The sequence below is a fragment of the Callorhinus ursinus genome, unplaced genomic scaffold (genome assembly GCF_003265705.2).
Source record: "Callorhinus ursinus isolate GAN/ISIS: 27379988/994484 unplaced genomic scaffold, GSC_fseal_2.0 scaffold72, whole genome shotgun sequence".
NCBI lineage: Eukaryota > Metazoa > Chordata > Mammalia > Carnivora > Otariidae > Callorhinus > Callorhinus ursinus.
The window spans coordinates 2,375,381-2,436,328 of record NW_027397134.1 but is presented as its reverse complement, the minus strand read 5'-3'; the positions used below and the strand labels follow the sequence as shown (position 1 = coordinate 2,436,328).

General features: G+C 54.7%; 1 protein-coding gene across 1 annotated transcript; it reads left to right on the top strand.

The window, feature by feature from the left end:
* The first annotated feature begins 1,972 nt into the window (after nucleotides 1-1,972).
* MN1 (MN1 proto-oncogene, transcriptional regulator) lies at nucleotides 1,973-49,129 on the top strand. The gene is made up of 2 exons (XM_025858066.2): nucleotides 1,973-6,879; nucleotides 46,105-49,129. The coding sequence occupies exons 1-2, from the start codon at nucleotides 3,099-3,101 to the stop codon at nucleotides 46,284-46,286; spliced, it is 3,963 nt and encodes a 1,320-aa protein (XP_025713851.1). The 5' UTR covers nucleotides 1,973-3,098; the 3' UTR covers nucleotides 46,287-49,129.
* Nucleotides 49,130-60,948: the final 11,819 nt, after the last annotated feature.

Genomic DNA, 60,948 nt, shown 5'->3' with positions numbered 1-60,948 from the left:
CCTGATCCTGCAGAAAAATCCTTTTAAAACTCCACCGCCCTGTACAAATACTTCTTCCCGATGCTTATTTATGGACCCCATTTTTGGTGGGGGTAATTTTCATTTTTAATTTCAAAAGGAAAAAATATCTGTAGACATCCACCACAGGAAGGTCCCGGGAAGGACCTTGAATCTGAGCTGGCTTGGCTCTCTTGAGTTTCAGAGTTGCAAGTTTTTATTGCTTGTTTTCATTTGTATTCTTTTTGGGAGGGGTGTTATTTTCTCCCGGAGTCCCTCAAGAGACCCTGCTTCCCGCCTCCCCTCCCCCGAAGAGGAGCCCATTTTCCTGGCATTTTGGCTCAGGAACACCCATAGTCTGCTTTCACAGCAGCGACTCCGGGGAGCAATGAATTGGTGTGCGCACAACGTGGTAACTTTTTAACTCCTGCCCGCGACGGTGGAGTGCTTAATCTGAGGTTTTTAAATAAAAAGGGCTCAGGGGTTGGTTTTATTATAACGTTTATTTCATTTCAGATTTCATGCGCAATTTAGCAAACGCTAGACAGACTTGGGTGATAAACACTTTCTTTTGTGGGGGGAAAAGGCATTTTTATACACCATGCTTAATTTTATTTAGATTTAATAGCGATATCAGGGGCACTTCAAAGAAAGTTCTTTTTTTTCCCCCCTCCCCTTCTCCGAAGAATGCTGGTCTGCTAGCAAAATCGCCTCATGCTATTTTATGGCAAGGGAAATTACAGGCCTTCTCCCCCTTCCTCCCTTGCATGCACTTTAGGGAGGAAAATACACACACGCAGGCACACAGAATAAACACCTTCCCTACCCTCCATCCCCTCTAACTCCCAACTTCTAATTGTAAGATAGATTTCAGCCTCAGTGGGGATCAGGAAGATCTAAACATTTTAACTAAGATTATTGGGATAAATATTTCATAAAGAGCAGGGCAGATATTAAATTACTCCTATTGATTTTAGTATCACTACCCAATTCCGTTCCTTGGCCTCTTCAGTTTAATTGATCTCTTAAGGAGGCCAAACTCGCGCCCGCAGAGGGCCTGGGCCTTGGCCCCGGTGTCCGGAGTAGGGTGCTCCAGCGGGCGGGTGCACCCTCTGCGCGCGGGTCTTCTCAAAGCTCCCAGCCGCCTCGCGGCTCTGGCTCTGTGTTCATCTGATGTGCACCCCCTTACTCCCCCACAAGTAGCCGAATGGTCATGGCTCCTCTGGGCGGAAGCCGGAGACTGAGAACGGGGAACCCCAAAGTGTGCGGATAGGGAACAACTGTGCGCGCCCCAGTGAGGAGTGAGCAAGCGCCGGGGTCTTTCGAGCGGAACCCTAACTTCGGGGTTCCCGGTCTGCTTCCACCTCCAGAAAAATCCGAGGGCCGGTTAACTTGGGTGCCACTGGTAGGCAGACAGCGGTGGAGAACCGAGGTTTCGCCCCGGGGCTGAAGCGCAGCTGACTCTTTGCGACTTTCCTTGGCGAGTCCAAGAGCTGTGCTTGGCGACCCCATTGTCTAAGCGCCCCGCACCGCTTACCGCCCACCTCCCCGCCCCCTGCCCAACCCGCAGGTCTCGCTTCAGTTAGGGGTGGGGAGTTGGGAACTGTGCGAGTGGGAAGGGGGGTGAACAAAGCCAAGCTCCCGCCATTCTCCGTCTGCGCCCCTTTCAGCCCCACGCGCCGGGAGGCCAGGGCGCGCCCCCCAGCGCACTGGCGCCGACCCCGAGGCAAAACCTGCGCGGGGCACCCCGGAGCTGGCGGAGTGCGGGTTCATGGCGGGGGCCTCAGCAGCCAGCAACCGGGACCACCTTAAGAGCGAGCCCCGCCCCGGGCCCGGAGCTCGAGCTGCGCTGATTGGTGCAAATGTAATGGCTGAAATTGATTGCTGAAATGCAAAACTTGTTGCTGCTTCTCCCGGCGCTGGGCGAGAGGCAGACACCGAGAGGGGAGCCGAGACCCTCGGAACGCCCCACGCAGAGCCCCCCCGCCAGCCAGCAGAGGGGTGCGCGGACCCCCCCCCAGGACTGCCCCCGCCCCCCCTCCCATTCCGGCTCCTAGAGCGTAGCCGGAACGCCTCAGCCCGCTCGTCTAGCGAGGCCCCCCAATCCGCGTACGCCCCCCTCCTCGGGTCCGAGGGGGACTCGCGAAGCACCTCGGCGCGGAGGCAGGGAACCCAAGCCTCGGAGCGACCCAACCTCTCGTCTCGCTGCCCGCCCGCGCCTGGAACCGGGCGCGGAGACCCCGGCGAACTCAGAGACCGAACAGAGGACAGAAGCGGCAGGCGGCGGACGTGGCCGCGAAGCGGCGCGCGGGGTGCAGCGCACCCGCCCCGGAGCAGGGGAACCGCGCCTTCCCTCAAACCTCGGCTCCAACCCCCGGAGCCTGCCGCCTCCCCAGCCCCGCTGCACCCTCGACTCAGGGCCCTCACCCGTGATGCCGAGCGGAGCCTCCAGCCTTCCGACCCGCTGAAGAAGCAGTAGCCGCTTGCTCGGGGCCGACGGAGACTGGGCGAGCGGATCGTGCTCGGCGGAGGCTCGGGCTGCGGAGCGCGGGGACTCCGGGGGGGAGGGGGGAGGGACCGCTCTGTCCATGCCCGGGCGCCAGCCACGGCTTTGAAGGGTCTCCTTGCTCGGCCCCTTAGCAGCTCCGCCACGGACTCCGGGAGGCATCGGGAGACGTCCTGGGGCTTCCCACCCGACCCGATCGGACTTAAGAAGGTGATCGCTCTGCTCTCCCTTCCTCCTTCCCGCCTCTACCCCCACTTAACTTTTTGTCTCCACTCGCCCGCAGCTCCGTCCCCTCCGCGCAAACCCACCCGCGGCTGTGCCAACCGCCGGAGCATGGGCCCCCCAACACGGCTCCCGGAGGCCCCGCGGCACCGCAAGATGTGAGAGGCCCGGGTCCGGCAGAGCCAGAGCTTCGGGAGAGGAGCTGATAGCCCCCAGCCTCCACACACCAGGCGAGGTGGCGGTGCGCACTGCGCCCCCGCGGTGCTGAGCGTCCCGGAGCGCCCAACCCGGGGCCGGAACGTTTAGCTGGCCGGAGGCGCGCCGCGGAGAGCAGGCTGTCATGCCCTATTGATCCCCCCGCCCCCTGCCAAGTATGTTTGGGCTGGACCAATTCGAGCCCCAGATCAACAGCAGGAACGCTGGCCAGGGCGAGAGGAACTTTAACGAGGCCGGACTAAGCATGAATGCCCACTTTAAGGCCCCGGCTTTCCACGCGGGGGGACCCCCTGGCCCGGTGGACCCTGCCATGAGCGCGCTGGGCGAGCCCCCGATCTTGAGCATGAACATGGAGCCTTACGGCTTCCACGCGCGTGGCCACTCGGAGTTGCACGCGGGGGGGCTGCAGGCGCAGCCGGTGCACGGATTCTTTGGAGGCCAGCAGCCGCACCACGGCCACCCGGGAGGCCACCACCCCCACCAACATCACCCTCACTTTGGGGGCAACTTCGGCGGCCCGGACCCGGGGGCCTCATGCCTGCACGGGGGTCGCCTACTTGGCTACGGCGGCGCCGCCGGCGGCCTGGGCAGCCAGCCGCCCTTCGCGGAGGGTTATGACCACATGGCGGAGAGCCAGGGGCCGGAGAGCTTCGGCCCGCAGCGACCCGGGAACCTCTCGGACTTCCACAGTTCGGGCGCCTCGGGTCATGCGGTGCCTGCCCCGTGCTTGCCGCTGGACCAGAGCCCTAACCGAGCCGCCTCCTTTCACGGCCTGCCCGCCTCCAGCGGCTCCGATTCCCACAGTCTGGAGCCCCGAAGGGTTGCGAACCAAGGAGCCGTCGACTCGCTGGAATACAATTACCCTGGCGAGGCGCCCTCGGGACATTTCGACATGTTTTCGCCCTCCGATTCCGAGGGGCAGCTGCCTCATTATGCGGCGGGGCGCCAGGTTCCCGGGAGCTCGTTTCCCGGTGCGTCGGCCATGCCCAGAGCTGCAGGCATGGTGGGCTTGTCCAAAATGCACGCCCAGCAGCCGCCGCCGCCGCAGCAACCGCAGCCGCCGCCGCAGCCGCAGCAGCACGGCGTGTTCTTCGAGAGGTTCGGCGGGGCCCGCAAGATGCCCGTGGGGCTGGAGCCGGCAGTAGGCTCCAGGCACCCGCTAATTCAGCCTCCCCAGCAGGCCCCGCCGCCCCCTCCGCAGCAGCCCCCGCAGCCGCCGCAGCAGCCCCAGCCGCAGCCGCAGCCGCAGCCGCCGCCGCCGCCGCCGCCGCCGCCCGGGCTTCTGGTCCGACAAAATTCGTGCCCGCCTGCGCTCCCGCGGCCGCAGCAGGGCGAGGCGGGCACGCCCAGCGGCGGCCTGCAGGACGGGGGCCCCCTGCTGCCCAGCCAGCACGCCCAGTTCGAGTACCCCATCCACCGGCTGGAGAACCGGAGCATGCACCCGTATTCGGAGCCCGTGTTCAACATGCAGCACCCCCCTCCGCAGCAGGCGCCCAACCAGCGGCTGCAGCATTTCGACGCGCCCCCCTACATGAACGTGGCCAAGAGGCCGCGCTTTGACTTCCCGGGCAGCGCGGGAGTGGACCGCTGCGCTTCGTGGAACGGCAGCATGCACAACGGCGCGCTGGACAACCACCTCTCGCCCTCCGCCTATTCGGGCCTGCCCGGCGAGTTCACCCCGCCCGTGCCCGACAGCTTCCCCTCAGGGCCAGCCCTGCAGCATCCGGCCCCGGACCACCAGTCCCTGCAGCCGCAGCAGCAACACCAGCAGCCCCAGCAGCAGCAGCGCCAAAACGCGGCCCTCATGATTAAGCAGATGGCGTCGCGGAATCAGCAGCAGCGGCTGCGCCAGCCCAACCTGGCCCAGCTAGGCCACCCCGGGGACGTGGGCCAGGGCGGCCTGGTACACAGCGGCCCGGTGGGCGGCTTGGCCCAGCCGAACTTTGAGCGCGAAAGCACGGGCGCGGGGCGCCTGGGCACCTTCGAGCAGCCGGCGCCTCACTTGGCGCAGGAGAGCGCGTGGTTCCCAGGTCCGCACCCGCCGCCGGGGGACCTGCTGCCTCGCAGGATGGGCGGCTCAGGCCTGCCGGCTGACTGCGGCCCGCACGACCCGGGCCTGGCGCCGCCCCCTCCCCCCGGGGGCTCGGGCGTGCTGTTCCGTGGCCCTCTGCAGGAGCCGCTGAGGATGCCCGGAGAGGGCCACGTGCCCGCGCTGCCCTCCCCCGGCTTGCAGTTCGGGGGCAGCCTGGCGGGTCTGGGCCAACTGCAGTCGCCCGGGACTGCGGTGGGGCTGCCCAGCGCTCCCTCCGAGCGCCGGCCCCCGCCCCCGGATTTCACAGCACCGGCGCTCGGGGGCCAGCCCGGCTTCCCGTTCAGCTCGGCGAACCGGCAGGCCACGCCGCATAGCGGCCCAGGGGTGAACTCGCCCCCGAGCGCGGGCGGGGGCGGCGGCAGCACGGGCGGCGGCGGCGGCGGCGGCGGTGGCGGTGGCGGCGGCGGCGGCGGGGGCGCCTATCCGCCGCAGCCTGATTTCCAGCCCAGCCAGCGCGCCTCGGCCAGTAAGCTGGGCGCGCTGTCGCTGGGCTCCTTCAACAAGCCCAGCTCCAAGGACAACCTGTTCGGCCAGAGCTGCCTGGCTGCACTCTCCACCGCCTGCCAGAACATGATCGCCAGCCTCGGGGCCCCCAACCTCAACGTGACCTTCAACAAGAAGAACCCGCCCGAGGGCAAGAGGAAACTGAGCCAGAACGAGACCGACGGCGCGGCTGTGGCCGGCAACCCTGGCTCGGATTACTTCCCCGGAGGGACTGCCCCTGGGGCCCCAGGGCCTGGAGGCCCGTCGGGGACTAGTAACAGCGGCTCCAAAGCCTCAGGGCCGCCCAACCCACCCGCCCAGGGGGACGGCACCAGCCTCTCCCCAAACTACACCCTGGAGTCAACGTCTGGGAACGACGGCAAGCCGGTCCCCGGGGGCGGAGGTCGGGGACGGGGTCGAAGAAAAAGGGACAGTGGTCACGTGAGCCCCGGGACCTTCTTCGACAAATACTCTGCAGCGCCAGACAGCGGGGGCGCGCCTGGGGTGAGCCCGGGGCAGCAGCAGGCGCCGGGCGCAGCCGTCGGAGGAAGCTCCACGAGCGAGGCTCGCGGGGCTCCTACGCCCCACGACAAGGCGCTCACGTCGCCGTCGTGGGGGAAGGGGGCCGAGTTGCTCTTGGGGGACCAGCCGGACCTCATGGCTTCCCTGGACGGCGGGGCCAAGTCGGACGGTAGTTCCCCGCACGTGGGCGAGTTTGCCTCGGACGAGGTGAGCACCAGCTACGCCAACGAGGACGAGGTGTCATCCAGCTCCGACAACCCCCCAGCCCTGGCCAAAGCGAGTAGGAGCCCCCTGGTGACAGGCTCGCCCAAACTCCCTCCGCGTGGGGTGGGTGCTGGGGAACACGGACCTAAGGCTCCCCCGCCCCCGCTTGGCCTGGGCATCATGTCTACCTCTACCTCCACCCCTGACAGCTACGGCGGCGGGGGCACGGGCCACCCTGGCACCCCGGGCCTGGAGCAGGTCCGGACCCCAACGAGCAGCAGCGGGGCACCACCCCCCGACGAGATCCACCCCCTGGAGATCCTCCAGGCGCAGATCCAGCTGCAGAGGCAGCAGTTCAGCATCTCTGAGGACCAGCCCCTGGGGCTCAAGGGTGGCAAGAAGGGTGAGTGCGCCGTTGGGTCCTCGGGGGCGCAGAATGGCGACAGCGAGCTGGGCAGCTGCTGCTCCGAGGCCGTCAAGAGCGCCATGAGCACCATCGACCTGGACTCGCTGATGGCGGAGCACAGCGCCACCTGGTACATGCCCGCAGACAAGGCCTTGGTGGACGGCGCCGACGACGACAAGACGCTGGCACCTTGGGAGAAGGCCAAACCCCAGAACCCCAACAGCAAAGAAGGTATATGCGCTTTTTCCCTTCTCATCTCCCCCAGACCCGTCCCCACCCCCACTGCAGGCCTTAGCCTAGCCTTGAGTGCTCCCTCGGAGGGGACGATCCCTTGGGGTTAGGAGGGCGCGGGCCCTCTTAATGCCCAGCTCAGAGCTGGATGCCCTCCCTTTGGTTACAGCAAGGGCTCTGTGGGCCCATCTCCCACTTCCACCCCCCACCCCCAGGTGCTGCCAGGTGGATTCTAGTTCCTCACCGAGGTAGGAACTTAGATGGTAGCCCTGTGGGGATTATTTCAGAGTCCTTCACCAAGTTTTAGCTGGGTTGCCGGGTGCTCAGAGGACAAGACAGGCCCCTTTCCTTTCATACCAAGATCCCTCCTCACCCTTGACACTCAGGCTGGTTCCACTTTGTAGGAGTTGTGTGCCTGCACCCCCTCCCCCCTTTCCTGGCAGGACACCTGGGAAGTTGTGTTAATAACCTTCCCACCTTTTCCTAGTCAGCCAACTTCCAGCCTGAGTTCCCTTCCATGTGCCAGCATCTTTAGAGAGAAAAAAAAAAAGTTACCAGGCGCTGGTGTCAGCAGCATCACTCAGAGGCAACGCCTAATTTGACAGTTGTTTCTAATGAATAGCTGTTTTGTCTCTTCTCAACTATTAGGGTTTCACTGGAAACCTGGAGACCTGTCTGGTTATAGGAGGCAGGCAGGCTTTTCCCGGTGGCATCTCCTTGACATTTGGGTGGGGGGTGCTGGGGCTGGGGTGGGGTCTGCTTGGCAGAGACCGGACCACTCAGCCGGGGCATCATTTGTGTTTGGGGATAGCGATGTAGGGATATATGTTCTTAAGACACAAAGGACCCGCGTTTGTCAATATCTCGCCTGGCTTTGGTGACAGATGTCTGGTCCCAGCTCTTGTTTGCATTCTAAGCACTCCCTCCCCACCAGGCCTGGAGGCCTTTAAGGTGGGTGGGGTGGGGGGTTAGCAAAGGGACCTCCATTGCAGTTAAAGTAGTAACAGTTTTGTTTTGAACTGAAAGAGGACCGGACTGCAGTAGGTAACCGTTTCATTTTAACAGGGGCCTTTCTTTTTTTCACAGAAAATTGCTTCTTAAAATTAGGTAACATCATGCCCCTCCGCCCCCCCACCCCCCATTTCTACCTTTTTCTTTTAAACCCTAGATGCCTTCCCTAGGTTTCACGGGGACTGACTATTACCAGGGGACCAGCGGCTGCTGATTGAACCCTGTCTAAAAAAAATAGACGTCCCCTGATTCTTGCTCTCTCTTAGAGTTCTTCTCCTCTGTCTTCATGGGCCTGGGCCTCCTGCCTCTGGCTTTAAGGTGCGGGTAGGTTTTGGGAGAATGGGCTGGAGGAGGGGGGAGGGGAAGGGACGCCCTGGAGTTGGGTGGCTCAGAACTCGGGGCTTTCACCGCTGCTGTCCTGGGTAGCGTTCCCGCTTAGGTTTTTCTAATTCATGAATGCGGCCTCCCTGCTTTTCTCTTTGTTCGCCTACTGCCCAGCCCGGGACGCTGCTCTCTCATTTGAAGCCTGCTGTTTAGCATGCACGGCAGACGCTGAGGGCCAGCATCAGCATTCTCCAGGCTTCTCCCAGGCAAGGCCATAAATTGGTTAGTTTGGGACCCTCCGCTTCTTCTCCCTGGTTTTTACCACCCCCCTCTTCCTTTTTAAAATGGACTTGGACACAGCATCCTGCTTGCCCGGCTCCCGGCCCCCCCCTCCCATCCCTAGTCTCTTTTATTTTCTGGTACACAGCGTCTCGATCTACCCCGATCGATAGCTGGTTAGCACAAATCCCAGCCCCTGTCACTTCTACCTGGCTTGGCCTGGCTGCCTCTCCCCCTCCTTAATTACTGGGATGGGGGAAACTTCCCCCATCCCAGTAATTAAGAACATATTGGCCAAAATAGGGTGAGAGAAGTTTTTTAAAAACCCCTGATTTCGAGAATTAATAAAAAAAAACCAGTAGCCCTCAGCCTGCGAGTCTTCTGAAGGGCCTTCGTAGATTAGGTAGAGAGGAATTGAGTGGTTTTAAGATTTTTTTAAAGGTGTCACAAGTCCCCCAATCTTCCTTTCCAGAAAAAGAATAAAGATGCAGGCTATGAGTGAAGAGATGTCATTAAAGATACGTTTTGTTTTGTTTGTTTCAGTATCACAGTCAGAAGAGCGAAAATATTTTTTTGGAAGCAGATGCTAGTCACTTGAGGGTTGATTCCTCCTGTAAGCTAAAGGCAGCCCTCCCTTGCACAGAGGGGAGGAGGGGGGACAGGGGCTTCCTTCGGGGACGGGGACAGGCTGCGGGGCTGGGCTCCTTAGCAGCATCACAGGGACACCCACTTGACCTCCTTTGTTTTCCACTCTGTGATGTGGGAAGGACAGTTTCCTAGATAAAGCCCCGAATTGAGGTCACTCACAGCTTCTGCAGCCTTGGGGCTGCTAGTTAAGGCTTTATAAGGTATCTGCATCCGATTCCTGCTCCCTTACTGGTAGTAAATAAGGATGATTAAACTTTTCATTATGATAACACCCTGCAGTTCCATCTGCACATGTTGTATAAATAGGTACACAGAGCCTTCAACAGCCCCCCGGTCCCCTGGCTGAAAATCAGTGAAGTGTGCCACTTCAAAATAGAGGCAAAAAAAATTTTAAAGTACAACGGTCTGCTTGTCCTTAAACACATGCCCATGGGCCCATTGGCCACGAATTGGGGTGTCCAGCAGCTTCGAACATTCCTTCTGGAGGTCCCAGCCCCTAGCCAGCACCTTCTCTCCCACCCCCTTTCAGGCAAAGCCCATTTTTGTAATGATATTTTATTTTGTCACACCGTAAAACATGCCAGTACTAATGTGATTAAATATTAACACCGTTTCTGAAATTCTTCGCTCCGATGACAAAGTACGAGTCGGTATTTAACAAAATGATCTGTGCTCGGATTGGTGAGAACGGATCAGTCTTCAGACCCGCACAAGCCATGTAGTCAGTGGGACGTGCCCAGATTGTCTTATGGGGTTTAGATGTCCTTTCGAGGGGAGGGAACTCAAATGGCAAGTTGTAGTTCTGGCAAAGGCCAGGCCAGAATCACGTGTGATGATGTTTTTTTTTTTGTTTTTTTTTTAAACCAGGTAACTGGGTCTTCTCCAAATTAGGCTTCTCCTGACTTCTTAACCCACCCAACAACTTTTATATAATGAAACTCCTCATCTCATCTTGAGGTTCTGTTTGCACAAAGTTGAGGGCGGGGGTGGGGAAGGGTGAGGTTGTCGGGGGTGGGGGGAGAAAAACCAGCTTGAGTTTGGCCCTATTCAGACATCTATTAGATCAGTGGATGACATGAATTTGAGAGGAGTTGGCAAAACCGTCCACCTCTCCTGGTAATAGGTGTGTGGCGGTGGAGAAATTCCAAAACTGATAGAGAAGGAGAAAAAACGGGGAATTGTAGATAAGAGGGTATTAAGTCTGAAAAAGTACGTTCATCCACCTCCTGCCCCTGACGATTTTCAAAACTTGAATTAACTGTGTTCTGTAATAAGTTGACCCTTGCCAAACTTCCATTCCGTGGCTTGCTCCCTGTCCTGAAATCTGGAGCGGTCTAGAAACGTTCCTTCACACACATTGAAATAGGAGAGGGCTCTGTGTACGGCGTGCATGCAATCCTGCCCTTTTTGGAAGTATGATATTTTTACAGTGATGCGGGAGAAATTTTTGGAATTTCATGCCTCTCCGAGTGTGCTGGTCAGAACTCAGTAAGCAGTGCTGAGAAATAGTGGGCAGGCAGGATTTGGACACTGAGTTTCCTTTGACGTGGGGGCAGGCTTGGGGCAGGAGGGAGGCCCCAGGGCTGCTTTCCTGAGTAGTTTCCCTCACTCCCCACGGCTTTTTTCGGCTCACTCAGACTTGTTTTGGGAGGGCAAGGAGTCTTGCCTTTCCATTTCCCTGCAGAATCACCCAGCAAGAGTTGCATGCCTTCGTGTGACTTTTGCGCCTCCGGAAGATTGTAACCCAAAACTTCGCAGGTGTTAATCAGGGGTAATGTAAACAGATAGGAGCCCCCTTTGTGCAGCTGACGTCCCAGCCTGCTTGCTCCCTGACTAGTCCGGGACATACTACTACTGTTCTTTGGTGCTTGTTTGATATTTCAGGGCTGTAATAAACCTGTCTCCTTTGCCCACCTCCTGGCATAAAAGCCCAACCTAGCGCACATCTGCAATTATACATTTCTGCTAAATATTAATAAAGGACATGGATTTTTAAGGGTTTGAAGCTTATCGGTGTTGAACTTGTTAATGGCTTCCACCGCTGGATTTTTCTGGCTGTTTTGATTTTAAATAAGCCACTGCCTTCTGATATATCATGTAGACTTATATTCTTTCATATGTGTATGTATATATGTAAATATATAAATATATACAATTTTCGTAGATTGAAGGGCTTTCCTCAAGGATGGCTTTCTTTAATATAAATTCATTTACATTTCTTGTGAGGCCCTTCAGACCGGAAGTCAGGGGCTGTTGAAATGTACTTCTGTTTTATTGAGGTTTCTAGGAAGGGAGTGAGGGCTGGTTAATCTAATATCTCTTTCTAGCAATGAAATTCTATGGTTCCTGATATGATTTTGTTTGCCTGACAGAGGTATTTAAATTTCCACAAAGAATCTTAATAGGTCCTGAAAAATAGATCCTGCCCTTGCCAAGAAGTTACCTGATACTCTCTACTGATATAAAATATACATCTTTAACAAACAGTCCGGGAGGACCAGGTGAAATTGGAGGAGGGAAATTCTTCCCACTCTGGCGGGACAAACTTGAGTGGATCCTTGGGATTTCACAGGATCTCTTGAACTCACTCCGCGCTGGAGGATAGAGCAAAATCACCTTTCTCTCCACTTGAGGGACAATCACGTAGGGTCACGTTCTTTGCACAGGGAGCAATCTGCTTTGCCAAAGGCACTTGGGAGATAAATACTTCTGGTAAGGAATACTGTTATTTACCTCTGGTTAATTTTAGAGAATAAAAAGCTATAGCTTTTATGTCATGGGATTGAATGTCCAGGAGGTGTGCAGGGGCAATCAGGCCTCTCAGCAAATTGCAGTATAAAACCCCAAACCTTCTGATGTCAGAGGGGACCTGGGTCTGTCCGCCCCCCTCCCCATAACCCAGTGGGTGTACCTTATGTCCTTCCCTCTCTGTCCCCCCTTTTTATTCCACCCAAATATTCAGCCTGGAGGGTCTGGAATAACCAGCTTCATCATTTTGACTCAAGTCGGGATTTTGACTTGCTGAGCGATGTGTTTGTTTTAGGACCATGTCTATTTTTAGGCCCAACTTGGGTGGACAGATTTGAGTGTGGGTTTTGATTGCTGGTGGCGGAGATGTTGGTATATACACGAGTGCGTGATTGAGAAGAGAGACATTTGGTGGAAATTTTTCAAGCTTCCTCACCTTCTCGAACCCACGGAAGCCAAAGGAAGTGGTCTGGGGGCCCGGCTTGAAAGAGTGGCCGAGGTGGGTGTCAGCTCTGGGTCTGCCTGTAGCCCACCAGAGGAAAGCAGGGCCCCTTGCAATGTAGTGTGTGTGAAGGAGCCCCCCCCCACCTTCCCCATGCCCCGCCCCAGCACAAGCACATATACATATGCATGGCCAAGTGTATTTCCATCAAAGCATCCAGCCACTCCTCCACTTTACCCTTAATCTGCTTTCCCAAGGCAAGTGGGGAAAGGAGCTAAACCTTCAGTCTTAATGGTGTTAGCTGACAGGTTCTGATTCTGTAAAGGACTGAATGAGCGCAAGTCCTAAAAATAGACAGAGGATTTTGAAGATCCTAATTACGAAATCTCGGCCTCCCAGGCCTCCTGGGCTGTGGGTGACTTTGATCTGGAGTATTTTGGTAGCAGACGCACATCGCCCCTTGCTGGGTTTTGTGCGTGAGCGTGCGTGGAGGTGTCTCGCTGGCTGAGTTCAGCTGACACCACTCTCCAGCCAGGAGAAGAATCTTTGAATCAGTGCCCACCGTCCCCCTCCCCCTCCTCCCCTGCCTCCCCTCCCCCTCCCAGTTGTGGGAAGCGGACGCTGCTTCTCATTTATGGAAATTCCTCTCCTTCATTGTAATCTTTTGGTACCAACATGGAGGAGCCGACGCCGGGCTTTCAAATTAGTCACAGCCTTGCCTTCGGGGACCCTCTGTGTCCTGATGCACAACAGCTCAGCTGACCATCCCCAACTCAGCGCCACGCGGGGTCCTGAGAAACTGTGACGGGGACCCGAAGGAAGAGATGATGGTTCTGGGACCCTGGCACCTTTTGCCCTATGGGTAGCCCAGCGAGGAGGGGGCCCTGAGCATTTTCTGATGCCTTGCAATGACTTGACAAGAGACACGAGTATGAGGAAGGAGGTGTCACAGCATATGTATCAGGGGACAGCAATTCCAAACTTACTCTGTGACCAGGTTGGAAAGGCAGAGGGCAGTGACATTGACTTGAGTGGGGAGGGCTGTTTGAGGGACAGCATTCTCACGGGGTGTAATTCTGATAGGACGCCGAGGCCCGCTTTGTTTGCTGGCCTGCATTTTAATCGGCGGCCTCCAAGGTTTGGGATGCAAAGGAAGGGTCTGCTCCAACATGATGTTTGCCCAGGAAGGACCCCGGAGATGAGGCAGGGGAGAAACTTGCCACAGGTTTCCTTGCGCCTTGAAATCCATGGGGCTGTTTCGGGGTTCTTGATAGCTTTGAGCTCTGGCCTGATGAGACCACGTTGGACTGCCCCTCCCGCCCCCCGGTACCTACTGCGTGTGTGTGTGGGGGGTCCGTCATAGCTACGGCATCATCCCAAATTCTCGTTCTCCCTCCTGGCTGAAAAAACTCTTTCCTTGTAAAGCTGGATCAGAGAGAGAACTTTATAGTGATCATGTGCGTATCCTTCCCCGATTTGCACATCATCGTATGGACCCAAATGCCCTTTTAAACATAAAGGCAATTGAATTGAACAGTTTGGAGGTCTGAGTGCATTCGCAATAACCAGTTGGCTCTCTCTGCATGTCCCAGAAGGAACATCTGACACGGAATAGATTTGTCCAAGAAAGGGGAAAACCCTCAGCAAACATCCTAACACAAACTCACCTTGTAGGAAAGCAGGTTTTTAGTGTTCCCATCTTTATTATTATTTTTTTTTAAAGATTTTATTTATTTGACAGAGAGAGACAGCGAGAGAGGGAACACAAGCAGGGGGAGTGGGAGAGGGAGAAGCAGGCTCTCCGCGGAGCAGGGAGCCCGACGCGGGCCTCGAGCCCAGGACCCTGGGACCATGACCTGAGCCGAAGGCAGACACTTAATGACTGAGCCACCCAGGTGCCCTGAGTGTTCCGATCTTTAAAGCTCAGGGGTCCAGCAAACTCAGCATGTCCCACCTCCCTAATTGCTGCTAGGACCCACCGTATGACCGAAAGGCTCTGTCTTGCTTCCCACCTTCCACCTCTCTGTACAAGATCTTGGGCTTCTCGCGAACTCTTTGTCCCTGGGATTCCGGTCCCTCCGGTGGCCCCTGGTTTTCTGGACTGCAGCCTGACTTACCTGTGCCAGTGTTTGGTTTTGGCAAAGGAAATGTGCTGGACAGTGGTTTAGGTAAATGGGGAGACCCTTGGGCAAAGCCGTATTTGGGGCCCATGGCTGTGGACGTCTTTGGAAAGTCGAGGGCTTTGAAGAACCCCCCCAAGCCCCCTCCCAGAGGGAACCAGGTCTTGCTTTTATTCGGCATGTCTCAAAAACTAATCTCCACGGTTACTCAGCAGTAGACAGTGATTGTCATGCCTTTGGAAGAAGCGCGGACTAACTTTGGTGCTGAGGCACTTGGCCGCCCCCACGTTCCCCATTTCCCCCTTCCAGCAGCCTGTCTTGGGAGAACAAAGTGGCTCGTAGATGTGTTCGATTCTGAGGATATCAAATTAGGCTTTCCTTCTCGTTGCTGATAATGATTTAAAAAGTGTTTGGGCACCAAGATTTAATTTGATCTGAAAGCTCAGGTCCGATGTCACTGGAGCAAACCCCGGTCTCGGGCCCTTCTGATCAACCAGCTTTGCGTGGCGTGCCTGGGGGAACCTGTCTGCCCCAGAGCTGAGGGCCCCAGTGCGGCGTTCTTGGTTGTATTTGGGAGCTCCTGGAACGGGAGGTGACAGTTAATGCGTGAACCCCTCCATACACACTTGCACGCACATACACACATGGACGTGTGTGCATGCGTGCGCGCGCACACACACACACACACACACACACAAATACCCTGCTCCCTGCTCATCCAGTCATCCAGGGCAGGGTGGGATGTCAAAAGGTTATGACCCTTTTTCAGTTACCGTGAAGCAGTGTTTTCAAATTGTTATTTACCGATACTTGGGGTTTCAGGAGTGGCAGAGAATTTCTAAATGTGGAAGTCATTTATATCACACTTCCTGGGCGAGGCTGGGGGTGAGGGAATTGCTTGGGGGCTGTCATCGGCCATTGCAAAAGCACGCAAAGTTACGGTTTGAGCTTCCCCACGACCGCAGATTTTTGGGGGAGAATGTAGACATGGAAGACCCAGCATGGGACTGATGACCGAATGGTGGGTCTGTTAGCAATCAGAGCCCAATTTTGTTTAGATAGTGGCCGAGGCAGACGCACGGGGCTAGGGGGTGGGGGTGGGGCCCATAGAGGATGAAGACCCAGATGGGTCAAGGCCTTGTAATGTGCCTGTGGTCACCTTCTCCTGACGAGGAGTTGGCCCCATGTGGCCTGTTGCAGATGTATCAAGTTTTGCAGATGAGCCCAGACCTTTCCATTAAAGATGGGTGATGGGGGTGGGAGAAAAGAGTGACCTTTCCCCTGGTGACCCCATAAGGTGACCACTGAGGCTTCCCTCCCAACACCCCGCCACTTTGGGGATAATCTTGCCTTTCACAGACCGTGCAGGCAGGTCCCACTGCTTTGAAACGCAAGCAGTGCCCTCCTACACAATGTATATTTTTTTCCTTTTTCTGAATGGTAGGCAAAAACGGAACGAAAGTAAGTGATGAATTCAGCAATAGGAAGATTTCCCTGACTCGAGATAAGCCAAGTGTGGAAAGGAGCTGCAGACATTCAGGTCTCCTTTCTCTTCCTCTTCGGGAGACCCCCGCTCTAGCCATGAGCAGCCTGGAGTGCTTTTGTAGGGAGGCCTAATGGGCTCAAAACAAATTGACCATTTTCATCCCCTGCAATGTAACTTTTGGTGGTTGTTTAGTATTTGAGGGAAGGGAGGCTGTGGCTCAAAATTTGGCTTTTTTAAACAAGAGCAATTTCACGATCCTTATGCCGTGACTATTTCTAAATTGTCTGGGCATAAAGCTTTGGATGCCTTTTGCCGGTTTCTGCTCGTGCATGCATGCGCGCGTGTGTGCGCGCGTGCGCGCGCACACACAAACACACACACACACACAGGCCTGAGATGTCTTCATAAGAAATGAAAAAATAAATGGGTTTCTCCCCCCCCCCGCCAAAAGAAGCTCATACAAAGTTTTGGCTCTTTCAGTTTTAAGTAGAAGCTTATTGATCTCAGTGTGGTCAATTTTTGCCGAATTTGTAATCCTGTTAGGCCTCCGGGAGAGGCATGATTAATTTACTTGTACATTTCACTATTTGGGGTCAGTTTAGTTAATAAGCATTTATTTTGTGCTCAGTGTGAGAAGCATTTTACTGGGATTACAATTGTTGGGGGTGTGTGCGTGTGCATGGGCGCTTGCGTGCGGGCCCGTGAGGCTGAATGTGTATACTAAGGGGCCCAGCTCCCCCGAGGCGGAATAAAGACCCCCACTTGCAGTTCCCACCACCTCCCCAGGACAGGAAGAGAGAGGCGAGTGGCCCCTTCAGCCATCACTTGTCGGGAAGGAGGGAGAAAAAGCCCAATTGTCCAGCAAACCCAGCCTCCCAGAGCCTTGGAGACAGCCAAAGAACGTGGGTTTCCTCCTGGTACCTTGGTCCCTGGAAAGTTTTCGAGCATACTTCTTAATTGACTGGGAGCTGAGCACTGACATGGAGAAAACTTAAGAACTGTAAACCTTTTTGGAGCACCCTCCATGCCACTGCCCGACAAATGGTAGTGCTGGGATGTGCGCGCGCGGAACTTTTAGAGAAACGCATGGCTTGACTTCCAAAGAAGGAAGAAAAAGTATGCGTATGTCTTGAAAGCTGGGACAAGGGAAAACAGAGCCAAACAGCCCGCAGCTATGGCCTCTCCAAAAACTGAGTCTCAAAAGGGGAGCTTGTGTCATTTCGATGGTGCGGGCTCTTCGGCCCCGGCATCTCCGGGTACCCCCGCTTCCTCCCCAGGCTCCCTACAGCCTTCCTGTCTCTCTGCTTCCAGATGATGGGTTAAAATTCCACTTCCATTATGATCGGCCTTTTTTTTTTTTTTTTTTTTTAAAGACAGGTCTTGGCCATCACGGTTTTCGAGCGAATGATTTCCCTAACACCCCCAGCCCCCCATTTGCTTAATTCCACGCACATTAGTTTCCATGGAGGCCTTGCCTTTGCGGAGCGAGGGCAGGACAGAGTATTTTCGGCGCCGAGCCAGCCTGAAATGAACCTGAGTCACTGAGAAAAGGGGCATTTGGAGAGATGAGGATACAATTTCTTTTTTTATGTGGATCCGTTAAAGTCTAATGGACATTGGTGTCTGGCCTTAAATTTGGAGAGGGTCTTTATCTAACCCTTAAAACTAGAGTTGTTTCCTGTAATTACGACACCCCAGGCTAGACCACTAAATCTTCCAGAAGCTCATCTGGAAGGTGGTGGCGGGGGAGGTGGGAGGACAGAGGGGGTGCACACCTGTTACCTCTATCAGCTATAATTATGACATTTCTGGACTCCTGGTTTGAAAGGAAGAATTCATGGACCCAGCAATGCCGGAAGAGAGCGGCCTGAGGCGTTCTGGCTCCTGGCAGCAAAATCCCAGCCACCTCCCTGCCTGCGCCCCCCTTCCCCCCCACAGCTCTGTGCCCATCATAGTCCCTGGATCTCTTTAATGAATTAATTTAGCTCCCCGACATTTGGTATTAAGTAAGTAGCTATTTTGGGAATCCAAGAGAGAAAGAACTAGAAGACTTTTTTTTTTTTTTAACTGTTTGGAAAAAAGAAAAAGTATTGCATTTTGAAGTTGGAGACGCCTGAGCATCCAGGCATGGCGTTGTGCAGGAGGACACGTTTGGTGGGACGTGGCAGAATGTGGCGAAGCAGGCTGGCTCCGTCCCCGCTGTGTTTTTGCTTCTCTACGGAAGGTTCCCCCCCCGCCCCCGTTGTTAAGAAAGGAGGGGGCCACAACCCCCAGACTCCATGCAGTTTGTTTGGAAGTATTGTTTAGATTACTCTCGCTTTTCAAATTGAGAGAAACTTAGTTTAATGGGAAAATAGCAGTATTGCTATCTTGGTGTGTTTGCTTTAGGGTTTAAAAATAGTTTGTTTTCATATCCTGAATTTCATCCTTTCCTTGTTTGCTTGTCTGATGGAAACCCGTGAGAGTGTGTGAGTGTGCGTGTGTGTGTGATACCAGCACACACATCTATCTGTACACATGCAGGCAGGCAAATGGTTGCAGTCGTGCAACCAAAAATCAGTTGCAATTTCACAGCTGGCTAAAGAGACCCAAAGCATTTGCTTTTAACTTAAACCATCTTGTCCGCATTCTCCCCCACCAGTACCCCACTCCCAACCTCCCCCCCCCATCTCCCTCAGCAATATTTATTTCTTCCTTAAAAAAGGAAAGCCGGGCCTGTTTGCTGAGGTCCCTGTTGGAATAGATTTTCAGGGGTTATATATTAAATGTGTTTGAGGGTGATTTCAGCCCTCAGCCTGGTCGTCCCGGTACTAACGGTAGCAGGGCCTATTATAGAGAGGCAAAGAATATTGTAAATGGCTTATGCAGAAAAACCATTTAGATAAAAATGCAATTTTCCCTTCTGCATAGAGTGCTAAGAATTAATAGCACATTCTTTCTAAATGGGTATTTTTATATTATATTTTCCTCCTAATGAAATTCTTTTCCCAAACAGGGGTATGTTTCATTTTAAACTTTAGAGTAAAATTGATCTGTTTTTAAGCCTGCAAAAAAAAACGGGTGTCCCGGTTTTCAGCAGGCCCCTTTCCTCCCCACCCTGCGCCCAGGATTTTTTGAAGTTAGATCGTGCAGAGGTTGGATGGAAATGGTGAGTCTGTCCTAGGGAGAGGGGCTGGGTTTGCTCACATTTTTTTTTTTTTCTTTCTTCTTCCTGGGGTGGGCTTGGGGGTTGTTTGGTGGTTTCCACAAGTGCAGAAACTGGTCTTGAAATTAGAGCTGTTTGTGCTCGGCACCCCTCGCCCCTTCATCTGCCCTCCCCTCCCCAGGCAGTTTCCCACCATCCTCTCTCTCTGATATCCAGGTGCCCGCTCCCTGATACCCAGGTGCCCACTCCCTGCTCCCCCTTATGGGGCAGCCATGAAGGAGGATGCTTTTAGCCCCTGTGCACCCACCGAGGAGTGGTTCTATGGGCCAGCTCTCTGCCGGGGCCTCTGTGGCCATTTTGGGAGGAGTGGAAATTCGGAACTTCTTGGAAGGCCTGCTTCGTGCCTTCCAGCAGAAGCTCGCGGCAGCATCGCTGTGGAAAGTCTTTGAGAGTTTATTGCTCTGGCTGCCATGGGCTGGTGTCTGCTGACCCAGTTTTTCCGGCCCTGCCCGGGTGTGCATCTGTGGAGATACTGTGTAGACTTGTGTTGGCAACTTCAATGTGCAGACGGGACAGAAGTCAGAGCTGCTGTGTTGCTCTAGGTCTGTGTCCTGAAGTATGTGCTTGTAGCCTTCGCTCTTGAACTAGTGCTGAGGTGATAGTTTAGGTAACGTTCTAGCCTGGGAAAGAACTCCCGGTTTTGTGCCCCTTTGCCACAGCCGTGCCCTGCTGAGATATCCAAGGCCCAGAGAGGGCAAGCAACCAGGCCACGGTCACACAGCATGGCTGCAGAGCAAGGATTGGACGGTAGCGGACCCTTGGTCTCGACCTTCCCTTACTACCTCTTGACCTCCTCACCTGCGAGCCAGGATCTGATTTTGCCTGGCTAAGCCTTGTGTGGACCAGGGCCGGGGACTTCTTAAACCGGAAGTCTCCAGGCCTCCTGTAGAAAGCACCCTGATACCCATTCCTGATGTTTAGGAGACTGTTCCTGACCTACCTTGGGGAAGCCGCAGTGGCACCGGATCCTGCCCGACAGGTGGTCTCAGGTTCAGGCCTGGCCCTCTGACTCTTCTGAGCTCTGTGACCTTATAGCCACTTCAGTGCTCTTAGTTTGGTTTCCTCATAACATTGAAAAAAAAAGTGCTTCCCCTCCCAGAAGTATTGTGAGGACTGAATGGGACGATTGTAGCTGAACAGGACTAAACGGGGTGATTATAACGATGTGGTTAAGAGCCTGTGATTGTAACGACGTGGTTAAGAGAACAGGCTCTGGAGCCAAACACGCTGGGTTCAAACTCCAGCAGCTCCCATTTCCTGGCTGTGTGACCTTGGGTAGGCTGCTTAACCGCTCTGTGCCTCCTTTTCCTCATCAGTGAAAGGGGACGATCATTGTTCCTACCTCATGGGGCTGGGAGGATTCAGGGAGTACATCCAGGGGCAAGTACTCAGAAGACTGCCTCTCACCAAGGAAGCACTGTGCCAGCCCTGCTTTTATTGACCACCTGCGGTATGCCAGGTGTTTCACATGCATGACCCTTGGATGTGCAGGATGGTGTTGCTGCTGTTGTTTGTCCCAGCAAAGGAGGCCGTGTGACTTGTCCTCTGCCATCCAGTGGTGCAGGCTGGAGGGGAGGCTGTGCATCAGGCACTTAGCCCGGGGCTGGGCGCCAGGCTCTTGCTCAGTAGATGTTACAGTATCCTAGGGCAGGGCTCCTGCTGCAGCCACCTCCGGCCTCACTGTTGGACCCTCTCCTTGTGTGGGGTGCCCAGACCCCCCCGCCAGTGGACCGTGGTGGGCCGGCCCCAGCCCGGCACGGTCAGCCACGGTCAGCCACGGCCAGCCACGGCTTGCTGGTGGCTGGGTGGCAGCGCTGTGATATTTTTCTTCCTCCTGACAACTCTCCCTGTGCACTGAAGGCACAGTTCCCTGATATGCGTGAGTAATGGTCAGCCTTCTCATTGAAGGAATTCATGAGATGAGCCGGTCCCTGGCCTCTGAGCACTTTGCCAGGAGCCTGCGCCAGCTATAAACAATTTGAGAGCTGGCAATAAAATATTAAACCCCTGTGTCTGGCACCTCAGGTGGGGACTCAGGAACCTGGCAGGCTGAGGCTGAACAGCGAGAGTGCGAGTGAGCACGTTTGAGAGGGAGGAAACATCCCTGCCACAGTGAGAGTGGGAGGGGCTAGCTGCCCGGGGCCTGAGTTCGAATCCCAGCTCTGATACTGGTGTGCTGTGTGACCTTGGGCAGGTGGTTCACCTCTCTGAGCCTCCGTTTCCTCACCTGTAACACGGGGGAGATCCCTTGGTCCCCTCTAGGATGGTTGCCGTGGGGGTCGATGAGCCCTGTGCCCTGGGGGCAGTGAGCAGCAGGGTAGGGCTTTGGAATCAACTGGAAGGGAGTCTTTCTCTCTTCCCACATTGGCCAAATCACAGCGCCTTCCCCAGCCTCAGTGTCCTCTGCTACACCCTGGGGGAGATAACACACCTCCCTCAGAAGCCTGGCAACAGTCCTCACCTGGGGATGATGTGAACCCCCCCCTCCGCCCGCCCTCACCGGCTGGGCGCTTGGTGATGTCTGGAGATGTTTCGGGTTGTCACAGCTGCAGAGAGGGAAGTCTCTCTTGGTGTTGAGAGGGCAGAGGCCAAGGCTGCTGGGAATACCCAGGCCCACCCCTGCCACAGTCCTCCCCAACAAGGAATTCCCAAGCCTAGAAGGTCAGACACGCCAGTGGTGAGGAACCAGAGGGACAGAAACCCCTGCCCGCCCAGAGCTTATATTCTAGGAGGGTGGACAGACCCACAGACAAGCAGCAAAACAAGAAGAATGACACAGAGCAGGCAGGGCGGGCAACAGAGCCTTAGGAGGAGGGGACCTGCACGGGAGTTTCTCGACTGGGCCACCGGGGATGCCTCTGCGGGGTGGTGACAGGTGAGCAAGAGACTTGAGTGATGAGAAGGGACCAGCCCGTGGTGTGCTGCTAGCCCCGGCAGCCGGCTCTCTGGGGGAGGAGGGAAGACGCTTTCTGTTTTGTAGCATCCGCCGGGTCCCCTGGCGTAAAGTCTCCCCACCCTAGCCCGGTTTTCCTGAACGGTGAACAGTGTACACCCCCGCCTGGAGCCAGCCGAGTCAAGGTCTGCAGGAATGGGCTTTCAGGTGGGGGCACAGCAAGTGCAGGGTCCCCGAGGCGGGATTGAGCTGGCATCTGCCAGGAGCAGGGAGGGGCTGGTGAGGAGGGAGAGATGGTCCAGGCGGGCAGGGGCTGGACCACTGAGGGCTTGTCATCATGGTCAAGTCAGGAGCGGGGATTTTATTTCAAGTGTGACGGGGACCAGGGAGGGTGTTGAGCACAGGAGGGATGGCATCTGAGGGCCCATAGTAGATGTGCAGTTAACAGCGGTTGCATCTGAGCCCAGAGTCTCTGAGAAGATATTGGTTTTCCCTTTTCTTTCTTCATGCCAGGCCCCTTCTGAGGAGACAGAAACTCTCTTCCCTTAGTTTGGCAGCATCGGGGCCACAAGTGAAGGCAGGGGGTGTACCCCCCTTCCCAGGAACAAGGCACTCAGAGCCCAAGGGGATCAGCCTGCCGCAGGTGGGGGGCGTGGGGGATGTCCGTCCGCTCCCTGCTCTGGGCAGGCCACGATTTATGTCCCGGCCCAGGGAGACCCTGTTTCCTTCTTTTCCCAGGCATTGTTCTCCACGCCTGACAGAGGTCACCGGGACAGGAAGGCAACGAGCCCTGCCAGGGCCAGCCTGAGGAGGTGCAGAGGGCTGAGCCTCTGGGTGACCCGGGCCTGGCGTCCACCTTCTGGGAGCTTTTCTTTTGCTTTCCTCCCTGACTGCCTGAGCTGCAGAGCAATTGTAACAGGCCACAGGCATCGAGTACCAGTCATACCAAGCCCCATGTTACAGATGAGAAAGCTGAGGCTCGGGGCGCCTGGGTGGCTCAGTCGGTTGGGCGACTGCCTTCGGCTCAGGTCATGATCCTGGAGTCCCGGGATCGAGTCCCTCGTCGGGCTCCCTGCTCAGCGGGGAGTCGGCTTCTCCCTCTGACCCTCTTCCCTCTCGTGCTCTCTGGCTCTCATTCTCTCTCTCTCAAATAAATAAGTAAAATCTTTAAAAAAGAATATTAAAAAAAAAAAGAGAGAAAGCTGAGGCTCCGAGAGGCAAATCGACCTGCCCAAGGTCAGCTGGCTGGGAGTGGGGGCAGAGCACACATTCATGCCTCGGCCTGTCTGACTTGGGAGCCCCTGCTCAGGACTGCTAAGGAGCTAAGGACGAGACTGGAAGCGGATTTCTCACCAACAGATGCTCGAAATAAAAACCAATTCCTGGTCTCACCCCCTTCTAGAAATGTCAGCCACACCATTGGCTATTGAGATCTTCACCATCCGTGTTCCCCACTGGTGAAGGCGCGGTGGTCAGGGCCCCGGGCCTGGGGCAGGGAGGGAGACCTGGTGTGATTAGGCCATGCCACCTTGCTGAGCCTCAGTCTGCCTGTCCATCAAATGGGTCCATTCTGGTCTCTTCTAAGACCCCGATAGGGAGGGAGCATCTCCCCGTGTAACTGTCGCCTACTTTTTCTGTGCCCTGCACCAGGCTGGAACCGTAGCTGTGAACCAAACAGACGCAATGCCTGTTGGGGGGCGGGAATTATGCAGGGGGCCTAGGTATAATGGACAATTGCATGAATGTTCCACAGGAAATTGGCTAGTGGAAGGAGAGAGGGTTTGGGGTGGGCCTGCTGGCCAGGAGGGCTGGGCGGCTCTGCCATAGGAGTCGAGACCACAGTGAAGACAAAGTGGCAGCCATTCGCAGCACCTGGCACGGGCATGGCAGCCAGAAGGTGCCCCGGGATTGAATGACTGCAGGAAGGGGCTTTGCCAGAGGCAAGGGTCCATCCCTGCCTGGTCCCAGGGCTGGGGGCTGAGCGCCACCCCAACAGTCCTGAGACCTAGGAGGGCTGATGGGACTTTTCCTCCAGAGGGGCTGGGGTGAGGTGGGAAGGGAGAGGGCCCCCGGACATTAGCATTAGAACTCCTCATCCCCAGCCCACTGGCCCACCTCCTGTCTCCATCCCCAACACCGGTCCTCAGCAGCCCCTCCTTCCCATGGGTCCTGCTTGCCTGAGCCCTAGTGGCCCAGGACATAGCCTCTGTCCCAGCCGAGGCTTGTTCCAGATGCCAGAGCCCCGGTCGTCAGAGCGTGCCCGGAGGGGCCATTGGAGCCGGTGTTTACGCCCCAGACCTCGGGGAGGGGGATGGCACGGGAAGTCTCGGCCTGTACTCTTAACAGCGCCGCCTCCTCGTGGGCTGAGCCCTTTGCCGCCCTGTGCCTCCGTTTCCTCATCTGTTTTTTGGGTTAAACAGGGTCTTAGTGAGGATTACAGGAAATAATGAACTTACCCAGCGTCTGGCTCATCACAGAGGTCACTAAACCCTGACATAAATACAGGTGACTTCTCCCCCCGCGTCCTGCAGGAAGGAGGGGGCAGTGGGAGCCACCTTACGGGGTCGCTCAGTCCCCAGCTCGCAGTGAGAAATTTGCCTGCAGAGTTTGGGAGGGTGGTCTTAAGTGCGTGGAGGGTAGAGACGATGCCCACAGCGGTTGGCAGAAACTGCCCAGACAGTGTTTTAGGACATAAATCCGTGAGAACATGGATCTGAGGTAAAAATCGGGCATTTTTCGGGACCCCCTTAAGAGCTTTCAATACCCTGGTCCCGCATACCCATTTCTCAGACTCCCTATCAGCGGAGGGTTTAGAAAATCAGTCCCTTGCTAATGTTAGGAAACTTCTCTAAAAATCATGGCAAGGGTGGTAAGAAAGAACATAGAGAGTATTTAGAACAGTGATGGGCTCTCCGTGGGCAGTTAAACACAGGGCCTGGCTGGCAGGAGGCCCCAGTTTCTATTACCTGTTCCTTTGTCATCGGCCTGGGGCCACCGACTGGGGACAGCACAGATGCGTACCCCGTGGGACTTTTCTTCTTGCTCGTGTTTCTCCCCGAATCCGTGGGGCGGTGAGCAAACGCGTTTGCTGGAGATGTCTGCCTCGAACATTCATTTATGGTTTCAGCCAACAGAAGTGGGGCAGAGAAGAGGGTAGGCAGGAAGGTCAATCCTCTGTGCCCAGAGTGGGGTCCGTTCATGTCCCCCTTGCGTTTTAAAGACTGGTACAAAGACTCTTTGCATGCCAGTCCCTGGGGGGACAGAAAAATAACCCCAGCTGTGGTTCCCCAGGTGTTCGCTGTGTCTCCCCCGCCCCCCCTCTGCCCCCCTTCCCCCTTTCATTCCTGGAACAATGTTCTGGCCAGTTCCTTTGGGCTCCTCCACATTCCCTGCCAAAAACAAAAACCATTCTTAACCCCAGATGACCAGGCCTGCAGTCGTTTTGTCTGGTATGTGGCGTCCGCCTGGGGTGGGGGGGGGGCACGCATGCTTCCAATTTATATTCCAGAATGCCAGCTTCAAGGGGAGCAGAAGCCAGAGGAGAGAAAAGGCCTCAAGGAGCAAGGAGTCCAGAATCACCCAGATTTCGAGAGAGGAGAGAGAGGGTGAGGGAAGGGCCGGCCGGCTCAGGGGGTCTGAGGCCAGCCCCCGGGGCGGGAGTGGGGGTGGGGTGGGGACGCGGGTGAAGGGATTGTGGGTCAGGCCAGGCCCTGGGCCTTCACACCGCTCCCCCCCACCGCACCGCTCCCCCCACTTGTTAGCCACGTTGTGGACCTCGGATTCTGCTCTGTATTCTATTTGGTTATGATTATTTTTTAATGAGGTCAGACTGAAAATCCATCTGTCTGGGCCTGCCTGCCTAGGTTTGAAGGCAATTAAACTGGAGACTAACCTCTTAATTAGGGTTTCCCTGTGTAAATCTCGTTTGATAAATTCCTTATCATCTTTGGCTTTAACTACAGCGAGGCCTCGAGAGGGGATTGCACAACCCCCCCCCCCCCCGCCCGGGACCTCTGAGTGAATCCCCCCCCAAAGAGGCTTGCCTGCTCGATCCGGGGCTCCGCCAGCCAGAACCTCCCCCAGGAAGGGCTGGGAGAGAGGCCCCTTTCAGGGTTAATTAATCAGAAAATTTAGTGGTGCCCGGTGATTCCGGAGAATTTGTCTGCCACCTTTTTATTTTCCTGTTCCCCTCTTTCTGCCTCTCTTCTAGGTCTTTCTTCAAAAAAAAATTTTTTTTTGCGAGGGGGTGAAGTGGACTCTACAAAAGGAAATCTGCAGCCCTCACCTTTCCTTGCCACTCCCCTCCCCCCCACTTCTCCCCAACCTGTTTGTCTGTGTGGATGGTTAAATTTTCTTCCTTCCCTTTTTTAAATGCAAGTGCGGCTGGGAGTGGAAATGTCAGGGGTCAGGCTTCAGGCAGCAGGGAGCAGGGCCGGGCAGTCTCAGCTTCTGTCTTTGCCATTTGGGAGAAATCAGAGCTGAGCTTAACCCTTTGGAGCCCAGCCCTGGCCTGGGGGGCTTGGGTGCTTCCAGACTTTCTTCACTAGCATCAGGGGACTGTGTCACTGGGACTTCGTGTTTTAGGGTTTTAGGCGTGGGGGCGGGGTTGGTGGGGGGGGGGCGAGGAGTGGGCCAGGGACCATCCCAGCAGCAGCCCTTAGAAGAATGTCAGGTTGGATTTATGGTACTGAGCACCTGTGCTGTGTGCTGGGGACCGGGCTTCATTTGCCATCCATTTGGATGGGACTGGTGGGCAGGCTTGGCCACATTCACTGCTTTAACCCTATCAGCATCCCAGGAGACACGCCTGTTTACAGATGGGGAAACCGAGGCCCGGGGTGTGGGGCGTGGTGATGTGCTGAGTCTCCCAGTTGGTAACAGGCAGGGATGGGGCTGGGGTCTGTGTCGTGAACCCTTGATTCCAGAGCTCCCCGGGGTCCAGTGGGGGAGGACAGGCCTGTCTCAAGGATGGCGTTTGGACTCCTTGAGAGCCAAGCACGAGTCAGCACCTTCCCTGAGCCATCCTTGGCATCCTCACAGCCCTGTGAAGCAGCTACTTCTGTGGACCCATTTTACAGATGACGTGAGTGAGGTGCAGAGGTGGGTGTGGCTAGCAGGAGCTGAAGCCCAATCCGCACCCCCATCCTTCTGCCCACTGGGCCAAGCTGCCTCTCGGCATGGGGACGCCACCAGTCCATGGAAACGGGAGAGACAGTACAGAGCTCATGCCTTGTGACCAAAGGTCTCCATCACCTGTGGGGTTTTCCAGGGGCGGTGTGGGGGGAGATGCATGGTCTACAAACTGGGGCTCAATGCGTGGGTGGCTGGGGTGTTGTCAAGGTGATACGGGGTCTAGTTTGTCAGTGGCTTAGGTCAGCACCTGGCAGAGCTGCCCCCAGCACGTGGGGCCCATATGGTAATGGTCACAAATTTTATGCCTCAGTTTCCTCATTTGTGAAGAGGGGATGACAGCAGTGTCCACGTCAGGGAGTTCTGTGGGAACTGCCTTTGTTCGAGCAGGTAAAGCCTTGTGATCAGTGGCTCACACCGGGCAAGCTTCAGTATAATTACCATGTTGTTATTTATTCCTAATCCTGGTGGGGGGAATGTAGGTGGCCACAGGGTCCCAAAGAAGAGCACCCCATGTTGTGATGGCACCTGTGTGGACAGCCAGGAGTGTGAGGGCTCCCAGTGGGAGCCAGTGAGAGCTGGGAGCCGGGGGACTGTGCCCGGGGCTGACCTCAGAACCTGGGCTGCGTGGTCCTGGGCAAGTCACCTCACCTCTGTGTGCTCTGGAGCTGGGAGGGAATGCCAGCGTCCCCCGTCAGCAGTGGCATGAATCTAGACCTTGAATCTGCAGTGGGAGTAGAGGAGGATTTGCTTCACGGCTTTGCCCTTAACTGGTCGGTGGCTCTGGGATCCACTCTGCTGGCCAGGCCTCAGTTTCCCTGTCTGGAATGTGTCAGTTGTGGTGAAGCTTAGAGGAAGCGATATGCCCAGATGCGTTCTGTAGCCTCCAAGGAAGCTGTTCAGACCTCAGAGATTATTATTAGAATGATAGAAAGTGGGATCGTTTCTCTGCCGAGTGGAGAGAAATCTGAGCACAGAGGGAGATCAAGCACAGCACTTGGAAGCTCCAGGTCTGCCCCAGGACCTTTGCTCAGCATCTGCCTCCCAGAGGGTGCCTTGCGGGGAGGGAGAGAGAAAAGGAGTCCTTTTGCTGTGTGGCCTTGAGTGAGTCCTGTTGCTACTGTGTGCCTCAGCTTTCTCATCTATAAAATGGGCACGGCAGAGTTCCCGCCTCATAGGGTGGACGTGAGGACTAAGTGAAGCGAGGTAGAAGTATTCAGGGTGCCAGCCTGGGCTCCCACAGATGCCATGCATTTGGTCACTGGTCACCGGTCACCGTGACAACAGCTCAGGCTGAGCTGAGCCTAGGAAGGTCTTCGGAGCTGCCTGAAGCGGAACTTGAATTCTCCCCTTGCCGGCCTGTGGCCTCCCTTCCTCCCTCCCTCTGAAACCGAAGCCCAGCATCTGCTTCCCCAGGAGCTGTTTAATATTCTGCTGGGGTAAAATGAACTCATTGGAGCCACCCGAAAACAGCTGAATGAACCCCCGGCGCCCGCGGCCTTTCAGAGCGGCTCCAGACCCCCCCCCCCAGACCTCTGGGAGGCTGGCAACCACAGCAGCTGTGGGAGAGGGGCCCCCTTTTCTTCTTGGTGCCCCGGGGGAGACTGTGCCCCCAAATGGGGCTCCTGGAGGGCCGGGTGGGGAGCTGGAGCATGGGGAGGGGCAGCCTGGGTTTCTCGACCTGTTTGGGGCCTCGTTTGTACTTCTTGGCTCGGAGGTTCTGTGTGTGGGGCCTCCTTGGGGAGGCTGAGAAAGCCAGGCTTTCCCCAAATTCTTTTCTGATCCTCCCCCACCCCGGCTCAAACTGGGTCCAGTGGAGGCAGGAGGCCCCAGCCTGCGAAGCTGCACCACTTGGTGCTGACGATCGATCATCACGGTTGTACCCATTGAGCACTTGCTAAATGCCAAACACAGTGCTCAGCACGATGTCCGTGTTATCTTATGGACTCCCCAAAACCACTGTGCCAGTTTAGTCTCCTTATTCCCGTTTGACAGATGAGGACACTGAGGCCCGAGAGGTGAGCTGGCTTGTCCAAGATCATGCCTCTAGGAAGTGGCCAAGCAGGAATCCATCCCGGGCCTGGGTTTCTCCTGGGTGGCGCACAGATGCCTGCCCATGATCCTTTGGGACCCAGTGGCCTCTTCTGTAAAGTGGCGGTGGTGGGGGGCGTGGTCTGACATGCCCCACCGGCTGGGCTGTCCTGAGGTTATAGGACCATCACGCCCATGGAGCATTTCCCACGCGCATACAGTTGGTGCTCACTTACGTCATCATCACCTGATTATTACTTTGCCCGTTTCCTGTTCGGGGCATATCTCAGGGCCCTCTCCCTTCTCCTGCCTGCCTGCCTGCTTGCCTGCCTCCTTTTTCACCCCAGCAACCTGGGAAAGCAAATGGTAACAAAGTGCTTCCAGGTAGAAGCTGAATTAATTTCATGTAATTGTCCTTGATAAAATTAAGTATTACTTGCAATTAGTCTTGGGCAATTTTGCCACCGAAGCAGTGGGATAAAAGCAGGCTGAGTTGGTGCCCACTGGGCCAGGTGCTGGGCCTGTTGGCGGCTAGGTGGGAGCTGCCCGTGGATGCCGCAGATGCCCCATGGCCAGGAGGAGCCTCAGCGAGTAGGCAGGTTGGCCTGACGCGCGTCTTGTCCCTCAGCCTTTCCGGAAGATCCCTGCAGTCGACCTCCGGAAATGGAATCCAGATGTTTGTAGCTTCTGCCCGGCGGTGGCACTTGGGACAAATCACCTCCCTTCCCCGAGCCTCGGTTTTTCTCATTTGTAAAATGGGGGCATTTTTGCAAGTGATTGAGTGTGGAGGGGTCAGCAGACCTTTTCTGTAAAGGATCAGATGCTAAATATTTTGGGCTGTGCTGGCCATTCGGTCTGCGTCATTTCTACCTAACCTTGCTCTTGTCGTGCAGAAGCAGCTATGGTGTGTAGCACAGAGGAATTGCCCAGTACATGGAACCAGTTACTCCTACTATTTCCTGGGCTTGAAATACCTTTTATGGTAGATTTAAGAGTCTCCCTTTTTACTGTTCACACAGCATCTGTGCATTTTTTTGAGTTCTTTGACCGAAGGAGGACCTCTTACCCCTGTTGCAGGAAGACTAGGTCCAGAGAGGGCAAGTGCCTTGTCCAAGGTCACAGAGCAGGGAGAAGGCAGAGGCGGGACCTGAGCACACACCTGGTTCTCCGCCTGGCTCAGGGCCCGCCTGGGAGGGCTCCAGATGCCAGTTGTCAGTATCAGATTGTGCTCATCCCCTAGTGAATGGGTGACCTTGGGCGGGTCCCCTTGGGTCTCTCCGTCTCTCCATACCCATCATCTGGAAAATGGAGATAATCCTACATCGCAGGTTGTCATGACAATAAAGGAGGGGCTGGGGTAAAGGGACCCATGGGGCCGGCCACGTAGCAGGGGATCAAGACAGAGGCCTCCCTGTTAGTCGTGTTGCTATTGGGATAGAGCAAGGCCATTCGCTGTCTGCGGGCACTACATTTCCAGGCACTTTTTGAGGATGGCGAACTTCTGCTCTCCAGAGCTTTAATGGGGAAGACGCGCTGGGGAGGGTAGGAGGAAGAACTTGGGAGCTTTCCTCCTGGCCTGGCCTGGATCTGCCTCCTGACCTTGGGCAAGCTGCTTTATCGCCCTGGGCCTCAGTTTCTTCATCTCTGTGATTGCAGAGCTTCAGTGTCAGCTGCGAGTCCGGATTGATTTCGTTCTGGCGGCCTTGAACATTGTGTTGAGAAAGACTCTGAGGCCGACTCTGGGCTTCGTGGGAGCCAGTGCTGTGGGCAGTCATTGAGCAGTGCTCTGCTGTGGGCTCACGAGGGAATGCGTTTTGGTGGGAGTTCCTAGTGGTTGATAATCCTGGAAAAGATGACCCCTGTGGCTCCTCTTTTGGAACCTTCCATTTGAAAAATGATGGTGTTTGCCTTTTGTAAGCAAAGCTGTTGACATGGCAGCCGCTGACACAGATGGGTACTTCCTGGATTATAATTCTAGACCGGTGCTGTCCGATAGAACTTTCTACGGTGATGGAGATGTCCTAGGTTTGCACTGTCCAGTATATAATGACTACCGGCCACGGATGGTTGTTGAACCCTTGTAATGCGGTTAGTTGTGAATGAGGAATTGATTTTTAAATTTAAAAAGCCACGTGTGACTGGGGGCTGCCCTGCTGGACAGCCCAGTTCTAGCCTCACAGAGCTCCCGAGCTACGCTTTCAGGACCTCCAAGATCACGGACTTGTTATACCCCAAGCAGGTGGTGAACTCTGGGTAGGTCATCAGGTGCAGGCCTGTTGCTTAGCAACAGACACTCAGTAGAGCCCTGCCCCCAGGCAGCCGGAAACCACCCCCCCCCCCCCCCCCCCCCCAGAGTTTTGCTCAGGTGGGCAAGCTGCGCATACCTGAGAGTAAAGGCTTTTCCCTTTACTCGTCCTGCTCCCCTCCTGGGGGGCCTAATTCCCCAGGGCTCAGACCCTGCAAGGGGGTGAGGCCTGGCCTGGATCAGCTGCCCCCATCAGATGGCACGAATGCTGGCTTCTCCTCACCCCCTGGCACCCCGAGAAACTGGCAGGTGCTTCCAGATGCAGAGTGAGTGCACCGGGAGGGAAGGCAGGGTGCCAGCCCTTTAGGAGAGAGGGGAATCTTTTTTTTTTTTTCTTTCTTTCCTTCTCTCTCCCTCTTCTCTCTCTTCCTGGTGTACAGCAAAAGTAGAAGAGCCTTTGGACACAGACTTGACCTAATCCTGCCTCCATTGCTCCCCAGCTGTGTGGTGTTGCATGAGTCACCCCACTGCTCTGAGCCTGTTTCCGCCTCCTTTAAAAAGGAGTAACAGCTCCTCCCTGTGTAGGTTGCTGGGAGGTCCTGATGCAATGATATACGTGGACCTTTTAGAACAGTGTCTGGGATGTGGTCCCCTTCCCTGAAGAAGGAAAAACAGAGATGGTGTGAGAGTGTTGGAGGGTTATTTAACTGACTCCCATGCTTGGTGTCAACTTAAAACTCACCTCCGGGGTTGTCTGAGTGGGTTCGGGGGCTCAGGGCCAGTAGGCAGGAGGGGTGGGCTGGATGGGGGTGGTGGTTGGGAAAGGGGCCTTCCTGCATAGTCATTCTCAGGTGGGAGGAAATTTCTGGCATTTGTCAGCTGGTCCCCGCCTCCCCCAAGTTTTTCTTTCCATGAAAACGGCACCTGCATTTTGTGGCTTCCTTACACACCAGCAGGGTCTAAAATAAATTGGGAGAATTCTAGCGCCCAAACTTGGAAGGAAGGGTGTTGGCTGGATTGGGGTTGTGGAAGTAAGTGGATATCATTCCTTCATTGCTGGATAATAGTTTGTGAGGGGGTGTGGTCCCTTTCAGTAAATTTTGGGTAGGGGTCAGTGGGCAAGCCTCCGAATGAAGTCTTGTTTCACTGGTACCAGGAAGCCTTGAAGAGTCCCTATTCAGGTCTGTCTGGAGGTCCAGGTGATGTGGTTTGATCTTCCTTATTTTAGTGATTCTTTAGGGTCTGTTCCTGCTTGTAGGAATTGATAGAGTCAGCATAAACTGGTTGAGGGCCTACCGTGTGCCACGTGCCAGGGCCACAGTAGTGAATAGGAGAATTGAGGCTCCGATTTCATGGAACTCATATCCTAGGGGATGTGGTAGACAGTAGGACAATTAGGAGAGGTTGGGGTTAGCACCAGGTGTAATAATACAGTGCACATGGGAGTCCACGGAGGGGTTTGGAAAGAACTACTTGAGGAAGGAGGAGACAGACAAGTTACTTAGGTGAAGGGCGAAGTGACAGTAGTGGTCCAGAAAGAGGGGAGCGCGAGAAGGAGTAGTGTTGCCACCACTTGGTGACGGCATACTGCAAACTCCATTGTCAAACCTTCTGAATGAGGAGAGGACTGAGTGCTGGCTTAGGCAAGCAGGCAAGAATTCTCTGATTTATTCACAGTTCTGCCCCTGACTTACTCCTCTCTGGCCTCAGTTTCCCCAATTTACAGTACCGGCCAGCCCAGTCTTCCTAGGGTCCAGTTCTGCCTTCCTCAAAAAACCACAGGGACAAGAGGGTGTGACCCCTGCATTGGAAGGAGTGCAGTGGCCCCTGCCTTCCCAAGTCAACCCCAGAGACTCACTCTGGGCATCGTGGACCCCAGTGGGGACACAGACAGCAGAGCCGAATCCCCATTCAGATCCTCGAGGTACAGCTTAGCCAACAGGGTGGGCAATACCTACCTGGATGGCCTCTTTAGGCCTCTTTAGGTCACCGTGTCACAGGCCTGGCAGTAGGGACTCCTGCCAGTTACAGAGGGGACGGCAGCCCAGAGAGGGTGAGTGATACCCCTGGATGCACAGCTAGATTCTGGCACAACTGGGTCCTGGTTTCCTGCAGTGGGGGGAGGGAGAGCACCACCTGGAGGGAAAGCAAGTTGGGGGTTGTTTGTGGCAGAGACACCTCCCCTCAGAAGCCTAGGCTGGACCTTCCAGAACCCGTGGAAGATGGGAGCTGAGGTTGGGTGGGCCAGCCACCAGGCAATCCAGGGGCTCTGTTCCCTGTTGCTTGGGTGGGAGTGACCAACAGGCTCCTTCTAGGCCCAGCCCAGCTTCCACTGCTCCACCTGTCTCTCCCCCAGGGTGGGGCAGATGCCTTGGGTGGTTCAGACCATGCAGGCTCTGGACTCCTGCAGAGCTGTGTTCGAGTTCTAACTCTCCGCTTTTCTTGCTGTGTGACCTTGGCCCTGCTAGGACAGCTGAGGGCATAAATGAGATCAGCCATTGAGGAGGCCCCGGGGCCTGCCCCCCGGGCTGATGCTCTGCCCCCGCTCCCCCCCCCCCCCCAGGGTCTCCCCAGGCCTGCTTGTCCTGCCTGTCACTAGCCCCTTTGCCCATTGCTCCGTCCTTCTGCAAGTGGAGACTGAACTGTGACAGGGCGCTCCGAGGCCGTGCAGGAGCGAGCTCTGGAGGGGGTACCCATCTCCCCTGGCCTGATGGGGCTGCCTTGTTCTGCCTCGGAGAGCCCACCTTTCTCTTTCTGTTGGCAGCGTGGACACATTTTGGGGAACGGCATTTTTTTGTTTTTTTTTAAATAACTACCCCATCCTCCCATCCCCTCAATCAACATTTTAATGTTTTATTGGTTTTTTAAAGAGATTTTATTAATTTATTTGAAAGAGAGAGACAGAGAGAGAGAGCATGAGCTGGGGGGAGGAGCAGTGGCAGAGGGAGCAGCAGGCCTCCCGCTGAGCAGGGAGCCTGAAGCGGGGCTCGATCCCAGGACCCTGGGACCGTGACGTGAGCCGGAGGCAGACGCCCAACGACTGAGGCCCCCGCCCCCCAGGCGCCCCGTTTTATTGATTTTTCAGTAGGAAGGCAGGGGGGGTTCCAGTGTAGCCTTAGAAGGAAGACCAGGGACACGTGAATGGGAGGGACATTTCTGACTCCCTGAGGGTCACTGTGCAAGTCTTCACAGATCAACAGTGTTGTTTACACATAAACATGTTCCTAGGGAGCACGTATTGAGCACCTACTGGGTGCCTGGTGGCTCCTTCCTGCTTTGTGTGAACTCAGACAAGTGACATCACCTCTCTGAGCCCTCGGTTCAAGGGTCAGCAAACTGTCACTGTAAAGGGCCTGATAGTAAATATTTTAGGTTTGTGGCTTATACAGTCTCTGTCACAACTACTCAACTCTGCCATTGTAGTATAAAACAGCCATCGACTAAATGTAAATATACAGGTGTGACTATGTACCAATAAAACTTTATTGACAAAAACAGATGCTGGGTCGGATTTGACCTATGGGCTATAGGTTGCTGACCCTGGCAGGTCCTTCACCAGTGAAAGGGGGCTGAGTGAATAGAAGCTGCCCTCCGGGATTACGGTAAGAAATTGGCTTAAAAGAATGAATGCGTGACAGGTATTAACTCTATAATTATTGTCTGTTATTGTTAATATTATCATATTGATTCTCCTGGCAGCTCTGCCCAGTAGGTGTATGGTCTCATTTCGCACATGGGGAACCTCAGATGCAGAGAGATAAGGAAGTTTCTCTCAACCCTTCTGCTCACTGTTGGATAACCCGGGACGCGTCTTTTTGTGCCTTGGTTTCCCCGCCTATATCCTCAGCGAGGATCTGTTGATGGAAATGCACAGGGCCCGGTGTTCACATCTGTTGTGTGGAGGGGAGGTGGAGGCATAGAGAGGCGGGGTCCCTTGCAAGGGCCATCGGCTGACACATGGCAAGCCTGAGCTGGGTTTCTTGGGGACCCGGGTTATAGGCGTCTGACTCAGAAGCTGCTGGGGAGGAATGGCCCGCCCAGTGAGATCAGAGCTCTCTCAGAGTACCATTCTCTTGGGGGTGGGGTCATATCCCCCCACTTGTTTAGAGTTGTGGAACACAAAGGACCTTGTCCCCAGTGGAATGTGTTTCTGAGTCAGGTGTACCATGCCAAGGCTGGAATGGATGAGGTGCAAGCTTCTTATTCATGTTGACAGATTCCCGATGCCCCTCCCTTGCTCAGCAGTCTTCCTTGGCTCCCTTCTGCTCTCAGGAACAAAGCCAAACACTTCCCGGGGCCTCCAGGGGCCTCCGTGACTGACTTCATTTCAACTTTGCAGCCTCCTTTACCTCCCTCTCCCCCAGGCCCCAAATCAGGGCCCCTGGGCCGGCCCCTAGTTCTTCCCAGTCACAGTAGAGGCTTGGAGCTCACCTCTTGCTTCTTTTGCTGCAAAGCTTTATATTCATCCTTGAGCACCCTGCCCCCCCCGCCCCCGTAGGTCCTCTCCTCTGTAGATTCTTCCCCGGATCCCCACCTGTCCCCTGGGTCTGCGACACAGGGCAACCTTGTGCTGTGGCAGTGACTGCACTCTGTTTTACACTTAAGTGTTTACTGAATATCTCTCTGCCAGGCTGAGAACTCGGGGGCGGGGGCGGGGGGCTGCAGGCAGGCTCGGAGCTCTGTGTTGCGATCCCCTCTCTGAGTCCCGCGCCCAGCATACAGCTGGGAGCACCTGTTCGGTTGGGATGCTTTGGCTCATCGCCCTGCTGTTATTGCTGTCTTAAGGGCCCCTTCTTTTTTTTTTTTTTTTTTTTTTTAAGAGAGGGAAAGAAAGGGAAAGAGAGAGTAGGGGTGGGAGAAGGAGAAAGAATCTTAAGCAGGCTTCAGGCCCATTGCAGAGCTGGATGTGGGGCTCGATCTCACCACCCTGAGATCATGGCCTGCGCTGAAGTCGAGTCGGCTGCTTAACCTACTGAGCCACCCAGGTGCCCCTCGAGGACCCCTTCTTACAGCCTGGCCCCAGGAAGGCTCAGGTTTGGAGAAGTGATTGTGGGAACAGGATATGGAGGGGCACCTGGGTACCAGGTCCCTGGGTACTAGCCCATTGCCCCTCTCTGCCAGGCAGGAATGACCGAAGACATTTTTCAGGTGAGGAAATGGAGGCTCAGGGGGGCTTCAGAGTAGCTGAAGCAGGGTCCCGCAGCCTGGTGGTGACAGGGTTGGGATTTGACCCCAAGAGTCTAGCTGCAAAGCACACGACTATCCCACGATGGGCCCCCATGCAGAGCCCTTCCTTGGGGACGCAGAAACGCTATGGGAACTTGTCTGGGTGAACAGGCTACCTGCAGTCCCACTGAGCCCGTGTAGGAAGGTCACAAAGCCCCCGCAGACCCTCCGGGGGGGGGGGAGGGGAGCAGGACACATGTCCCCAAGAACCCACACCCAAAGCATCAGCACTTTGAAAACTTACTTTGTAAAATTCTGGGTTGTTGCCAAATCGGGTCTTTTCCTTCAGTGGGCTGAAAGCAACGAGGTTCTACTTCAACAGAAACATGTGTCTGTCTGTCCGTCTGTCTTATTTTATAAAATAATTGTTGAACGGCTGACCGCCCCCAGGCAGCATGCCGGGAGCTCAGTGAGGTGTCTGCCTTGGTGCTAGGTTGCCCCCAGGATAGAGGTGAGGATGCTGGGGCTCAGAGAGGGGCAGTGTGCTGTCCAGGGCCACCCAGCACCAGGTCCAATGCCATGGGGGCACGAATTGTGAGCGAATAGGCGAGAAAACAGGGATGGGGGCATGGGCTAGAATGGAGACAGGGGTGGAGAGGATCTCAGGTGTAATAATCCTGCTAACAATGCTGAATAGTAGCTACTGTTTGTTGGCCCATCTTTGGTGCCTGGCAGGGGGCTGAGTGCTCTGCTCTCAGTACCGCTGGGTCCTTCCCGGGGTTCCGGAACAACGATGCCGCCCTCATCCCCATTTGGACTCCCAGGGCAGGTGCCTTGCTGCACCACTGTGGGCCCCCACCCCCACCCCCGACCTGTCACATCTCGGCAGCCCACAAGCCAGGAGTGGCCCGGGGGGTGCACGGGGCTGCATCTGTCACAGGTCACTGGCCGTGTGGCCTGAGGCGCCAGGGTAAGGAGCCCAATCAGAGGCTCAGGGCCTGGTGAGGGGCCGGCGATGTACGTCCTGTGGGCTCGGGCCCTCCTCTGCCACCCCGGCTCCTCCTTCAGGGCCCCGGGAAGGTCCCCGGCATCCAGCCCCGCCCCCATCCCCAGCGCTCTGGCCGCCCGGTCCCCACGATGCCCTCGCTGCTTCGCCTCAGTGGAGCCCTGAGCCAGTTCTCAATCTAAATGACAGCTGCCTTCAGCCGAGTCGACTCCAATTAATTTCCGAAGGCTTCCAGGGCCCTGGCTGAGGCTCGCACCAGACTCGGCTGCGCTCGAGGCCCCTTCCTTCACCCTCGTGGGGCCGGGGAGGGCGGGGCCGCAGGAGGTCCCTCCTGATCATTGGTGGGGGCCCTTTCTGCCTCCCAGGAGCTTTGGATTGCCCCCATCAGGTGGGGCTGATGGGGAGACAGGCAGCGTCCATGGAGAGAGAGCGCTGAATGGGGGTGCCTCAGATTTTGTCCTTGGCTTCTCTGTCACCCCAGGGTCATTCTCATCCCATCTGTGAGCAGCAGGGCTATCAGGGCCCTTCCCCAAAAAGTGAGTGTTGATTTCAGGGGAAGACAGGAAAGTGTGGGGGCGGGGAGAGAGAACAGAGAGATTGAGAAAGAACTGGGGGGCGGGGAGCGTTGCGAGAGAGCGAAAACGGGGCTGGGGGAGAGGGAGCCACCACCACTTTGGCTGGGACATTTTACTTTTTCATGTGACTTTGATGAACCCACACACCTTGGCGTCAGGCAGACCTGGGAGTGAACCCAGCTCCTCCACTGGTTAGCCACATGGATATGGGTCAGTGACATCTCCTCTCTGAGGAGTTCCCAGTCCCTCCCCCGCCCCCCCCCCCCCCCCCCCCCCCCCCCCCCCGCCGTGAAATGGGCTGGAGTGTCGGACCCTCTCTCCCCAGGTGTTGGGGTCATCTGGTGAGACAGGCCGAGGCCCGGCCCGTAGGGAGCCCGAGATCAGGGCTCACTCTTACCACCCCTGGAGCTGACAGGAGTAGGAATGGGGTCACCTTTCCTTTTTCCTTTCCTCATTTGTCACCATGTGATACCCCTGCTAGAAGTTGTCCCCCAGGGAGGGCAGAGAAAGGGTGGGGATGCGGGAGGAGGGCTGGGCTGAGGAGGGGCTGGTCCCTTGACCTCAGTGAAATGCCTGGATGGAGTATCACTCAGGCTGCCAGCCACCAGCCCTCTGTCCCTGATCCCTGGGGTTGTGCTCCTGGGGCTTACTTAGGCTTAATGCTCCTTGCTTGCCATAGGCTTCTGCCCCAGCTTCCTGCCTACATCGAATGTAAAATCTGATTTCCCCAAAGGAATGAAGAGAGTCAGGGAGGTTGTCTGTCTACCCACCACCATTCATTTCAGAGAGGACCAAAGAGGCCCAGAGAGGGGGAGGGACTTGCCCAAGGTCACACAGCAAGCAGGTGAAGAGCTGGGATGAGAATATGAATCATTCTTTCAAATATTTAACAAATCCTGGGGCGCCTGGCTGGCTCAGTCGGTGGACCATGTGACTCTTGATCTCAGGGTTGTAAGTTTGAGCTCCACGTTGGGTTTAGAGATGACTTAAAAATACAATCTTTAAACAAAATAAGTAAAATATTTAACAAATCCTTTTTAGCTGCCTACTGTGTGCCAGGGACCAGAGAGACAGCTGGGATCCTCATGGGTGTATCTACCCTCAGGGTCCCCAGGCCAGGCTCCTCTGAGGGGGGTTGGTCACAGGAGGGATGGTTAGCCCCTCTACAGATGGGGGAACAGGCAAGTTGAGCTTGCCCAAGGTCATGGAGCTGGTGAGATTTATACCGGCCGCGGTGGGATTTGCATACAGGCTTCTGAGCACACAGAGCTGGGGCTCCCCCAAAGCTGCCGAGCATGGGGGAGGAGTGGAGTGGGGGTTTGAGTGTGCTGTTTTCCTGCTTCGTTGGTGGCTCTGCAGACCCCCTGTGTGCAGCCCACCACCTGGCTTAGGTTTGCCGTTCGCACCCTGAGCCCAAGGTAGGCGAGTCCCCTGGACCCTGTGTACCTCCCTGGAGGAGGGGACATGGCCAGGGACCCAATATGGACAGGCAGCCGAGGAGGGGTTCTGCTTTGAGGATGTGGGGTCCTGCAGAAGGGTTCCAGTTGGGTGGTAGGCATCAGTTCCACTGGGGTTGGGTCCCCCACATCCCCAGTGGTGGGTTCTTGGAGATGGGCCTTCGTGCTGCCTTAAAAATCCTTGTGACTTTGCTTACCGCTGGGCAAGGCTCTCTTCTCCTGTGACTTTTGTCTGCTGTGACAGCTGGTGGCCATTGCGTGAGCACCTGCCGTGCGCCAGGCACCGTACAACCTGGTGTAACTTGGCAAGGTCCTGGGTGCTATCCTTGTCCCATTTCACGGGGAAGGAAGTTGAGGATCAGAGAGGGACAGTGATTTGCCCAAGGTCAACCCACTGGGGGAGCGCCAGGGACTGAGATGCAGACTGGTCGTCTGACTCCAAAGCCCCCCCCCCCCCCAAGGTTTTTTTCTTTTTTGGCATTTTTTTGGGGGGGGCCCGAAATCAGGGCCCCCCCCCCAACCCCCCGCAGCGGCTCGGAGGTAACTGGTGCTTCATTGCCCTTATGCTGGCTGGGGGCAGGGATGTCATCTGTGAGCAGGGAGAGGGGTTACCCACCTCAGAGTAGGGGTGTCGGGGAAACTTTGCCATAAGGCTGACAGCCAGGTAGATGGTGGGAGTCAGCAGGGGTGAGGAGGGGAGGGTGTTCTAGGCAGAAGACGAGGCAGGAGCAGGGGTGTGGAGGCGGGAAGGATCAAGGCTTTATGGAGAGACTGTATAGTTGGCTCACGGAGAGGTGAGGCTGGGGCCCACGAGAAGAGCAGGGTCTGGATTATGCGAAGCTGGGAACTTGACCTTGGGAGCACTGGGGAGCCATGGAAGGTTGAAGCAGCAGAGGGGGCTGCTCATGCTTTAGGAAAGTCACCTGACTCACAGGGGGAAATGGCCTTGGGGGCCAGCGTGGAATCAGAAAGGAGACAGTGGAGCCTGCCCCAGGGTGGAGACAGTGGGGCAGGAGAGAAGAGCGACGTTCAATGCCCAGAGCTAGCCTGGGTGCAACAGCCCAGCCTTTCTTGGAGATGGGGACCAGGAGCTAGGAGAGTCATGGATGTGTCTGCGGGCCTCCAGGCCTCCCGGGCGCTGATAGGACCTGGCCCAACTCCGAGGCTCCCAGGCCTGCTTCTGCTTCCAGGCTCAATGGCAGCTGTCAGACACCAGCGTCTCCCCCTGCCAGGTCCAAATAAAGGAAAAACCAAAATACATTTCCCTTTGTCAGAATCCAGAGAGGGTGAGTCGGGCGAGAGTCATTCGCTATTGTGTTCTGGGGCCCACACTGCTCCTTACATAAGCTTGGAGTTAAAAATACGCCCGGAATTCTAATTTGCCTGCTTTGCCTGGGATCGCACCCTGGTCCCCCTCCACCCCACCTTGGGGGGCAGGGGGTGGGGCAGGCCCCCATGGAGAGGAAGAGACTATCCTGTGGCCAGTGTCCTCTACTGGCATGTGGCAGTATTAGCTCTGACTGCCTCCAAGGCCCCGGGCTGTGGAAGCCCAGTGAGTGTAATAACCCTAAGAGCAGCTAACCTTTTTGGGGGGCGCATCATGTGCTAAAGTCTTTACCCATGTGTTACCTTGATTAATCCTCCCAGAAGCCTGTGAACTTGGTTCCCATTTTGCAGTCCAGATTAACACCTTGCCCAGGTCCCACCCTGCATGAGCAGCCAAGGAGCCTTTGATCTGGGCCCTAGTTGGAGGCCACCCTGACCCCCACAGCCCAGTCTCTCCGGCCTTCCCTATGGTGGGCGGTGGCGGGGGTGGGGTGGGAGGTGTGGACAGAGAAGTCCTCTTTCTGAAGGTTTAAGGACAGAGCCATGTGGTCTTGCCGGTCCCACCAAGCCCTGCCTTGGGGGGAGGGGGTGGCGACTGCCCCCATCAAGCTCATGACTCCTGACTCACCCAAATTGGAATGCAACCCTGGGGACACTGAGTACAGAGCAAGGTGGTGACAAGGTCTGTTTTGCTGACTTCAAGAAAGAAAGAACACTCGGCCCCCTCCGTGGGCGGCATCTCCAGAATTGAAACGAACCACAAGGTGTCCCCAGGTCAACAGACGCATGTCTGTCCCCTTCTCCCTTCACCCCGCTCGGTCGTGGTTGGCAAAAGGGTGGCTGGGCCCTCCCGGCCGGCCCCGCGGGTCCCCGCTCGCACCCGGCAGGCGGGTCAGCGAGCACGCGGGGCCGCACCCGGCGCCGTTGGGCGGGAGTCTGCTCTGGGCTGGGCAGCATGCTAAGCCTTTTACATGGATCATTTCATTTAATCCTCATCGCTGCCTCCATGACGGCCAGTCCTATTATTTTCCCCATTTTCTAGGGCCGAGGTTCTGGGAGCCGAAGTGATGTTCGCCAAAGCCCCGTGCTCTGCAAAGGGTAGGCGCTGTCATGGTTGAGCCCAGGAGGAGAAATGGCATCCCACTTGTTAGTCGTGCTTGGCACCGGCTCGAGGTCCTCTCCTTCCCTTCATGGCACCCACCGTCCCTGCTGGGGATCGATCCGATGAGGGTCTCAGGGTCACCGCGGGGAAAGCAGGAGGCAGCGGGCACCTCCATGCCGTGGTACCAAGTTGGTGGCAGAAATGACCGCGTGGCTCGCGTTCTGTGCTATGAAGGCAGGGGGTGCTGGGGAAGGGCCGGATAGATCAGCCAGGACTTGTCTGTGCACGTGAAGGATGGGGAGGAAGAGCCGGGCTTCTCCACTCCAGGTTCTGCCCTTGCACATGGGGACTGAGGCGGTCTGTTCTGGCCTGGAGGGGACTGTCCTTTAAAAACTGTCCCCACAGCCCTTCCTTGCTGGGCGGGCGTGACATCGGGTCCCGGGAACCGGAAGGCCCTCCCTCATCTGCTGTGCTATCTGCACAGGGTGAGGCCCATTTGGGGTGATAAGTTTTGAGTTGATGACACCCCTGCCTCGAGGACTGATCCCCCCACATGCACTGTGTCATCTCTTCTTTCTCTTGTGTGGCCCCCCCCAAGCTGCTCACATCCCCAAGTTGCAGATGGTATGGTATGGGGGGTTCGAGATCCGACCTCAGCCCAGTGCACGGGGAATCCCGGACTCAAAGGAGACGGCCGGTCCAAACTGCTGGCCTGGCCCTGGGTGACCCTTGGACAGTTCCCTGCCCCCCCCCAGGGCCTCAGTCTTCCCATCTGTCAAATAGGGATGAGGGTCACTCCACAGCCCACAGGCCCCAGCTGAGCGCCTCCTGTGTGGGGGGTGCTGTGGCACCACAGTCTGATGGGGGAGGCTGGTTGCTAACAAGTGGAAAATGTGGCAGTCTGCATCGGTGTCCGTGGGGCACTGAATAACTCCAGGGTCTCCCCCCAGTCCTGGGAGCTCGGCCAGGGGTGGTTTTATCTCTGGGTCCTGGAGTGGGGGGGCTGGCATGCCTGCCACTGCCGAGGAGCATGGACTGAGGGCTTCTCTCGAGCAGGGGCAGGCCCTGACTTGAGGCGGGCTTCTGTGGGACTGATTTACTCGTAGGCAGTCAGCAGTGGCGGTGTGTGTGTGTGTGTGTGTGTGTGTGTGTGTGTGTATGTGTATGTGGAAGCTGCGGTCCTAGGGCATGTTGGGTCCCCCCACCCCCGGCTGGAATGAATCTGGCGGGAGGATGAGTTTGGTCATGCTTGGGTTGTCAAGAACTGAAGAATAATATTCTCTCTTAAAAATACTCCCCGTGGATACCAGACTCTCTTGTTCGTCCCAGGCAGAGGCTGGGGAATCCTGCGCCCATGCTCTGTGATGTTGGGCAAGCCCCTCACCCTCTCTGAGCCCCAGGTGCCCCTTCTAAGGTAGGGAGAAGGGGCACCCAGCTGCTGGGCTTACGGGGGGACGGAATGAGGTAACACATGGACATGTTCAGCTGCGTACCTGGCACACCCTCATTAAATCCTCCCCAAGTAAGAAAAGCAGCTGTGTGTAGGGTTGGCACACGGCATGCTTCGGAGCCGTCTATAACTTGGGAATACAGCATCTTGAGGACATGTGGCCATTTGGGTCAGCGTGGAAACATCCCTTAGCCAACGCAGCTCCCAGAAGGGACCACAGGCCTCCTCCGTCTGCGCACAGAACTCGGGGAATGCCGACTTTCCTTCGCCTTCCTGGTGCTGAGGTCATAGAGCAAGGGAGCCAGCTGTCAGGAGCTTGGGCCTGGGTCTTGTCTGTCTTTAGCTGTGTAGACTTTGGCAAGGGACCTCGGTTTCCTATCTGTAAAATGGGCACAAGCATTTGCTGAGTCAGCTCCTTGAGATAATGGGTGTAAAGTGAAGTAAGGAACCCTTTTCAGAATTCTCTCTCTCTCTCTCTCTCTCTCTCTCTCTCTGTGGCAGATGCTCCCCTCCCCCGATCCAGATCTCACAATGCTTGGGACAGGATTCCTTCTGGGGGGATTAGGGAGTAGGGCATCCCTGGGAGCAAGGCGAGACTGGGCTCAAGAGCAGAGGTGTGGGGGCTAATCTGAGGCCCCTAGCTTCCTGGGGTACCTTCGCAGGTACCCCTGGGCTGAATTCTGAGGCCCTGAGTAGCGCCACCGCTGCTAACCAGCTTTGAAACCTGGAGCTCAGGACCTTAGCCTTCCCTTCTGTGAAATGGGAGCATAGACTCCAGTCTCATGGGCAGGAATGTGCCCACCTGGCCAGTCCCAAGGAGGGGATGAGGCTTGGGGACCTCTAGATGGCTGCAAGGACCCCTCACCTCCTGACTTCCCCAGAGACTATGCTAGCAGCCCTGTCGGGGGATTTCTCTGTCTGTCAGGCCATTACAAGCCCTGAGGGAGAGGACGTTCCCCCCACTTCAGCAATGAGGAACTAAGGCTCGGAGAGAGGGAGGGTGGCAGACCCCTTGCCACACAGTGGTGGGGCTGGGATTGGGATTCAAGCCCCATGGCATCTGTGACTCCAAATGACTACCATGATGCTCTCTCCTGGCTTCACCGTCAGCTCCCGGAGGAGGATGACGATGGCGTCTGCCTTATTTCTGGCTGGATCTGAAGGCTAAAGCCACGCCTGGCACATAGTAGGGACTCAGTAAGGGCTTATTAATTGGATGAATGAGGGAAGGAGCAAGGGAGACAATCTCCACCCCCTTACCCCGCCCCGGCCCCAGCTGCTCCCGGCATGCAGGTCCTAAGCTGGGGGTCTCTGGCGCTCCAGGGTGGGAGCCCAGTTAGTCATGGCCTGGCCCATCCTCTGGGAGGATTTTCTCTGCAGGCTGTGGCTCAGCTCCCAGGGGAGGCCTCCCCCCTAATCCCAGAGGGCGGGATGGGTGGGGTGGCTCCTGCCTGGCACAGGGCCCCGCTGAGGAGGGCGGGCCAGTCATGGAGTTCAGTATCTGGGTGTGCTCCGTCAGCCGGAGCTGGTCCTCCACCCCCAATTCCAGCTTTTCTCACTTCTTTGGAGTCAGAAATTTACCCATGTTCAAGCCCAATTCTGCCCCTTCCTGGCTGTGTGACCTTGGGCAGGTTGCCTCTCCTCTCTGAGTCAGGCTTCAGTCTCATCTCACTGAATGATGAGAATACTCATGGACATATAGTAGGTCTGAGAACAGAACCATTGGTCGCTTGGCAGCAGTGAACTAGCAGCCCCCCGAAATGACTATTCCATTTCTTCTCTGCCTCAGAACTCCCAGCTCTTCCTCTCTTTGAGTGTAATTCATACTAAGGTGTGAGTGGTTGTCAGACTTTCTTTCCCCGCAAGTCTGTCTAACTCAGGCATCACTATGATCTGTGGTGTTTCTGGGCCTGTGTGACTGTGTGAGAAGGAAATGGAAGTAATTTTCATTGAGGGTGTAGGGGAGGAATAGACTCCCTCACCCCCATCACTGTAAGGCCCTTCATAAAGCAGCTGGGGATGGGCAAAGGGCACTGGTCTGTTGGAGGGTCTGGACTCTTCATCATTACTGGTCTGAGCAGTGTGGTACTGTTTCAGGAAGTCCCCAGCACACAGTAGGCCTCTAGCAAATGTCCAGAGGATGACAAGAGAAAGGGCTGTGTTCTAGACCCAGACAATCCTCCCCTCTACCTTTAACTGCTTCTGGCGAACTCCTACATATGCCTCAAAGCCCAATTTAGATGCCCCTCCTCCAGGAAGCCTTCCCAACTTATTTCATGTCCAGTCAATCTTTTGGGAACTCTAGTCCATCAGAGATGGGCCAACCCTGCCCAATTCTCTCATTTCCTGAGTGGGGAGAACCTGACATCGAGTCCTACCCTTGGCTGAGGTCTCACAGCCACATCAGAGTAACAGCAGGGGCATTTGAACCAAACATCTCTAGATCTCCTCACACCGTCTTCAGCCATGAAAACAGGGAGTGGACGGTGCCTCTCTTCCCTTACCTCTCTCACTCCGCCCCCTTAGGGCCTCCCAAAGAGCTGAGCCTGCCACTAACATTTCTTCCTTTTTTTCTCCACAGCCCACGACCTCCCTGCAAATAAGGCCTCAGCAACCCAGCCGGGGAGCCACTTGCAGTGCCTGTCCGTCCACTGCACAGATGACGTGGGCGATGCCAAGGCCCGAGCCTCCGTGCCCACCTGGCGGTCCCTGCACTCCGACATTTCCAACAGATTCGGGACATTCGTGGCTGCCCTAACTTGAATTGACAAGAAATGCCCCTCCCACACCAGGCCCTTCTCTTCCCCCCACCCCTGCCCCGTGCTCCCCAATCCCCCCCCCCCCATTAATTTGAAAGGGCCACTATTGCTGAGTGGATGATTTTTTTTCTAGGTTGGTACCTGCTTAGTGGCATATGGACCGGAAAGGGTTAATTTAAAGGGGAAGAAAAAAAAACCTCAAAAAATTTTTTTAAAAAAGAAAACTCGTCTGCCACAGTATGTTACCAGTGTTAACCCTTCTGCAGTTAGCAAACTTTTGCTTCAGCCTTTTTCCTGCTAGAGAATTCCCGTTTTTCTGTAATCTTGGCATACGTTTTTTTAGATGACCTCTTTCCTTGTTTTGTTTTCATGCTGCTGTATGTCCGAGCATTGTTATTTTGTAATAAGACAAGAGTTACTTTCTTTTTTATTCTCTTTTATTCTCGTTCCTCTTCCCCCTCCCACCCCCAGCCTTTTTTTTTTTTTTTTCCTTTTTGCTTTGTTCACTGCTTATTAAAATGGAAATCCTGGAGAATAGTAGTTCTGGAATATTGCCGGGCAAAAGTCAAATTGTCATCACGATATTATATATTGACACCCAACTGTCATCAGTCAGGCAGGAGCCAAACAATTAATACCCCCCTTAGGTATTCCGCCTGGGATTTTGTTTTGTCTGTTTCCTAAGAAAATAGATATATATTTTCGTTCCTACAAACACACGCTCAGCCTTCAGCTCCATTCTGTCTTCTGCTGGAAGCTGTTCTCTCTGCAATGGAGGCGATGACGTGTCCAGCCTGCTCAGTGGGAAGGAGTCGGAATGTTCGACAGTGGTGTTTTCTCTCCTTTTCTGGGCCTCTGTGCAAATGCCCAGGCTCTGAATTTTCACGCTATGCTAAACAGCCCTGGTGTGCATGGGGGATGGTGCCCTTCCAGCTTGCAGAGTCTCTGGGGGCTCCTGGCTCCCACCCTGCTGCAGCCAGGCTGGCTGGGTCTTGGGTGCCCAAGTTGGGGGAGGATCCTGTTCTCAGCCCTTGACCTTTGCCCACAGCCGGTCCCAGCCAGGCCTTGCGGGAGGAAGGAGGTGGGACTGCGGGTATCTTCCCGACCACTCCCATTCTGTCCCCGCTGCACATCTATTTCTCCCCCTCCAACCTGGGCAATCCCCCATCCCTGGGAGGGACGAGGCTTTTGCCAAGCACTTTCCCAGGGGCTCAGGGAAGGAGCCCCCAGGCTCAGCCTGCCAAGCTCCCCTTCTCTGCACCTGGGTGTATTTCTTTGCAGGGGTTGGCAGGCTCTTGGGGGCTATGGGAAGGAAACAAGGAACATAATCAATGACTTTGATGCTTGGGCCTTTTTCTTTAACCCCAGAATACCCCCCCACACACCTTTTGATTTAATCTCACCCTCTTGCAAAACTAGAGCCATGTCTCATGCGCCTTACCAAGGAATAATCTCCTTGAGCAGAGATGGGGGGCAGCCAGGTGAACAGACAGCAGCGAGCAGGGCACCTGGAGCCCCGTCGAGGACCCAGAGTGGCAGGTGTCAGAGGCCCAGTGTTGGGGCGGGCACCTTTGGGTGCTGTGCATGCCTACAAAAGGCTCATATGACTTGGAGGGGGGTCGTGAGGGGCACACAGATTCCAGGATGGGTCAGACAAGAAGTGACTGATAGCCCTTCACCCAAATCAGTAACTCCCCCATTTTCCTTCTATTTTTTTGATAGAGCAAGTCTTACTAAATGCTGTTTTGAGCTTGGTGCCCCCTCCCCTCTGTCCCCAGGTACCCAGAGTTTCTAGACCTGGCTTTTGTTTTTTTTTGTTTTTTTTTTTAGCAAGTGACTTTGGGTTCACCATACAACACCCAACACCCACATTGTTTATTTCAAAGAACTTTTCAGCAAAAGGGGAAGAGTCCAGAAAAATCTCGCTCTTTCCCCTCCCTCTTCATTCCTGCAGGGGCCCTTTTGGCTCAGGTCCGCGTCTGGATGGTCCTTGCTGGGGACATCGGACCGGGGGCCTGGCCCCCAGGGGCCCGCAGAAGGCAGGCAGAAGAGCAGGTGGTGTGAACTGATCAGCAGTGGGAAGGTGTGAACTGACTCAGTCCCCGAGTTCTGCCACCAGAGGAAAGAGAAAGAGAATGTCCCTCCTGCCAGGGGCTGCAGGAGAAATCAGCCATAGTCTGAGCAAAACTCCATGCCCCCTCCGATTCTGCAATGTACAGCTGTTTGAGAGCTTTATCACTTTATTTTTTAAACAGGAATGATTTCTCCTTCATTGCTTAAGGCCGGGGAGCCAAGCGTCTTGACTTCCGTCTTTGACTTTCCCTGCGTTGAGTTCATTAGCACCTGGCCATCAGCTCGTGGCCCTAGCAACGTCGGAAACCCCTGAAGTTTTAAACTTTCTCGCTCCCCATGACCCCAGAATGGAACAGCTTTAAAAATAGCCTTAAGCAAAAGGATGTTATTTCATTAAATTTGGTTTAATGGAAAGAATAAAAGCAAATTAAAAACACACCCAACCCACGAGACTCCAAACACTGGTAATCGGTACTGCATAGCAAACTTTTTTTGGGAAAGAAAACGAAAACGTTATTGCACATGTAAAATATAAAATCTTAACTCTGCTGTGTGTTAGGCAATCCTGTAATCTTTTTTGACTCTTAAAAGAAATTCATTTCTGAAATGCTTGGTTGGAAGACTGTGACAATAGCTCATGAAATTGAGTGTTATTTTTTCTTTCTTTTTTAAAAAAATATGTAAAGTGCAGTCTTCTGTATTCATGCATATTGTATATACCTGTATATGTTTTCCTGAGCAGCTAAATAACAATAAATATGACGTTAATGGTGACTGTGGTACATTTGTGGGTGGGGCTTGCCTTTTTTTTTCCCCACCCCCTCTTTTCCCGTGGATCTGTTCGGAATCCCATGGGGGATGGGAGTGCAGGCCTGGACGCTGCAGTGCGCATGTGTGCGCGTGTGCCTGCCTGCTGCCATGCTGTTCTAAGTTGGGTCATCTCAGTTTCTCAACCTGGGCACTATTGACATTTGGGCTGGATAATTCGTTGTGGAGGGGTCTGTTCCCTGTCCTGTAGGATGTTGAGCAGCATCCCTGGCCTCTACCCACTAGATGCCAGGGGCACCTCTCCTTTCCCCCTGTCCCCTGGGAGGCATGACCCTCCTGGGACTGAGAACCACTGGTATCTGATTGGTGTGGGAGGGACGGGGCAAGGAGAGACCACCCAGGTGGCCATACTGTGGTGCTGCTTTTGGGTCCCAGCGCTGAGTTCAGATCCCAGTAAGTTTTGTAACCTCCAGCAAGTTATGTGTGTAGCCTCTCACTTCCACCTTTACCTCATCTGTGAAATGGGTTGAACTTGTGAAGTCACAGGAGGCAACGCAGGTGGACCCAGCAGGTAGGAGGACTCCACGTGCATAAATTGCTAGCAGGGCGTCATTCTCTGAGCATGGCACAGCTGACAGTGTTTTGGGGTCAGGCTGTCCTGGGTTGGATGCTGCTTTCTCCGCTTACAACCATGGGCTCCGGGCAAGTGGTTTAAACCTGGTCTCCATTTTCTTGTCTCAAAAATGGAGCAAATAGGGGCACCTGGGTGGCTCAGTTGGTTAAGTGTCGGACTCTTGATTTCGGCTCAGGCCAGGATCTCAGGGTCGTGGGATCTAGCTCTGCATGGAGCTCCCCGCTCAGCGGGGAGTCTGCTTGTGATTCTTTCTCTGCCCTTCCCCCTGCCCAATAAATAAATCTTTTTTTTTTTAAATGGAGCAAATATTATCTAGCTTTTAGGTTACTCTGAGCACCAACCCTGTTCCAGGCCCTATAAGACTCTGCCACCCTTTGGCATCAACTTCGTTCTGGTACCTGCAGCCTCAGACTCAAGGTCATGCAAGACGTTAGTTTACAAAAGGGGGTTTGGGGGTGAAGAGATAGACAAGTAAATTGACAGTTAAAAGTGAGGGGGACTATGCCCCATAATCCATGGCCAGTACAGAGGATGAATGTCACTCTGTGAGATTCATGAATCCCATGTAGGAGGCTTAGGGCAGGTTTCCTTCAGCAAGTTATGTCCATTTGGGGTTTTGAAGGATGAGTAGAAGTTCATCTTATTTGTCCCAGCATGTGAGTTACCCTGATTTGACAGAAATTTTGTTGTATTTCTTTCCTTCAGCATTTAAAGGTTTCTTTATATATGCAAAGGCATATTTGTCAGAATATAAACTTTTAAGGACAAGGCCTGTATATCCACTTTAATTTGGAGAAACTTAAAAATCTCTCTAACCTTTAAAGGTCTCCTGCTCAAAGTGACAGTGGTATATGATCCCGTTCAGTACCCAGGGAAGGGAAGAGAAATGACAGAAAGATGAGCACTGGGTGTGGGCATTTGGGAGACTTCAGGTCGGTGTGAAATGAATGAGGGGGTGTCAGGGAGGGCCCAAGAACCAGAGAGCCAGGGACTGGCACGTCGTTGGGGGTAGGTGGGGACTTGTGACTTGGGGGCTGCAACATGGGGGTGCTTGTTGGCCCCAGGGAGGACCCCGGTTAGGGCTCTAGGGTAGGGTACAGGTTGCAGGTTGACCTTTCCGAACTGACAGAGAAGTGTCGTCTTACCCAAATGTTCCAGCACATACCTCCTTCACCTTGCTCTGACGAGGGGATGGTAGAGGAGTCGGGTGGACCCTCTGCTCTTCCAGAGCTAGGCGGAAGTGCAAAGAAGGACGTCCCATCCCCCTTTCCCTTTAAAAAAAAATTAGAAAAAGATTCCAAGAGCAGAGAGAACCATGGATTTCCCTCACTGACAAGGGGATGGGCAGGAAGCACCCCACCCAGAGCACTGCAACTGAGTTGCAGCAGACATGGAGGGTGTGGGAGGTGCCAAGCTTTGGCCCCCAGACTGGGCTGGCCTGAGGGTGACGTGACTGTGGACAAGTACCAAATTCTGCAAGTATCACATGTTCTAACGAGGTGCCCCAGGAACCTTGGAAAAAAGTTTTTTATTGAGATACAATTTACCTCACATAAAACTCACCATTTAAATGATTTTAAAGTGTAGGATCCAGTGGCTTTTGGTGTATTTACAGTGTTGTGCGACCATCATTGCTATCCATTTCTAGAACATTCTTATCACCCAAAAAAGAAACCCTGTACTCACGATCATTAAATTCCAATTACCCCCTCCTTCCAGCCCCTGACAACCACTAATTTACTTGCTGTCTCTTTGGCTCCGCCTATTCTGGACATTTCGCATAAATGGAATCGTACAATATGTGGTCTTTTGTGGCTGGCTTCTTCCACTTAGCCTGAAGTTTTCGGGTTTGCTCCTTTTTAATGACTAAATACTATTCTGCTCTATGAATATACCACATTTTTACCTAATCGCCAGTTGATGGACATTAGGGCTGTTCACATTTTTGGGCTATTATACATAATATTGCTATGAACATTCAGGGGCACGTTTCTCTGTGAACATGTTTTCAAATCTCTTGGGTGTATACCTGGGAGCAGAATCACCCTGTCCTATGGTAACACAATGTTTAACTTTTTGAGGGACGACGAGACTGTTTCCTGAGCAGCTGTACCATTTTACATCTTGGAAAGGGATTTTTGTTTGTTTATTTAACCCATTGTTCCCCACTCCCCTTTATCACATTAAAAAAACTGAGGCATGATCTAGACACAATGAAACCATGGATCTTAAGTGTTCAGTGTGGTGCATTTTCACATACGTCTGCACCTGTGTAACCCAAAGCAAGATTACACAACAGGACAAACTTCCCAGAAGGTTCCCTCCTGCCCTTTCCAGTCAATAGCCCATTCCTCAAGCAACAATCCATCGAACTTCTCTTACCATTGATTAGCTTTGCCCATTCTTGTATCTTGATGTCCTGAAAATGAAGCCTGAGTCAGGGGTCCCTCCCTCTGTATTGCTGAATAGCATTTCCTCCTGTGGACATACCACAGTCTGTTTAATCATTTACCTGTTGATATGCATTAATTTCCAGTTTTGGTTACTAGGAATAGAAGTACCATGAACATCTGTATACAAACTTTTGTGTGGACGTAGGCTTTCATTTTTTGGAATGGCTGGGTTGTATAGCAGGTGCACGTTTCCCTTCTTAAGAAACTGCCAAACCAGGGCACCTGGGTGGCTCAGTCAAGTTAAGCGACTGACTCTTGATGTTGGCTCAGGTCACGATCTCAGGGCTGTGAGATGGAGCCCTGCATTGGGCTCCTCGATGGGTGCGGAGCCTGCTTGAGATTCTCTCTCCTTCTCCCTCCCTCTCTAAAAAAATAGGAAAAAAAAAAAAGAAACTGCCAAACCATTTGTTTAAAATTATACTACTTTGCATTCCCAGTGGCTATGTATGAGAGTTCTAGTTCCTCCTAATATCCTTGCCAACACTCGATATTATCTGTCTTCTTAACTCGCAGTTCTAGAGTGGGTATAGTGACATCTCACTGTGGTTGTCACGTTTATTTACCTAATGATGATGCATGTATCTTCACGTATTTGCTCTCTGTATGTCTTCTCTTGGGAAGTGTCTGTTAAAATCTTTTGCCCAATTTTTTTTTTTTAATTTGGTTGTGTGTCTTTTTATCAAGGGGCTAATACAAGCCCCTTCTCTGTGTGTTGCAAATATTTTCTCCCAGACTGTGGCTTTTTGTCACGGTCTTTTGAAATGCAAAGGTTCTAAAATTTCACAAACTTCTATGGTCCATTTTATCAAGTTTCTTTGATGGCAAGAGCTGTGTCCTCCCTAGGGTCATGCTTGCTCCTCGTAGCTTGATGGTTTTATGTTTAGCTTCTGATGGTACATTTTGGTTTAGGTTTGAGGCAAAGGTAAGAGTTCCTTGTTTCCAGAATGTCCAGGTGTCCCTTACCATCGGTTCAAGACATTTTCCATTCCTTTGTTAGATGGGAGATGGCTTAGCCATCCTTGGTGGAAATCATTTGCCTGTGCATGTGGGGGTCTAGTTTTGCACTCTCTTTTGCCACTTGGATGCATTTTAAGCTGGGGACACATGGAAATTTTGGTGTGTTCCCTCCGAAGAATGGAAGAAAACAGAGGGAGTCTAGTGAAAAGGTACCGATATGTCCTACCCTGATCCTAAAATAAACCCCTTGAAAACATGGCAATGTCGCCATTGCCTGATGAAAGCTCCCAGCCCAAGACCTTCCGTCTGTTGAAAAACGAGGCTGACACGCTTGAGAGAAGTGTTAAAGACCTAGTAGCACTGAGCAGACGCTTTCTCCTTGTAGCAGTAGAGAGCTTTGTGGGGTTGGAAAACGAGTGCCTTCATTGCTGGGGAGATTGGGAATTACTCAAGGCTGCCTCTGCACACCTCATATGTCACCATGTCTGACTTCCCAGAAATGTTACTCAATCTCTCCATTTTACATGTGAAGAAACAGACGCTCAGAACGTCCAGTGTCTGGCTCAAGGTCATGCAGCAGTCAGCAACAGAGCCAGAACCAAATGCCGTCTCCCTGCCTTCTCCCGTTGTCCCTTGTCCTGAGATCTGGCTCCAGGGTAACTGGGAGAGAGGGCAGCTCCTATCAGGGGGAGGTGTGTTCTGTATCCACAGCAGTGGACTCAGGGCCTGGCACACAGTAGGACATCATAAGATAGGGCTTGAATAAAAGGGGCTGTTGCTGTTCCTCTCCTGCTTGATGGACTCTTCACCTTTGGCTGCTGCTGAGGTTAATGGGTGGAGGATGAAGCTTGTATCTGGGGGTGAGAGCTGATTGCTCAGACTTTGACTCTAGCTGATGTACACTCCTGGGGCTGCCGATGGCTGTGCTCCCAAAACAGACAAGTCACGAGTGAACCTTGGTATGAAGACTAATAGCAACAGAGGGAGACAAGAGACTGCCCAGGGATGCTTCATCAAAGAGGGCCTGGAGTAGAGACTGAGAAAGTAGGGGAGTGAGCCAAGCAGATATATGGAGAGCAGAAACAGCATGTGCAAAGGCCCCGTGGTAGGAGCATCTTTGGCATGTTGGAGGAATAGTGAGTTGACTGTGATAACCCTGCACTGGGCCCAGGGTTTGTAGAGAGGCACAACAGCAAGGGGCTTCAAGAATCCAGTCCCCATCCTCTGAACCTCTTACTCTGGCACATTTAAAGACAAAAACCAAAGTAAGCTCCCAGCATCTTCTCTGTCTCACGACTCTCTCCTGGGATCCCACAGTGTTTCTTGAGTTTCCCTGTTTTGATTCCAATCCACCTGCTACCTTGCTCCCTGGGCCTGGCCTGTCTTCCCAGGTTTCTGCCTCTCTGGCTCCCACCAAAGCTCATTGGGTGTCAGTTATTCATCTCACTTTATTTTGCCCAGGGAGGTGACACAAGGATCTCTGTGTGTGCAGGGGCTGCCAGGCTGGAGGTGACAGTGTCAGGCTCTGAGGGTGCAGGGAGACCTGGAGGCACCAGGGAATAGCCGTGATGCTCCCCTACTGGAGCGAGAAGCTCTACTTTTGTCTCTTAGTGGTTTGGGGTTCCCAGCTCCATTTCTGGGTTTCTGGGGGCAGGAAGGAGATTGGGAATAGAGCTGTTGCTGCTGGTACCGCCTCCCTCTCACTGCGCATGTGCCCAGGGACTTCCCATGCACCAACCCTAAGCTCAGGCTTCTTGTCCCCAGTTTCTGGGATTCAAACCCCAGCCCGCCTGAGTCCCCAACCAAAAGTCTGCCTGTGCTCTGCGGCCACCAGGAAGCCCCAGGGTTGGGCACAGGGTGGGGTTTGAACACGTGGTGTGAGGAGGCCAGTGCCGAGTTCCCCACTAACCAGCCAAGGGTCCCTGCTCCGGGCTTTAGTTTCCCCATTGGAAAAATGGGCTTAAACCAGTATCAGTCTCGGACACCTCCCAAGGCAAGATTTCTCTGAAAGACAGAAGGGGGAAGTTGAAAATGGTGAACTCCTGTGGGCTCTGAGGGGACACCCTTGCCTGTTATCAGAACCCGTCCAGCCAAAGGTTACTGATCGCCTCTGTACCCCAAATGCTGGCCAGGAGCTCACCCCGCACACTCAGTCCTCAGACAGCCACAGGAGGCGAGGGCCTCAGGATCCTTCCTCCTTTAAAGATGAGGAAAGTGAGGCTCAGGGATGTGTCACCTGTGGGCCAAGGTCACCCAGGAGGTGGGTGGCGGGCTGGATGCCCATTTGGGAGGATCTGAGCTCCCGGCTTGTGGGCTAGCTAGGAGTCACCTTCTTCAACTTGTACTTTCTATATGGATTTGAGCCAACAGGGGGAAGCTCACCCCTCCTGTGGCCACCTTGTTTTTCTAGGGAAGGTGGGGCCCCAGGAGGGAACAGAACAGAGGCACAGAGAGGTTAAGCCACTTGGCTGAGGCCACACAGCCTGCCAGGTTCAAGGGGGCAGGTTCATTTTGTTTTTCCTGCCCCACTCTGTGTCCTGCATACAGTAATCACTGGATAAATGCTCTGTGGCCTGCCCAGGGTGGGACCTGGCCAAATCTCTCTTCCTTTTGGCTGTCGTTCACTAAGGAGGTGGGGAGGAGCAACTGGGAGGAAGAGGCCCCCCGACTTTGGCGCCCCCTCCTTCTGGCAGGGCAGGGTATGGGCTCCAGGCTACCCCCAGTGGGAGGTAGGAACTCCTGCTTCTCTGGCCTCTCCTCTTGCTTGGAACTAGGGCCCTGCAGGTCTGGCCATTTGCATGAGGCCTGGAGTGGGGGTTGGGGGGGGGCTGTGGGGACCTCCCGGACAGTGTGCGCTGTGGCTGGAACCTTTGTCCCCACCATTCTAGCCCTTCCTCAAGGGTGGGAGGAGCCTGACCCCATGGGAATCTCACTGCAGGAGCACATTCTTCCTGGCCCTGCCTCCGGAGGCCCCCCCCCACCAGCCCAAGCAGCCTCTACTCCTCTAGCCTTTGTCCCAAGGAGGAACCCTCAGGGGTCCTGAGCCCCTAGGAGGACAAAGGGCTCATTGAGGCGCCAAGGCCAAGCAGAGGGGGAGGGGAAGGGTATAGGGAGGAGCAACTGACAAGAGTAGGCAAGGCTGCTTCTGCCCCACACACCCCATATGACCCTGAGGACTTGCCTCTGAGGTCCTCCATTTACCCATCTGTGAGATGGGGTGACGGGGGGGGGACGTGAGGGTTCGCAGTGGCTGGAGATTGTCTGTAACTGCCATGTGTATAATGTACAGAGTTGAATGTTGTTAACTTGGATACCGAGCCCACCACCTTGCCTGGAACCCCTGAGGCCAGCTGTCTTCACAAAATCCAGACTTTGGGAGAACTTAAAAAGGTGAGCAAGGTAGGATTTCTCCTATGCGCTCAGTGACACCTCCGGGGGGGCTGCAATCAAATATAAGAAAGCACAGGAATACTCTCATTAGGATACGCGATAAATAAAGACCTCCAGGCATGTGAATCTAAGAACTTGATGCTTTTTGAACCTTTTTGGATGTCGGGATTGCACATGACAGAGTGTGATCCTTTACTGCTAGAGTTCATGAAGTCATTCATTCGTTCACTCACCAAATATTTGTTGAGTCCCCGCTATGTGCCAGACAATGCTTCAGGCTCGGGGGACCCCGTGGGGAACAGAGCAAAGCCCCCATCTTATGGAGTGCACACTGGGCTGGGCGGCCTAATGTCTACACCTGTGTCTCCAGGTATCCAGGTTTGTGGAGTCATCAGACCTCATGGAAGGATAAGGAAGCGTGTCTTCTACCCCGAACACTCAGGTTTTCTGAGAACCTCTCCCCTGTGTTGTGTTAAAGGCGGGTGTGGGGAAGAGGCAGTGATGGGCTTCTGAAATGGACGTCATGGTCATGGCCGGCTTGAAGATAAGACAACAAGCCTGGGCCATAAGTGACTCGCAACTGGTGCCCACAGTGGGCAGGGCAATGCCTGAGTCGTCAGTGGTCCCCAGAGCCCGGCTGCACCGGGACTGGAGGCAGGCAGTGTGGGATGCTGAAGGTCGTCGGGTAGGCCTGAGTTCAAATCCCGTTGGCCCGCCTGCTGTCCCTGTGACCTGAGGCCAGCCAGGTTGCCCTGGCCCTCAGTTTCCTCACCTGCCAAATGGGCTCAAGGAGTCCTCTGGAGGGCTTCTGCGAGGACTGAATGACTGAGCTACTGGATGTGAAGGCACTTAGAGTAGCTCTTGTCTCTTGTCAAGAGTAGCTAGCTCTTGTCAAGACAAAGCAGCTTGTCTTTCTGGGGTTTGCAGCAGCTTTCCCTCTCTTGGTGAGCGGCTGCACCACTAGGGGCAGGGGCCCAGGGGGATGGTTAAAAGGCCACAGAGTGCAGGTCCCCATCCAGACTCTCTGAGCTGATCCTCCGGATGTGGGGTTCTAGAATTCTGACTTCTGGGCCAGGTGGCGAAGGTCAGGTTGAGCTCCAACAGCCCCAGCTGCCCCGTCCTGGTGACTGCTGACCCCTTATAGTGGGGAGGCCAGGACAGCTCGGTCTGGGGATGAGGGACTAAGGGCTGTGGGCCATGTGCTCAGACTTGGCTGGGCTGGTCTTCTTGCCAGTTCAGGGCAGGGGGGCTAATAATTTATAGGGCCCGGTGCAAGATGAAAACGTGGGCCCTTGGTTCAAAAAGCAGAAAAAAAAGGGGCACCTGGGTGGCTCAGTTGGTTGAGCGTGGGACTCTTGATTTTGGCTCAGGTCATGATCTTGGGGTCGTGAGATTGAGCCCTGGGTCTGACTCCCCACTTAGTGTGGAGCCTGCTTGGGATTCTCTCTCTCTCCCTCTGTCCCCCCCCCCCCCCCCCCCCCCCCCCCCCCGCTCACACATTCTCTCTGTCAAATAAATAAATCTGTAAAAAAAATAAAGGCAGAAAAAAGGTACTAAAATATAAAGTTTTCCGTTTCTTCTGTAGCCTCTCCCTCGACTTGCCATGATGGTTTTTGCTGGCTATTTAATGTGGTTCTAAGCAAAGAAAAATCACGCTTTTAAATTATTAGCACGAATTTTACCACTTTCTACGGTGCAATGTCACTTTTAAGCACGAATATAAGAAAAAAAAATATAAGCGTTTAGTTCATGCGCCGAATCACCAAAATTACACGATTCGTATTTGCAGTGCGTGCACGCATATGTACTGTTTTACCCGAACAGTGGAGATGTTATTCAAAACGAGCTCGGCTGTTTTTATGTCACTCCTGGAGACCCGCGCGTTCGGCCACCACTCTGCCTTCGGCTTACCGATGAGTGAGGGAAGTCTGGAAGGAGGGAGGTACGATGGGTCATTCTAGGCGCTAGCTTCCTTTTCTTCTGTGTCATTTTCAGCATCCATAAACACCAATCAGAAAGAATACCATAACGTTCTCTGGCTGGCCGTCCGTGTTTCTTCCAGTGCCTTCCTTCTGCCTTCGAAGGAAGTTCGGGTGGAAAGTGGGGCCGCTTGGGACTGGCAGCACCCCGACTCCATCCTAGATGCAGACTGCTTACCTTCTTCTGGCGCCTTTCACCAAACACGCATGCGCAGCGGACAGCGAGTCCGCTACAAGGGAGCCGGGCCGCGAGACAAAGCAGCGGGCATGCGCATTACACGTGTCTCGTCTGCTCATCTTGTCTCTGCGGGGCTTCGCTTAAAAACACGAGTTCAAAGATAAAACTATCATGGATTTTCAGACAGGGACAGCAAAACCTGAAACCAAGCATGGGCCCCTGTGAGTGTGGGGGTCCTGTGGACTGTGTAAGTCCTATGCTCAGGAGGCTGGCCCTGTTCGGGGGCCCTGTTCGGGGGCACTGCTTCCCTTACAGATGGGGAAACCGAGGCCCAAAGAGGCTCAGGGACCCAGAATAGGTTGGAGACAGCCAAACCACGACCCCCCCCCCCCCCCCCCCCCCCCCCCCCCCCCGCGGACCTCAGTTTCTCATGTTTGGATTGAAGATCAGGTTTGCCTCACGGGGATGGGGTTGGGGTGCTGGTAAGCAACAGAAGTGAAAATGAGTCTACAGAAGCCAATCATTTCCCTGCCTCCTGTAGTTCAAACATTTGCTGATTTCCTCATTCAACAAATGTTAGTTGACTGTCTACTATGTGCCTGGCAAGACTGACCTGCTCCCAGTCCTGGAGGAACTCCCCATCTGGTGGACAACGCCCTCACTTCCAAGCCTAGATACACTCTCTAGAAACTTCCAGAACCTGAGACCAGAGGCCACGACTCTGACCACCCCTTGATAAGTGGCCAGAGGTTGGGACACGAGTGACAACATCTGACCGAGGGGCCATTGCTGAGAGTTCTAATAGCTAGAAAAAGGGCATTTCAGGAGGAGGGCACAGGCTAGGGGGAGGTGCAGCAGTTAGCGAGGGTTCCAGAGCAAGCCTAGGACCTTGAGGAGGAGAGGTAAAGGCAAGGATGGAGGTTTGAGCCAGAGGCCCCCAAAGGAGATACTCAGGTGTCATGTGACTCCAAACCCCATCCCCAACCTGGTCAATCCCTGGGCTACGACCCTAGCCAAGATTTCTCCTTGGAACCCGGCTCTCCCACAGAGCTGGAAGAGTCTCTGATAGCACCGCCTCATGGCCTAGATGTGTCAGGTTTTCTCTCTCTCTTTCTTTCTCCCTCCTTCCCAACCCCTCCCTTCCCCCCTCCCTCCCACCCTCACTCTCCGTCTCCCGCCCTCCCTTCCTCAGCTGAGTCTCGGCCTGAAAATCTCAGCTGCTTTGTTTATCCAGCTGACTGGTGAGTCCAGCACCCGTGCCAAGCTTGTGAATCTTCTCACCGAAGCCTCACCCAACCCTATGGACTTGAAGATGAGAAAACAGCTCAGAGAGTTGAAGTGACTCCCCCAAAGGCACAGTGAAAGGGGGAACTGGCTTTAAGCCAGGCCATTTGAAGCTCACGGGTGAGCCCTGGACCGTCAGGCCACACTGCCACAGGCCTGCATGCTCACATCTCTCTGCTCTTTCTGCCTCCATTACCCCTACGCCCCACCCCCTGCACTTGGTGAACTCTTACTCATCCTTCAAAACCCTATTCTTTGTTTCTTCAAGTCCCCAGACAAGGAACATCCCATTTCTCTACCTAACAAATATTTAGTAGCTCTGTGTTCCTGGCATGGTGTTAGGTCCTGGTCATATGCTCAGGAGGCTGGCCCTGTGAGGGGCCTGATGAACAAATGAACCTGACTCCACCGGTTAACTAGCAAACACAAATCAATACCTTGTTACTAGTTGTGAAAATAGTTAATGAAGGACATGAACAGAGGACTCTAATAAAGATGAATCGGTTGGGATTATTATATATTGGGGAGTGAGAACAGTTCTTTTGGAGAAGTGAGATTTAAAATGGCCTCCAGGCAGGGAACTGGCAAGTGCAAAGGCCCTGGGGCAGGAAGAATTGATGTGTGCAGAGAACAGCAAGGAGGCCAGAGTGGCCAGAGTGCAAGGAGAACAGAAAGGGTGGCGGGAATGAACCAGTGAGGTAAACATGCCTCACTTTGAGTTGTCTTTTAAGGCACTGAGGTTTTAGAGTCTCTGCCTCCTTCCTGGAGCAGAGGGATCAGATCAGATCCTCATGGCATCCCCAGAGCAGAGCCTGACACTTAGGAGTGAGCCGCTGAGGTGGTTTGAGGCAGCCATGGGTCAGCAGGCCAATGCCAGGCCGCTCTGTCCCCTCCCTCCTTTCCTCTGGGCCCTCCCTACTCAGCTGGCTCCTCCGGAACACGCTCCTAAG

Bases quoted from the DNA above. Each gene is read 5' to 3' on its own strand.
- MN1 (XM_025858066.2), top strand. From the start codon at position 3,099: ATGTTTGGGCTGGACCAATTCGAGCCCCAGATCAACAGCAGGAACGCT. The intron at 6,880-46,104 runs GTATATGCGCTT...TTTTCTCCACAG, and splicing joins GAACCCCAACAGCAAAGAAG to CCCACGACCTCCCTGCAAAT.